Genomic DNA, 69,995 nt, shown 5'->3' with positions numbered 1-69,995 from the left:
CAAGGAATTAGCGCAGATGGCTGTTCCATTATTTATTTTCGCAGCCACGGCATGCCGCTTTATTAAGAAAGGGACACACCCAAACAATCGTCTTCAGGACTTTCTTAAATTCCAAGTAACCACATCTGCATCTCAGATGGGCAAAGTATACCTCCCCGTCTTAAATCAACTCATGGGAGATAAAGAGGACGACCCAAAAGAGCTTCTGAAAGAATTCCAGGATATTGTTGGGGTTATTATTCTTCTTGCTACACCACTGTCTGTCAAGTCGCTTGCACGACTTCTTGATCTGCCTGAACAAACTATCAACGAACTATTGGATCCATTACACTCAGTGCTGAATATACCAAGCGACAAAGATGTTCCAACCCGAATCCTGCACTTATCTTTTCGAGACTACCTCTTGACCACGGAAAGCCTTTTCCATATAGATGAGAAAGAGACACACCAGAAGATAGCACTGCATTGTCTTGATGTCATGAACACTAGTCTCAAGCACAATATTTGTGGCCTACCAAGTTATGGGACGCAACGAGATGATATTGATAGCCAGGCTGTTCATCGGAATCTCTCAGCGGATCTGCAATACGCCTGCCAGTACTGGGTATACCATCTTGATCATAGTGAAGCTCATATCGTTGAGTTCCCAGCTTTCGATTTTTTGAAAAAGCATTTCCTTCACTGGTTGGAGGCGCTGAGCCTAATGGGTGTTATATCAGAAGCGGTGGCAATGATAGATGCGGTACAGTCTAGTGATGGGGTAAGCACAGATGTTGAAATTTCAGGCTTTCTCTATGATGCTAAACGATTCATTCTTAAAAACGCTTACATTGCGGGTATTGCTCCACTCCAACTCTACAGTTCCGGGCTAGTATTTTCACCGATGCAAAGTATTGTTAGAAGGATATTTCCTGGTAGTATACTCAAACACTTGCACATACAACCACAGGTGGAGGATTTATGGAGCCCAGGACTACAAACACTCGAGGGCCATTCAGGTTGGGTTGATTCAGTGGCCTTCTCTCCCGACGGGCAAACCCTAGCCTCAGGCTCTGACGATATGACTGTCAAGCTCTGTGACGTCAAGACTGGATCTGAACTGCAGACCCTTCAGGGCCATTCAGGTTCGGTTTATTCTGTGGCCTTCTCTCCCGACGGGCAAACCCTAGCCTCAGGCTCTCACGATAAGACTGTCAAGCTCTGGGACGTCAAGACCGGCTCTGAACTGCAGACCCTTCAGGGCCATTCAAGTTTGGTTCATTCAGTAGCGTTCTCTCCCAACGGGCAAACCCTAGCCTCAGGCTCTCACGATAAGACTGTCAAGCTCTGGGACGTCAAGACCGGCTCTGAACTGCAGACCCTTCAGGGCCATTCAGATTTGGTTCATTCAGTGGCCTTCTCTCCCGACGGGCAAACCCTAGCCTCAGGCTCTCGCGATGAGACTGTCAAGCTCTGGGACATCAAGACCGGCTCTGAACTGCAGACCCTTCAAGGCCATTCAGATTGGGTTGATTCAGTGGCCTTCTCTCCCGACGGGCAAACCCTAGCCTCAGGCTCTGACGATGAGACTGTCAAGCTCTGGGACGTCAAGACTGGCTCTGAACTGCAGACCCTTCAAGGCCATTCAAGTTTGGTTCATTCAGTGGCCTTCTCTCCCGACGGGCAAACCCTAGCCTCAGGCTCTCGCGATGAGACTGTCAAGTTCTGGGACGTCAAGACCGGCTCTGAACTGCAGACCCTTCAAGGCCATTCAGGTTCGGTTTATTCAGTGGCCTTCTCTCCCGACGGGCAAACCCTAGCCTCAGGCTCTCGCGATGAGACTGTCAAGCTCTGGGACGTCAAGACTGGCTCTGAACTGCAGACCCTTCAAGGCCATTCAAGTTTGGTTTATTCAGTGGCCTTCTCTCCCGACGGGCAAACCCTAGCCTCAGGCTCTCGCGATGAGACTGTCAAGCTCTGGGACGTCAAGACCGGCTCTGAACTGCAGACCCTTCAAGGCCATTCAGGTTCGGTTTATTCAGTGGCCTTCTCTCCCGACGGGCAAACCCTAGCCTCAGGCTCTCGCGATGAGACTGTCAAGCTCTGGGACGTCAAGACCGGCTCTGAACTGCAGACCCTTCAAGGCCATTCAGGTTCGGTTTATTCAGTGGCCTTCTCTCCCGACGGGCAAACCCTAGCCTCGGGCTCTGACGATGAGACTGTCAAGCTCTGGGACGTCAAGACTGGCTCTGAACTGCAGACCCTTCAAGGCCATTCAGATTCGGTTCATTCAGTAGCGTTCTCTCCCAACGGGCAAACCCTAGCCTCAGGCTCTCACGATAAGACTGTCAAGCTCTGGGACGTCAAGACCGGCTCTGAACTGCAGACCCTTCAGGGCCATTCACATTGGGTTCATTCAGTGGCCTTCTCTCCCGACGGGCAAACCCTAGCCTCGGGCTCTCGCGATGAGACTGTCAAGCTCTGGGACGTCAAGACCGGCTCTGAACTGCAGACCCTTCAAGGCCATTCAAGTTTGGTTGATTCAGTGGCCTTCTCTCCCGACGGGCAAACTCTAGTCTCAGGCTCTTGGGATAAGACTGTCAAGCTCTGGGACGTCAAGACTGGCTCTGAACTGCAGACCCTTCAGGGCCATTCAGATTCGGTTGATTCAGTGGCCTTCACTCTGCTTGCGGAAGAACATACTGCGACTAGATCCGGAAGAATTCCACAACCCCATAATAAATGTGACCCGACTTTATACAGTATTAATCCTCAAATATCTTTATCAAACAACTGGGTTGCATTGGGAGGCGAGAATCTACTGTGGCTCCCTCCCGAGCATCGTCAATTTACAATTTCAGCTGTCAAGGAAGCCACCCTTGCTCTTGGGTATAGTGATGGGCGAGTTTCTATTATAGGATTTCATACACTCTAGTTTGAATTTGATTTAATCTTATATATTCTCTATTATTTATTAGTCTCTTTGTAAAAGGAGGTCCTAGGATATCCAGGCATTATATAGAATTCCATTTTATCTATGGATTCTCGAGCAACTTCTGCCGGATTCTGCTGTGGGGCAAGTTTGCCATTGTTGTGTAATATTACCAGTAAGTACAATACTGTAATATACAGGGATGATTATTGTTCCGACATAAACCAGATGGGGTTTAGCCTAGTTTCACATTAGGGCTCCAGAAACAACAAGAGTGTATACCGTGGTGACACCGGTTTCCGGAAACCCTGTACAAAGCGGTAAAGTCTTGACATCAGTCATTCTAAGCTCATCGGAAATTACCATCATTTCTTCAGTCGCGTAGACCTGGGAGATGATAGGGTCCGAATAAGACACTAGATGTCATACACACTTTTATTCAACAGACCTCCTTTGAACAGGCCCACTTATTTTAAACAGACCCACCTCCTTCAATAGACCCACTTATGTACTTTAAACAGACCCACCTTCTTTGAACGGACCACTCGCTCTTGATCAACTTTTTCCGAGCGAATCACCTTTACCGCTAAGGTCATTTTCAAAGCTCAACAGATTTTAGGCCCCGATGAAACACGTATATAAATCCAATTGTACTTAGAATGCGGATTGCTAGTTGAAGAAAAAAAAAATAAGCATGAGGCTAGGCGTTCATTCAAAATCAACACCATAGATTACATGGTTTTGTATCAGGTGACTTCACCAATTAGGAAAGTAGGCAATGCTCCATCCTATAGTACGGAGTAAATATAATCCGATAGTCATCACACTACCTGGGTTAATGATGCGATTCAAATGATGGTAGCTGCCTTAGACCTACAGTATATGGGCATATTGAAATTGGTTTGATCGACAAGAATATTATCGATTTTTGACTTCCCACAAAAAACCTTTGATAAAATGAGTCATCGACATGCTCTGAAATGGTGTTTAATTGACTGGCGCTTATTAGAGATGTAGTTTAATGGTTGTCCTGCACTAAATAAAAGCCCAATTATATTGACTGAACTATGAGTGATGAAGTTTATACTGTAGCGGGGTTTGGAACCGTTGACATGTGCTTACTGGTCTCACAGATTTCAAGAACAACTGTATATATGAAAAAAGTAAACTTCTTACTACTGTATTGCAGAAGAATTCCATAAATAATGTTTGTGCGGAGTCTAAAATAACTGTGGGTGTCGATTTAAAGGGCTCATTCAAGCTCTGCTATCATGTATCGATGTGCTGACTTACATCTTAAACAGACGCCAGAGCTTGGAAATTTTGCGGGTTCCAGACGATTTAGTGCATGATATCTCCGTGACCGAGGGCGATGGCACTCAGTACATATAAGCAAATCCCTGATCTGCTCGTCACCATTTATACCATAACGACGGATGATCCCATCTCCAGCGGTACGATCAAGCCTTGCAGATGAAGTTGAAATGCATTGTTGATTGAGGATACGGCAGCTGCACATGGAATCAGAAGGCTGCAGAGCGATATAGCTATTAGGCGTAGATTTTGGTATGATTGGACTCTCCGCAGATGTTCGATAAGGAGGTGGAGGTGAATAATCCGTAGGCATACTTTCTTCACACAGTTGCCTTGAACCAGTGTTGATGCGCTCCAAAAATAGTACAATCTTCAAAAGCCATTGTCTAGGCGAAGTATGTGGCATTGTCAAGACCTAGGAGAAACATGCTGAATTTTGGGATGGGACGAAAGCTCAATATATCCACATCATCGATGTGGGTTTACATGCCAGTCCTCCGGCTGAGCATTCAAACCGTTTATAATATCAACCGTCAACAGTTCAATATTGATATTTAATTTACCCATAGTCAGAATCCTTGAACTTATACTCATAAATGTTTGTAATCAGACTAAATCCGAGAGTAACACTTAATGTTTATACTCTCATCTTCAACAGGACGTTTTCCATTCCAACCCAGCCATGAATTGTCCACGTATATTTAGCACATTGAAACGCCTCATGGCATATTACCTGGGCAAGTCGCCCCGCAAGCATGTCAAACCAAGCCACTAACTACTAATAGAGGTCACAGACGAAACCCCCCCGTCTTGGAATATGTCTGGGGGCTCATGTTAGTTCTTCACCTTTCCTCAATGTTACTGGAGTCCAGTGCTATTAGGTATTCTGGCCCGTGTCCATCTCCCCGCCTGTCAGTAACAGAGTTGTCAACCACATCAAGGGTGAATATCTAGTTTCGACCCAGCGTCTTGCCCTTGCCATGGCTCGCTAGAACTTGCTAGAACTTTCCATGAAAAACCAGTCAAACTCACTAGCATGGGGAGGTGCTGTCCTGGTGCCACTTGATCAGCCGCAAGCCGGGTCCCACTCTATAGTCACAGTATATTGCTTTGATATCTCTATAATTAGTGCTCAATTGTTTCCTAATTCCTAAAGATACCCGCGCCCGTTTCGTACATAAATATGTGCTCGACCGCTGCGTATCTCCCATTTTCTTCTGACTGACCACTTGTTCTCCAGTCTATAATCCAATACTTACCAAGTTACAGCCAACCAGCATTACTGTGAGTGTTCAACTCAACTCCAAGATGCTTTACCTTGATAAGCTTCCAACGGAGCTGTTTTATCTTTTAGCACCAAGCTTAAATGCTTTCGAGCTCCTGAGTCTTTTGATCGCTTGCCCTTATCGTGGTTCTTTTCACCAACTCCGACAAGGATCTTATAAATCGAATCAGGATCGCCTTGTGGGATTAAATCAGGCTCTTTGCGCGGGGAGCTTGGACTTGGTACAAAAAATTCCTGAGTTACCTCAACTCCTCAAAGAATGTAATAGATTTCCGATCTCGTATAGTGATCGCGATACTTTCCTTGGAGTCAGTGTATTGTTTGTTCAATCCATCACAAAAAAAAGTACAGGCGGTCATATACACCCCCTGGTTGTCGCTGTCAACCAAAGCACGAATTGGAGCCTGCCACCTAGACAACGACTCGAAGTTATCCAGTATCTACTGGACAAAGGTGCCAACATAGATGTCATAGACAGCTTCAGTCGCCAATCTCCACTATATGTTGCGGCAAAAGACACGGATTGTGAAATTGTCTCATTATTGCTTCGCCACCAACCCACTATAGGACTCATGAGTGACAAATACCCACCTCCGATACGCCGAGTTTCGAGACGTCGAATTTTGAGACTGCCGCTTGACGCTGCTATTGAGCGGAACCGCATCGATCTAGTGGACTTGCTCTCTGATCATGGTTGTCCTACAGCGAGCCGTCCGTTCGTTATGCCAGCTTTAAAGAAACGTGAGAAATCCCCTCAGTCAATGAAGATACTCAACCTGCTCATTACCCGGCGATGCTATGGTTTGACTGACGAGAAACTTCTCTGTGCAATCGAGTGGATATATCCAAAGTCCAACTCACCGTGTCGGCGTTCATCGAGACTTTACAAGATTTGGGCTGCTAGAGCTATGACAAGTCTGAGATCCGAATCCTTTGCATCGGAGGTGGAAAGGATATTTCCCGATTGGAGTGTACACAGTAATATGCTGATACGTGTGTGATGGCAACTGGGATGGCATACGCTGGACACATCAAAGTTTGATACAGTACAGCCTTGGTACCAAATTAGCGTATGCAGCGGGACAATCGATATGGTCGTTGAGTATTTACATTGTTTTCTCTGTATTTAGCATTAATGATTATTAGCACAGCTGTTATGGATACTCCGTTGCGAATGACACAGACCTGGATCCACCGAAGTTGTTCGCGATGCAGGAGATGTCTCGAGATACGTTAAGACTGGTTGAACCACGCAGGTTCCCCGTATTCAAGAGTCAACACCTGCACATAAAGAAGTATAAGATATAACGAGAGTTGACGTCCTTAACAACAGTAGTCCTCAAAAAAGATAGTAGAGATCTTCCTTATAGCCTAATGGACCATACTAGTTAGAATGAAATACACTATAGTAGAGGAATGACCTGATCTCTGGTCCTCCGTATGTGTACACCAAGTATACAACAGTATTTGACTGTTCAGATATCGCTGTAGATGTCAGATAACCGGGATATCCGGCGATGTAGAAGATAGGCTATTTGATCAGGTCAACCAGTCACCTCAAGCTACCTACACTTCAGCAAATAAGGAGTCATCTTCTTATCAGGGCTCAATATAGCCCTGATTGTTTACCCCTCATGATAGCTCACAAAAGACCCCGCCAAAAATGTCTATAAAGGACCCGGCATTGAACCTGATGTATTAGACAGGGACAGAGAGAGAACCCAATATACACACAATCTTGCTAGTCACTTTTTTTCTTTGATCCTAGTAAAACACTTTCAGGATTGGCCTGGAATAAACCGACTAATCCGACAGTAGAATGGATTCTTTGATCACATGGCTCTAATTTTAAAGGTTGTGCATACCAGTTTGTAGTTGGGTAGTTGCGTCTTTTAGTCATATATTTGAAATGAAGTATTTGATTGGTCAATTAGGGTATATCCTGGCCTGAAAGACTGGATTCTAAAATCTACCCGTAACCGGCCAATCGGAGACGTAATGTGTTCAAAAGTGCAGAAGCCACAACTTCCTACCTAAAGGGAATAGTCCCTTGGCACTCCTTATAGGCCTATAGCGAAGGGCCATCAACCTTTAGTGACACCTTGCTTATGCCTGAGAGTGGATTCATACACTACCCATTCCCCGTTGGGGAGAACTATATAATCTTATCATCATGCCATAAATTTTAATATTGCTGCGTCGCCTTCGGAATACTTACAAATTCAGTCAGTTAATCTTGGCATATTGAGGGTTTGAAGAAACAATGAGTATAAATCCAGACGCCCTTTTCGCAATTAACTGTACAAATGATGAGTTGCTTCATATCGAGTTTTGAGTGGTTAGCCCTCAAGATACCAATTCTATGTCTGATCAAAGAGCGTCACTGAGCTTTTTGGCCAGTTTACGCAAAATCTCTATTGTATACTATAAATCCGAGCGTCACATCTTTCTTGGTCAGAACAAGAAAGCTAATTTTTGGAAGAATTAATTGATTCTATCGGCGAGTTCTATGGAATGCCATGATTGTCCCGCGAATGCAACCTTTAATTGGGTTTTGCTTTGTCACTGTTGTAGTGGCACGCCTCTCGATATCAATTGTAAATAATCTACCAGGAAATACATCTACATATGCCTATGTTACAGCTCAGGATCCGGATAACCGGCTAGTCTTGCTACAAACAGATAGTACTTGGTATCATCCAGAGCCCAGTACGCTATCGTCCATTCCACTCAAAGTTTCCCAGTCGATCGCAATTCCACTGGCGGCAGAAGGTGCGAGCACTACTGTCACAATACCAAGCGACTTCTCGTCAGGCCGCATATGGGTTTCCATCAATAGTTTGACATTCTATGCTGTTTTGGACAACAACGGTGCCGCCACTCTCATTGAACCTTCTGTGACAGACACCACAGACCTGAACAGTCTCGTACACTGGGGATTTGTGGAGCTCAGCTATACCGCTGAGACTGGGCTATTTGTAAATCTCAGTTATGTGGATTTTGTGGGCTTAGCTTTGGGCATATCGCTGGAATCAGAGGATGGAAGCATACAAGAAGCCCTAGGAATCCCAGCTGCTGCGGTGACTGACATCTGCAATCGGCTTCGACGGCAGGCTTCTAGTAGTGGTCAGCCATGGGATCAGCTCTGTGTGAACGATTCCAACGGTGGTATACTTCGGGTTCTCTCTCCGAAGTCATATATCAGCTTGCATCCATCCGCTTTCCAGGATTACTACTCGGAATACGTCGATGAGGTGTGGTCTACTTACAGCCGGCGACCCCTCACTGTGAATTCACAAACGTCAGCCGGTAATGTTTCATGTACTGTACATAATGATATATTAAGCTGCACTGGAGATGACCATGGGTTTAGAAAACCTTCTACAGCTGATATCTTTGGTTGTAGCACTGGGCCTTTCAATATTGACACCACCACAGACAATAATATTCATGTTGCTATCGTACCTAGACTCTGCGCTGCCTTGCATAGAGCCACGCTTCTACTGAAGGGCGGTGACTTTCAACCGGGTCTTGATCCAGCTTTTTATTATATGACAGATCCAAGCAATGTCTACAGTAATTTGGTCCATGATCTCGAGCTAGATGGAAAGGGGTATGCCTTTCCATACGATGACGTTGGCCCTTCAGGAGCTGACCAGTCCGGTCTCATTGCATCACAAGCCCCTAAATCGTTGATTATTACTGTTGGTGGTCCTTCTACTATTAAATAAACTATGAAGTTGCCATAGGGCTTTTTGCATGTTTTTGTGATTTCACATAGGAAGAATGCAGTAGACCAATTTGTGATATCTCAGCATAAATGAACGTGATATCTTCTCTTGTATGTCCACACTACCTAGGTATAATACATCCTTCCCATTTCGGAACACAAGCTTATTTTCTTTTTGTCAACTTGTGCTTGACTCAAAGTCTTTAGAAGACATTTGCACTGGGATAGGATGCAGTCTCATCTAATGAGAGTCAGTAATATTATAGGGCTAAGTGAAGTGTAGCGTACCATTTCTCCCTCAGTGGGTGGCCACTGAGGCTTCGAATTAAAGATGAAGGTCTGACCGCTTGCTTCCACTCGAATGAAGACAAAGACGTGCGCTTGGCACACTTCACTGTATTTAGCCGCTTTTCGAAACAGTCCCTTTTTCCTCCGGTTCTTTTGCTGGGTCTTAAGGCGGGTGCTCTTAGTTTCGGTATCACCATTATTTGACTGGGACCTGGACTTGATAACGAGTTTGTAGACGCATCAGCGCGCTGCGCAAAAAAGGTAGGATGATATTAGATATCGCCGCTTCGCCTTTGCCTTGTCAAATCGCTAGATATGTACATCCAGAAGTTGGTCTCTGTGGAATTGACTTTATAGTTTTCCTATCTCTAGCTTATATTTGCAAACTTATGTTTTTCAACAATACAGACAGATTCGAAACCTCCTTCACATTTTTACACACCCTCTCTTTGATTGCCCCACTAGCAAGCCACTATAGTAGATACAGTATTTTTCAACGTTTCACTAGTCACGTTTTGTTTTGTTTGTGACATATCTCATAGCACTAGACTCTTCTAGTTTACTTTTGTTGGTTTAGCACGGTCCCAGAACACGAAGCAGGGATTGGTGCAAGGCTAGTCCAACAAGCCTATGGGTGAGTTCGATCAATATAGTAACATGATTCCTAATTGATAACTGATAACTCGAACTATCTCATGGGGAACGCAGGCCATATTTATGCCTGCGTAGGAACCTACGTTGGGGATTGAGTAAGGACTCAATCCGGCAATTGAGACATGTACAAACAACGAGTGAAGTATGGATATGAGCTCACAAAGGATTTTGTGAGCTATCCCGAAATCATGAAACACATATAACAGAAACTCCCCGCAGCTTCTTGCAGTGGTGCCAAATTCCGACAGGATGTTGTGCGCGTACAAACAACTTTAATTGTTCGGTTTTAGTTAGTCTGTTTTGTAATTTACAAGACAAAAACATGAACAATTGAATACACCTATATTATGCGCAGTATTAGTATATTAGTATAAAACTATAAATTTGCCCTACGAGTGGGACAGATTAGAGTAGAGAAGAGTGTTTAAGGGTGAAGCAGGTTTCGAGTTTTGCACCTTATTTTGACGAAGTTCGAAACTTCATCTGTCACAAACCAGGATCTACCTTAGTTAAAGCAGCGGTGCGTCGAGATACGTTAGGAGGTTGAACCTCACACAGGTTCGGTTCGTTGGACTTATTAATTGTGGGTTGGCCCTTAAAGTAGCGAAGTTTGTGTTGGGTACTTGAATCGATAACGTAACTAAGATAGAAGAGGTCCCCGGTACGGCCTGGTGCCCGTACGAGTTAGAATGTCTTGTTGACTCTCACTGTTGTATTCAAGTGACTTATGTCAACGAGCGTCCTTATACAGTATACCTAGTCCTCCACGTTTTGTATATCGTATATCGTATACTCCTAAAGGTAGATAAAGTATTACGATATCCTAGTGTTTCATATACTCTTATCTTTGATAAGATAGCAGTATATCTTTCCTATCGGCACGAGACCTCTGCTTCACATACGACAATACGCGTTATTGTTCATTGGTAACGACATATTCTTGTATTTTGAGACCTTCTCCTTCCTGTCGTAGTTCTTTTAGCGTCATGTGGGTCTGTTCATAACACATCCCTATGTAGTAGTACTCCATACCTGTTTCTCTTTAATTCTGCCCCACCTGTAGGAACAAGTTTGTGGTTTATACTATAAACAGTTAGCCCATTACTATATGTAATATATGCACAACCAATCGATCATGTTTTGTCATGTGTAAACTACAATGTACTGCAGCATAATTAAACAGTTTAATTGAACAGTTTAAACAACCTAGAAAGGTTTAGTGTTCTGAAATATGTCACAAATAAACAAAAACTGTGAATGAAACACTAAAAATTACTAATGGCAACTAGGGTACCGCCTTGGCAGTGAGGCAATTAAAAGAGAGAGTGTATAAAAAGGTGAAGGAGGTTTCCAATCTCTCTGTACTGCCTTTTGCGAAGATGATGAAAGAAAATCAATATGTTGTGCTGTGAGGAAATGATGCGGCAAGATTATGATATGTCACCTACAGTAGTCTCTGGAATCTGCACCACCAAAAATGCCGCCTCTACATCAAAATGGAACACTTCGATTCCAGAGAAGAAAATATAGGCACGGCTGGACAGAGAAAGAGCTAAATGTTCTTTCGCATCTTCGACTTTTACATCGTTGGCATTACAAACGAATTCAGGAGTCATATTTTCCATCACTATCATTGAGTGCTCTCACCAAAGCCTATTTTCGCCTCTCAGCTGAAGAACGCATATACCGGTCATTAATTGCTGACACTCCAACTAGTAACACTACTACAAAGTGTTGCGGTGCTCTGAACGGGCACCCAAAAAGGGCCAATCTTAACCAGGGACCCTGTCACCTCTATACGCCCACTTCTATTCCCAACCCGATCCCCGAGTGTGTAGACAATGTGACTGCTGAATCTTTTATTGCACCTTCGTTAAACTCCCAGGACGAGCCTATGATAGACAGTCAGAGTAACTCTCGCTACAATCTTCGACCAAATAGGCCGACGACCTTCCTTCCAAAACAGCCGGGATATCTAATTGATCGCCGTCGTTTTCCTCATTTCTTCAAATCATATAAAGACAGTCTGTATCTGGAAGGGCTACCTGACAGAGACTATAGTCCTCATTCTCATACGCCCACGCCAGATCCATCGGATTGCAGTCCATCTGTTGTTTCGAGCCAACTTAGCTCATCATCTAGCTTGGAACTCTTCGGCCTAGAGCCACGGAGTCCTAGCTCTCCAAATCGAGATTCCTCCATCAACTTAGATCAGCGCAGTGACACTTTGAGCTTGGACTATTTCAGTGCCGAAGAACAACTTCTCTCACCATGAGTGACACAGACAGATTTGAAACCTGCTTCACCACTTTTACTCTCTCTTTGAACAATTTCGCCCTACCGTGGGGACGCTAAAAGCTGCGCTATCTTGGGTGCAGTAATATCTGTATTTTACTCGTTACTGGTGCATGTTTTATACATACAGTAAAATCCAAAATTGCCTTCCGCCTTACTCTCTCATCAATTGGTTGGTGACCCTACTTCTATAACGTTAGTGCATCGGGAACACCACTAGTGTTTCGAACGGTATCGGCACTATTTTACTCCAGAACGCTCGATTATTTACAATTACGCGAGATTATATACAGCGTAGGTGCCATAATTCAATGGCAAACAAGGACCAGAGTGGCCCTTTCATTCTTCAAGGAACCACAAGGAACCACAAGATACTTGGTCAGGACGTCCTTCAACTCTTCTACCAGTCAAAAGGCTGTTAGTGTGACGGCTCTAGCAACCTTACTATATGAGAGAGTAGTAGAGAGGATCCATCATCCTCAATATTCTGGTCTTTTTGGCGCAACGGTTTAGTGAGCGAATACTCCCGTGAGCGAGGTCGTGACAGTTATATCAGCTTTATCCAATGGATGACAGCCCCTCCCCTACCACTACAGAACTGCAGGAGCTGCAAGAAGAAGCTCCAATCGCCAAAATCTGCGCGGGCGAAATAGCTTATGGTAGTGTTCCAGCAAACTCAACTTTAAGGAATGGGATCCTATTTGAAAAAGGCTTTATTATAATCAAGTTCAGCCCTATGATACAGTACCAACACTTGAATCTGCACCGTCTTCTCCGATGCCATTGCATAGCGCCTCACAACAGGTTGTGAACGATACCAACTTACTATTGGCTAGGTATCGATCGACCGGTGCATGGGGAAGAGTGAAAGCGGCTACTGTCCTAGGAGACATCCAGCCTTCAAATTACTTTGATTGAAGCAGCGATTGCAGCGTTTACAGTAATGGATTTATACACCCGGAAGTAAAACCGGTGTCAGGGTCTTACTATCTTTGATTGTTTTAAGCCCCTATGATAAACGGGCTTAAATTACCTTTAGAGAAACTCCAAGACGGCTCCACTTCGCAGCTGCGCCGTGTCACATATAGTATTGTACCGGACATGTACTATGTATATACACGATTATTTGGTTTCGGCATACGTCCTGTTAGAAATTTAACGTTTCTTCCAGAGCGGTGAGCGGCCGCTGGACCGCCCCCGAGGTCAAGCAAATATCAGTCGAATCACGAACGTGATTTATACTAGATATAGCGAACTCCGTAGTGCCAAGGATCCATGTCTTCTGGAAGTCGTACAGTAAAGTGATCGATCAAACGCTCATAAAGAGTACTATTATAACGGAGATCAGTCATCCATGTTAGAGAGAATTAAAACTTGATCATGTATATACATGTATGATGTCCCGTTCAATACCATACGTGATACGGCGAGCTAGAGCTTTTTTGTAGTTTCTGTAACAAATAGCCTAGCTACCGTTCTAGCCTTACTTAGGTAGGGTTTGATAAATAATCAAAGAGGCTAAGACTCGGACACCGGCTTTGCATCCGAGAGTAGCATAGAGTACGCGAAAATTCATCATTCCAACCAGTCATGTATCAAAACACCCTCAAAACAGAAGATACCTATCACTCTTTCAGTTATCATATCATCATAGAGTACGCAAGACTAATGAAATTACCCATAAGCTGCTTAATAAGTCAAACAGTTTGTTTAAACGAACTTTTCTCCTTTAGTAGCCAAAACACGACCTGTATAGCCGCATGTCCACAGTCCCTGACCAAGTATGTAAAGGCCGCGTTGTATCGAAAAACACATAACATAGATACTCTTGGGATGACGTATTATCTAGTTTATAAAATATATAATAGCCAATCTTTCAGTTCAATAAGTAAATACGATTTTCAAGCCCTGGTAGGATTACAACAATATTCTACTTTAAACAGACCCACAGTTAAACAGGTCCAGTGAACAGATCCACAGTTGAACGGAGCCACAGTTAAAGGGCCCACAGTAAACAGATCCACAGTTGAACAGATCCACAGTCGAACAGGTCCACATTTGAGCGGATCCATATTTGAACGGATCCACAGTTAAATGGGTCCACAGTTGAACAGATCCATACTTGAATGGATCCACATTTGAACAGATCTATGTACGTCAACGTTCTAAACAGATTCAAACTTTAAGATGATCCGTACTTCGAATTAATTTGAACACTATGCGATTTGAATTCTCCAAGGTAGAAATCTTGGAGAACAGTTAGGACGAGGAGTTAGACTTGGCTTATTTGCCACGTTTAGTCTTCTAGATTAGCTATACAATGATATTGAATTGAGCTCTCATAACATATTATATTCTATAATCTAGAGTAGTCGTTCGCGGAGAAATCTATAGATGAGTATGCATATGAAGCTATATAGAACTAAGAACAAAGTTTAATATAACCGGTATTGGAGACTCATATATTGAAATAGTGGATAATAATCAAATAGGCTGACTGAAGTGAGGACATGTAAAAGTGGGCATCTTTTCTCATGATCTACCATATAGTCCCGCGGTTATTACATTAGTCAAAGTTGCCAGGTACATGTACCATAACTAGACTTCCGCCACATAACCTATTGGCACCCTCTACCTGCTGCAGTTTCCTTCAGTTCTAGGAGAGTCATATGCCGCAATCAATTTCATCGAGTAGGCAATCGCCGACCCTATGAGAATAAGATGCAAGACAAATCGATTGGTTTGGACACCTAGACCAAGTCTCTCGGGTAATCGACTAAGATAAAGCAAACCACCGAGGCTATTGTATCTCAGGAAGGGAAGATAATCCGTCACCAACGCGTGGCGACAAGCAGAAACATTGAAATATGCCCATATTGCTGGTGTTAGGGATAGTACAGCTAGGGCAAGATAGTGCCGTATGAATGCATCTGCATCTCTGTACCAGATGCATGCTGTACTCCTTACTCCACAGAGTATGAGGATAAGAATACCCCAAACTGCCGACGCGGAATGGTAGTATTGGAAGTAGACAAAAGGCACCCCGGATGTCCACATAAGCGTGATCGCACCAACTAACTCGAGTTTTTTCCAATATTCACCGGCAAAGTGGAAAGCCGAGAAGATTACAGCACCAATTAAGAAACTCGACAGAGCAAGCACATCCTGGATCGCCCCGTTGGCATCTCTGATCGGTGTGTATAAGAAGTTGTGCGCAATGTTACAAAGTAGAAGAGTGAAGTATGCAAGGCTAGATAAATGCAGTATAGAGAACAGAAGTTTTATAGAAAGTACGGTTACTGGCGAGTCATCCATTATGCTTATTTGCAGATCCATTGCGCGATAGTTTTTGAGTCTTTGGTGAATGGCTTACTCATAGTTATATAGACATATCAAGCTCATATGTTATGGTCACTATTGCCTGGTGATTTCAAACTTGCTGTCTTTGCCCCACCAGAAACAAATTTAAACGGATCCTCTTAAACAAGGCGTTTGAAAGGACTTACACTTAGTGTGCTGTTTGGTGTGACGACACACATACACATCCATCTGGCTGCCTAGGTAGCGCACTTAAATACTGAGGTGTGGCCTAAAGGAAATAATGACACCAAGTGAATATTGTTGTATACGTATTATCAAAATGGAGGGTATTGAGAATATGCTACTGGAGAGCTATTGGAATCACTTTCCGCATCTGTGGCCAGAGTTCTCCACAGTAACACGTGTTGGTGAACTGCAGGAGTATACTACGAAAGATAATTTAGGCACCCGACAATTTAAAACCACCAACCATAGCCTGTCTACAAATGATGAAGAAGATGTTGGTGAAGCTTTAACAGCAATTTTTGACAGCGTTGAAACGTTGCTGGTGCCAAGCTGCCCTTCAGTACATGCACCCATGACCTGGTTTGGATCTCCCATCTTCAAGTTCACAGGGCCCGAAGTGTTCGCCCAGGTCAAGCGCCACCTACGAATTATTGGACGGATCGGGTGTCTGGAAATGGGAATCGCAGCTTATGATGAAGGCCAACCAATATGGACCCACATTACCTTTCTCTTCGAGTCTGTACAGTTCGATTTTGCAATCGCGAAACATCAAATCCTGGAAAAGGCGAGACAACATAGCGGTCTTCCCTGCAGAGTCATGATTCGAACCAGAGAGGATTTGGACGGAATTTTCTACCCATGAACTGAGCCTAGTGCATCTTCCGTGCACAGACTACGCACGAATGACTTCAGCATGGTGTAAACGTCTCTCCTATGGCCAAGCCTGTCTAGCACCCTGAAGGCGTCATCCAATATGCTTTGACGCGGCGGATAACGTTGTTGATCTCTGCTCTGTGTCATGTGCTGTAATGCGGTACGTAGGAGTCGCTGATATGTACCGGATCTGGAAAAGGGACCACTAAGAGTTAGCTGGCGTTTCCATCTGCGTTGCTTGCTTGGAGGATTTTGATTATAATGCTGCTTTAACAAATATCGGGTGTTCGATGTGGGCGATTTCTGGCTTTGTTGTTGATGATTCAAAGTTCTCAGAACCCGTTTCTTATTTTCACTTAATGCGATATCTATTGTTGCCCGAAAGAGCACATCTTCTGTCGAATGGCTGCACCTACGACCCATATCCACTGGATGATACATGTCTCCTAGACTACCAAATCATGCATGGGAGTGAACAAGCAGCATGGGCGTTCATATACATTTCAGATACATATAAAAAGAAAATGCCATCTTTTAGTTGAAGACCATCTCCAAGCGACTCCTGTAGGAAAAATTTGCATAGGCCCCTAAGTTCTTCACAATAGAAATGGTTGGCTGCCTAGATAGCTATATAAAGGTTCTCAGTCCCAAGACTGAGAACTCGGCAAAGAGGAGAACAAATATTATTATAACAAGCAATATGAGTGATGAAGAAGGCGCACGTCTTTATACGCTCCTTGTCGAGCATAAGCTCCTAACGCACCAGGGGCGAGGAGGTCCTGTAAATCAGGTGGCAGACCTTCCAAAGTCAATCACGGAGGAAAATAGATTAAGTAATTCACAGAAGAGACTCCTAGAGGAGACGGTGCAGTCGTTTATTAGTCGCGTGGAACAGCAGACTGAAAGTGAAGCAATTTTAAATATTCCCGGATTTCAGGGAAATGAAACTCAAAAGGAGGAGTTCGTGCTGAGGATCGTCGAGTACGCAAAGAAACGGAATGGCTATAACGGAAAGTTAGACCACGTTGAAACAGCGCTGAAGGGCAATAAATCACGTGAAGAAAAAAGCCAAAGTGAAGAAGAGAGGGAAAGGGAACAGGGAGACGCGGAGGAAAGGGGAGATGAGGAGGAAAGGGGAGACGAGGAGGAAAGGGGAGAAGAGGAGAAAAGGGGTGAAGAGGAGAAAAGGGGTGAAGAGGATGAAAGGGGAGAAGAGGGGGAAGAGGTGACAACTGGAGGAGGAAGAACCGGCCGGAGCAAAAATGAGCCTGATAAGATGTCTAAAGGAGACGTCACTGTGATCCACAGCGGCCGCAAGAAGAGGCTATACTCGCACAGAAACGAAGATGCAAGGACCAGCTGGCCACACAAAATGGTGTTAGACCAAGATGTGGGAATCCTTCTTCTCTTTGAAAAGGAAACTGATATTACAAGGAATGGAAAGTGTGTAAGCCAATATGGAGTTCAATTTCAGGACAGTGATGGGCTTTACAAGCGGGAGCTGTGGACCGAAGGACAAGTTAATAGTGCTAGTTCCATCATGCTGAAGGAATGGAAGGCCTGTCGAGCAGTCTTGGGGGGCGACGAAATTTCTAAAGAAAACGGTGCTTTGATAGAGCCGCCCTTCAGGAGAGAAGCACGACTGGTATTTAAAACATCTTCTCGGAAATACTCTCCGAAGACGCATGGAAATATCAAGGAGATCCTCTGGTTGGCAATGAAAGATTACAAGAACACGGTCAAAGACTCAAAAGAACCTCTGATGGAGTTCTGCGTCATTTTCGAAAAAGCTAAATATCCGAAAATGGTCAGAAAGAGCGATCTTCTCATGTTCGTTGAGAAGAAAGTGTTTTCTTCAGTCTTAGAAAAGTTGATAGCAAGAGATAATTTGGGATCCCTTCAAGAGCATACTCCATTACAGCGTACCCACTATGACCCGCGATCTCGCTACTTCGATCCGCTTTCTCATGGGCGGTACGCTCTGAGAGATGGCGCTGCTCAGTACGGAAAATCCCAAGGATTCAAATCAAGATCAACTGAGGACGACGATCTGGAAAATCTTGTGAGGGCTTTAGAGGAAAGATTGCGGATAAATGAGCAGAAGCCTTGAGTCACAAGCTACAGAGCTGAGAGTACGAAGTGGGCACCGAGAGGAATGGGAATAGTTAATGCGCGCTAAATGGCACCAGAAACAGTTTGAAGCTCTCTTATTCGTCCATGTAGTTACAGTTTAGTCCCTTCTATTTAGCCTTAGAAAAACAATACTTGAATTTACTCCATTTAAAGACCCTAGTGGCCAATTATTGCATGTGACTCAGCCGCTCAGAGACGGCATCCATCAGAAATCAAGGTAGCATGCGGACACTAACCACTGATTGACTAAACGGCCAATGGTACGCTGTGATAACCTCAGACTGACACTAACGGGTACTAGTTTAGTAGCGACTGGTAAGCACTAACTCCCGGGTGGGAGTCAAAAGTGATGGCACTACGCTAGCCATTAGCGCGTAAACTCTACGGAGTATGCATACATAGTATATTTTAGTTGTTTTAATACGGAGCTAAACCAAACAGGATCTTGCATTCAGGTAGATAGGCAAATAGGAAAACTCCAAATGGTAGTTAGCTGTAATTAATTATGATATACATTTCTAGCGCTCTCTAGCGTGCATTAGCGTTGTGCCGTCACTTTTGAATCCCACCTCCGTACGTACTAGGACTCTAAAGTTACGGGACCGATTCGAGAACGTGGTAGTATTGGAGAATAAACATCTTCATCTTTGTGATTTTGTGGAAAGGATCATACCTGCTTCTTTACCAATACTTGAGAGATATAATGTGAGATGACTCCAATTTTTGTATTGCGAATCTACTTAGGGTCAATATCTTACGCCTTGGCCCTTGGCATGCAGATTTCGGCCCATTACTAGTCTACTATGTGCGTTGTCACGTTGCCCCCGGTAGACGCGACCGTTTACTCCTGTTCCCAGGCTCGAACCCTACTCTACATCGTTTCCCCCTCCTCGCACAATAACATTGGCGCAGAGGAGGCCACCGGTCAAGACAATGATCTGGACGACCGAATTCTGCCTCTACATCCATGTTCTTCGCGATAGTCTGAATAGAGGTCGGAAAACCTCCAATTTTAAAGAAGGTTGAAGTCCCAGCTATTCCTATCTGAATGTCATCTTCTAGACAACTCACGCCGAATGTCACGCGCTTTCTGTAGTATCCGCACTTCTCACAGCCGTCGTGCACCTGCACCATTCCCAGATTCTCGCCAAGGTCAGTCATGAATACTGCACCCGGGATCTCACTCTCTATCCGTGTTAATACCTGACGAGAGCTGTCTCTACTACACAAGATCGACCCTTCACAGCGAATAGACTGCCTGCTGAACAGAGGCTTAGTGTCTAGCTCGAAAAAGAAGGATGTTGATAGTAGACTGTGGATCAGACTTTTTGGAATCTCATAGGAAAGAGACGCGAGTCCATCGATGCTACCCGCGTCATCGAGCTCCGGGAGTTGTGGGAGCGCAACGTCGAGACGGAATACGTCGTTCCTCAGGTCGTCCGGAATGCTATCTCGCGCCTCTTTCCATCCGTGAGTGCCGTCGACTGCTGCCGAATTCAGGAAAGCGTCTTTTGCTCTCTTGATATAACCTTGCGATAAGATGTCGGAGACGACACGGGGCAGATGATGAGCGATAGACACATTCTCCTCCTCCTTCCTGTCGAGGTAACCCGTTCCGATACTGACCACTACGTTCGGCCGCTTGGAATGTGGCCACAGGAGTGAACTCTCACGAAGGGCAACTCTCACCGGGCAGTTGGCACAGATTCCTCCATCTTGAAATGTTCCTAAACCGGCAAGCCGCTTTGTTTGGAAGTATCCAAGTGCTGCCACAGCACACCGGGCCCTGTGGGGCATTACATCAGCCCAGCTCTGTGTTTTTTTGAAGACGATGGGACTTACACCTGCCATAGGAAGGGCTCGTCATCCACATTCGCCGGAGCCATTACATCGTATGAAGTCAGCCCCTCCGGTCGTTCCGGACCGCGATAGTTAGTAAACAAACACAGCTCACCGTTTTTCTCAACCTGGCTAGCTGTGATGGCGACGCGGCAACCACCCTGGGAGTGCCTGGATGCCTCGTAGAGTCTCCTCTGATCTCCAAATGCTTCTGCCAGGATACTATCCAAAGTCTCAGAGTTATAGCTACCGTCTGAGAGTAGGTTGCGCGCTAGATTGCCAAAGAAATCGATCGGCCCTGGGAGCCGCTGTTTGCGTGGAAAGATCAGACGGGCGAAAGGCACGAAGGCTTCCAGTGCTTGCTCCGGGGAATAGTTCTCGATATACTCATAGATGGCGATCAGGCCGCCTGAGTACATTCAGTTTTGGAAAAGGGCGGATGTGGTCTTAGACTTACCGACGCTTGTCCCAACAACCAGCTGAAACCAATTTCTCAAACTTGCCAACTCTCGGAGATATCCCAGGGTCACGATACCTCGGACGCCCCCGCCGTCGAGCACCAGGATGTTCGGACGTTGGGTGGGAGGCACTTGCCTGACCGTATAGGTGAAGGTTGACTGGCACAGGTCACATGTTTCCAAGCGGAAGAGATATTCCCCCGCCCCTGGAGCCGCAAATCGACGAATGCAGACATCGCAGATCGCGTGTCCGCATGGTAACACCTCGCACGTTCCTCGAAGGAGGCAATACAGGCATGTAAGGTTGGTTTTTAGCGGCGCCCACGTTCCCAGGTTATATCCGAGAATGCGCCTTCGAAGGTCAACCGGTCGATGAAACCGAGTGATCCGACTGGCAAATGATGCAAAGAAGCTTTCTACGGTCTCGCACTCCTCCATTGCCTGAGAATTCGCCCTCCAGACTGCGTGGCAGTGGCGAGCATAAAGTCGACGGAAGATCGTTCTTGGATCGAATGCTACCCTGCGGTTAAATCAGTTGAGGACGACGAGTGTGCCAGACTTACCGTGCATATTGGGCGGATACGCATCAACTGCCAACGCCGAGGCTACCAGTGTCACGATATCCGTCCGAGGTAGCCCGTGTTGTGTGGCAAGGCGGAGAAAGTTCGTCAAATGATATTCAATGCCTTGGGGAACTGGATTATTTGCTCTCGCTGCAGCGATGATGTCGAACTTCTGGCGCGAACCTTGGGCCGCGTGCTTGACTGCTTTTTGCATCAGCGCCTCGAGATGGGTGGCGCAGAATAGGAGTCGTCTGTCTTCACTAACTATTCTTGCCGTCTCAAGCTCCTGCCGCATTTTCAACCGCAGTGGCTCAAACCGAGCCACCGCAGAGAGCTCCACGCGGTCCCGTAAATCCACTACTGCCCATCTCAATTGTGATCGCCGAATTTTGTCGAAGGTTGGGGATTTCGTTACGACCTCATCTTTCTGGGATGTGTTGTTGGGATCCGTCAAGACAACTAACAGGTGAGGCTGAGCTGCAGCTTCATTGCGACAGGCTGTCGACGCCAAATCTGACAGCGACTTTTCCAAAACTTCCGGCTCCTGCAGTTCATCGGCAAAGATACACAGCACTTGGATGAATGGGAGTATACATTGATGAAAAATGTGATCTCGGACATGAGCGTACGATTGATACTGCATACGATGGATGCGATATTGGCGGACAAGTGTCGGGTCATTGCGTTTAGATGTCCGACAGGGACGCCGCGTGTTAGCCTCGAGGATCCCGTCAATGAAGATCTCTGGATATGCAGTTTCTATGTTACTATTACGGAGATGAAGATTTGAGATTCCCCATGACCCTTGTCTAGCGGTGTTGTTGTACGGGAGAAGAACACGGAGAGCCTGTCTTTTGCATGGGCCTCCTAGCAAATATACTATCAATGGATATTGAGCTGTAGGGTGCTTCATCGACTGCACAGCCTGGCGCAACCTTCCACTATCCTCGAGACACCAACCACCTGAATCCGAAGTGAGATGCAACCACGACGCCATTCTCTTTATCCGTTGGGAAGTTCAAGTCTGGCGATACAGGCTTTCCAATGAATGATATTTAAATGTACTAGAACTGCAATACATTACATGCCGCAATCACCCTTCTATAATCATCTGCCACCAAATGTCAACCATCGAACTGAGGAACGCTAGATTGGTGGTAGAATTTAGCAGCAGAAAAGTTTGGGAGAAGGAAACAATGGCTCACTTTCAACATCTTCATCCTCCAGGTCTATAGTTTGAGCTTCATCACCAGGAAATTCTGCTCTTATAGGGCGTTGTGAAGATCCGACGGTACTCTTTGTGTTGGGCGATTTTCTACATGATGACGCTCCGGAGGACACTCTGGACGACGACGACGACGACAACGTTCTGGATGATGCCCTGGCATGGGTGTATCCGTGCTTATTGTTTGACCCACGTTTTAAATAGTTAATCTTTCCCCTGAGAGATTCTTTGGACCGCTGAACCCCATGTTTTTGATACCACAATACCGTTTTTCTTTCCCATGAGGCCTCTTCATGATCAGCAAGAAATTGTGCAATGTCGGATAGTTCGTTTTCGTCCCACTGCTGAACGACCTTGTACTTATCCATGGAGGGGGTATTTTGGCGAGAGCCGTGAGTGTTCTTCATTTCTGGCATCCTGTCAAGGAATGGGTCATGTTAAGAATGTGTCTCTAAGACTGGGCTAAGAATATATCAGTGTTGCGAACAGAAGAAGAGGGGTGGCACAGCAAATTGTTTAACCCAGTGCTTATCAACCAACTGGCTGCTTAGTGTGTACTTAGCGTTCAACACAGCGCTTACACATTGTTCAAGCTATGAATATATCCTGGTTAAGCAAAAGTGGGTCTCATCACAAACAAATTTACAGGGTCTTTTGGACACCCCCCTCCTCCCCCCCCTCTCATTTAGCTTTTGTTCTGTTCAATTGACCATATGTTATGAGTATTTTGGATCTTTGAAAACGTTTAATGTCTTGTTTTGCCCCCTATATGCGTCCACTTTTTCTCTTCATCCATTATGTCTGGAATAGAATTTCCATCAATGAGCCCAAGAAGGAGCATGCGAAACGTGAACCATCTCAATGTGCAAAATGAAATCCAAATGGACCCCCAAATGGACCCCCAAAATGGAGCACAAGGCTTGCGAAATGCCGCCCGACTCAACAGGACTAAACGAGACATGGCAAAAGAGCTTTTCTCTGTATGTGTCCTAAGAGTATACCTTGTAGACAATGTTACGTCTAACAACCAAATAGGATAAAATTAGAGAAAAAGTTCGTCAAGAAAGACAGGCATTTCAACGGTTGATTGCTGTTCGCGATGCTGAGATTGCTCAGCTGAAGGCCGATTTGCAAGGATGCCATACGCACAACCGGAGTCTAATGCAAGCAATGAATATGATTTCACGACAGTTGCACGAGGTTATGCAGGGTATACAGCAACATGAGAACTCTCAATTGAGGGCTGACACTGCTGGCGACAACAACCCAAGGCTTCTAGCAACCGACCCTGATCCACAGAACATGTCTTTTCCAAATGACCACATATATGTCCAACTTGAGGGTGCTGCTCCGCCATTTAGTGGTACCGTACCCTCAAACAATGCATATAGTTTGGAAGTTCAACCATTGCCCCAAGTTGCTGAAAACATTCGCGCGGGTGAGGAGGATGATGAAAGATATCTTGATCATATTTTCAGTGCTGTGTAGGGTTTATAATAAGACAGTTTTCCACTTTCAATCTATCCATTTTACTACTATTTTACTACCATTTTGCTACCATTTTACTACCATTTCATATCATACTTATCTCGATCACTCACACCAGTCGAAATTCTTTAAAATAAAAAATGGCCCAGGACGCTACATTGGAGGAGATGCTACGGAGGTTCCCCGAATGTTTAGATTCGGATTACAGTTCATCCGAGAAGGAAGACATCGTAGACTATCAATTTGACACTATCTTCAATGACTATGCTGGACAATCCGAAGAACAAAGCACAATCTATGATCCTAGCTGGAAAACGACAGGCCAGTACGTAAAAAGCACACAAGGCATAGCACAACTAACTTACTATTTACTAGGGATAACGATAACAATCACAGGTAAAGCCTCGGTATTTTTTCTAATATCATTGTCTAAACTGCTTGAAGCTGGGCCCAGGAAAGATTCGACGAGTACAGTATCTCTCTCTCGGCCTTTGGAACCTCACACTAATTACTAAAGGACCAACAAAAAAGTGGGGTGAGTTCCGATATCTGACCTCCGGTATTGTGACATCGTCTGACTCCCTGCCCAGACACCTCAATGATGAAATGACTCAGTATGGTTCCCTATTGAATGAAGTAGCGGCTCCTGACTTTCACAAACAGGTTGAAAATTCGGCTCTCGTAGGTTGTTTAACCATGAAAAGCTGCCCCAGAAGCTGAACCATGTGTAGCCAAGTACAACGTGATGTCGGAGAGATATATGATCACCTGAGAGACTTGAGTAACTGGACCGAGGAAGTGAAACGCATTGTGAACGGAACCCTGGGCAGTCGCCCTAGACAGGATCGGCCCTGAGTCTTACCGCGTGGCACGCGCTACGGAGCACTTTTAAGTTTATCCCGTTTCCTTTCTTTGTTCAACTTGCAGCTAGTTAATTATAGAAGTAAACGGCTCATCAGCTAATAAATCGCACCCCCTGTTACCTTTTCGAGATAAATCTCATCATATGTTTTCTGTCTATCAATTCTCGGTGCTAGAATTTCACTATTAGAGTCATGCTCCCTACATAGTCAAGCGCGGCCGGTCGTACAGAGAGGTCCAATACAGGAAATATCCCAGTTTGCACGAGTAATGTTGACTCCGTAGGGTTGAATCTAGACGCTGACATAGTGGGATCCAACGCGTCCCGTTCCGCCATCGTGGTTCACCTGCGCCAGGTTACATTGGATTCTCTGGGCTGCTTCCTATTTGTGGTCGTTTAGCGCCAGCGTTTAAGTGAACCCCTGATGAGGTATAACGTCGGACCACCGGAGAATATTAGTATGTATGGGTTACCGGATGTAAATAGTATAACATAAGTGGCACAGTTTAGTGATAAGCTGGAAAGCCTACATTAGTGGTTTTAGTTTCAGTGTTTATAACCATCGCTAGAGCTGCAGGTGGGTCTCCCAGATAGGTTGAACGTTGAAATAGAATAACCGCCCCGCCATGTGGTAAACACATCATGTGATTTGCACATTGGCTTGAAATTACCTATTTCCGATAATTACAAGAATTGAAAGGTAATCGATACGCATTACGATAACTACTTACTTAATGTTAAACAGAAATAGACATAGGCACATTGGGTCATAGTGGACTTTCACGGTTTCTCCACTGCTATAACAGGACGCCAGTTTTCAGCGAGATTAAGGTAATCTAATTCTGCCCTTAAGCAGAACTTTCTCCAAAATTCGCAACCGCTTCAAATCTATTTCCTACAAGCATGTCTGCAGTTGAGGAAGTTGCGTATGCTCTACAAGCCTTACGTAATGGCCACCAGGAACCTGCGCCTTTGACACTAGATTCCCAGGGCCTTCTCTTTCGCTACAGTGAGCCTTGGGTAAAGTTGAGATCTCTAGCTTTTGCTCTTGCGGATGAATTGAGGACTCCTGTCACGGGACAACATCAGATCGATAATATGCACTTCAAAGATGTTGTCGAACGTTACATGCAGAGGATGAAGACCGTCATTGACAACATTGGCAATCCAGAAACAGCGGATCCGCCTCGTAAAGTGAGTAACATTGCATCTATCTACAGTATTATTTTCTAACCTTTGGTAGGATGTAAACTTGCCACCGTCAGCCGTCATCGAGCGTCTTTTATCTGATTCTCTCCGAGAGCTTGAGAGTCAGATCAGCTCCGGAAGGAGTATTCTGGACATACGTGAATTTGTCCTCACTCGTCACAAGTCAAAAATATTGAAGAAACTTTCAGAGATTCATCGAGGGATTCATAATAGGGCGGAGCTCCAACAAAGGCTCAATTCAGTGAAACTATATTTGAAGCTATACATGCGGGCCGTTAAGCGTATGCTGCGCGAGCACGAGTAGAGGAAGAAGGGGTTGATACACTCGGAGGCAAAACCGGTGTCGGGATCTTGTACTCAATTGTTTCCCAAGTCCCTGCGCCAAGCGGGACTAAACTACATTAAAACAGACGCCAAGACGGGTATAATTCATCGTACTGTGTATGGTATTGTATCACACATACTACGGAGTATATATGTATAGATTCCAGTCAAGTTCTAAAATACGTGCTTCTTGGCATACAAGTAAGCAGATGAGTGGGACGAGATAGTTCCTGTTATGTACCATCACCCAACTCCTTGAGCCTATTTAAGCCAAATTCTGAGTCGGTTGCTGAAATCTGGCTTCGTGGGTCGAGATAGCCATTAGAGTTGTTTAGAAAATATGTTGCTCAGGAAAGCTAAGAACAGAACTGGTACTACTACCTACAGTCTATTAATAGTCATTTCTTCCAGACAAAAAGCGGCAGGGGTTAAAGGTGTGGACAGAAGAATTAGTCACTGTGTTTGTGATTGATTCGGTATCGCAGGAACAAAAGGTAGTAGTTTGTGTCACGAAAATGGGAAAATATCGATTTCGTTATATGACGTTCAGGTTGCCGAACCTGCTTTCAATCTTATACCATAATCCATTCAGCTATTTCTTTCATGATAGTCAAGACTGTTGCCGATAATCCAATTGCGAGCGTGGCAGGTGGGGAAGCAGTCAGGAGATCGTTTTCGTGACTGAGAAACCACAATAGGGCAAAAGTACCGAGTAATCCAGGGATTGCCATGATCATGAACTGATTTTTTTCTTCTTTGAAATATAAACCCCAGCCTTTCACAGCAGATCCAGGCCCGGATATGAGACGGCCTCGTTTCCTTTGAATTGCTTCAATGTGGTTTGATACTGTTCCAGCATCTTTGGGCCTTTTTAGGAAATGCATCATGGCGTTTCGAGGTATTGGAGGTTCTAATTTTGGGGGAGCTGGATCAAACCAGTATTCACCATTTCCGTGAGGCCCTGGGCAGCTATCATGGCATCCAGTCGGCGATCTACACATAAGCCATTCTTCTTTATCGTCGTCTCTGATGTCGACTTTGTCGCTATGGAACAGTTGGAACTGAAAAAGTGAGCTTTTAGCTATCCTACTGAAAATCAGTACGCACCTTCCTGAATTCAATGTGCTTTAGGGAAGTTAGTCGCAGCCAATATATCAAACGCAGCGGCCACCGTTTTGGACTCCATACAGACTCAATCAAGGACCCAGATGTTCCCTGGTATTCGTGGCGTAGCTGTCTAAATAAGTCTTCGTCATTGTAGGTATGTGACATATCGCTTTGTACTAAACGGATTGTGTGTTTGCCGACTTTGAAGCATAGAAGCGCGTAAATATCAGACGGTTCATTATCGTCCCGCAGATCCCGAGACATTTGGCCCTTGCATGATGAGCCAGATGAAAAGCGTGCACGTAGAGACGTAATGTCTACGCTCTGAGGCCTAGCAGGGGTGGAGGTTTCCGGTTGACCAAGTTGTGCATTGTTCATAGCCTGTACCCACTCCCTAGCGGCTCCTGGCTTCAACTCCCGCACGGTTTCAGTGAAAGTTCTCCCACAACACTAACTAGCATTAGCTTTCTCCAAATTCATGGAGGAAAGGGCTCCGGAACTTACACATGTCCATTTGAAACGTGTCGAGTCTCTTGGCGCTTCTTTCTCCATGATTGCAGACCACAGTTCGTCTACGCAGTTCTGGGCTTGGGCCAAGTACCATGCAGTCCTTGAGGGAGTATATATAGCACCTGGGCGCGACCCTGGATATCTGTAAAAAGTTATACGAGAGGAGAATCCGTTAATAAAGACCGAAAATTTTCTCAAAGGAGGAGTGGCACAGCTTTCGAATATATGAATGAGCCATCTCCTCACAAAACCGTTTGAATCGTCGTGAATATGGGGTCCGGCAGAAAGTTGTTGGGATGTAGTGTCTAAATCGTTCTCTGCAGCCTCTAATGATTGTGTTTGGCATCTGTCTTTCGAAGAATCCAGATCCAAGTAATCACTTTCGAGTTTTATTTCAGACGCAGCTGCATGACTATATGGTAGGTCTGGCCGGGAATCTTCTGTCGCAAGGAGCAATTTAAACATCGCATTCTGTCCATTCTTCATCGCCCATGACAGCGCCGTCTGACCATTACTGTCCTTTGAATTCAGCTCGATATCGTTCCTGTCAAGAAGTAATTCGACGACTGCCTTGTGTCCATTTCCTACAGCCCATGAAAGAGGTGTTCGGCCACTGTCATCCTTTGAGTCCGGCTCGATATCATATCTTGTAAGAAGTAACCGGACAACTGCCTTGTGTCCATTCACTGCAGCCCATAAAAGAGGCGTTCGACCATCTTTATCCTTTGAATTCAGGTCGATGTCATCTTTTCTAATGAGTAACTGAACAACTGCCTCATATCCTTTTCCTGCAGCCCATGAAAGAGGTGTCCGGCCATCTTCATCTTTTGAGTTCAGGTCGATATCCCCTTTTGCAAGGAGCAACTGGACAACTGCCTCGTGTCTATTTCCTGCAGCCCAAGAAAGAGGTGTTCGGCCATAGTCATCCTTTGAGTCCGGCTCGATATCATATCTTGTAAGAAGTAACCGGACAACTGCCTCATATCCATTTCCTGCAGCCCATGAAAGAGGTGTCCGGCCATCTTTATCCTTTGAATTCAGGTCGATGTCATCTTTTCTAATGAGTAACTGAACAACTGCTTTGTATCCGTTTTTAGCAGCCAGCGAAAGAGGTGTTCGGCCATCTTCATCCTTTGAGTTCAGCTCGATATCCCCTTTTGCAAGGAGCAACTGAACAACTGCCTCGTATCCGTTTTTAGCAGCCAACGAAAGAGGCGTTCGGCCATCTTCATCCTTTGAGTTCAGATCGGTATCCCCTTTTGCAAGGAACAACTGGACAACTACCTCATGTCCTTTGTTTGCAGCTAATGAAAGAGGTGTTCGGCCATCTTTGTCCTTTGAATTCAGGTCGATGTCATCTTTTCTAATGAGTAACTGAACAACTGCTTTGTATCCGTTTTTAGCAGCCAGCGAAAGAGGTGTTCGGCCATCTTCATCCTTTGAGTTCAGCTCGATATCCCCTTTTGCAAGGAGCAACTGGACAACTGCCTCGTGTCCTTTGTTTGCAGCTAATGAAAGAGGTGTTCGGCCATCTTTGTCCTTTGAATTCAGGTCGATGTCATCTTTTCTAATGAGTAACTGAACAACTGCCTCATGTCCATTTCCTGCAGCCCATGAAAGAGGTGTTCGGCCTTTGTTGTCACTAAGGTTTATACTAATACTTTCGATGCTCAGTAGCAGTTCAACTATTGCTATCTGACAATAGCGCGCAGCAAATATCAACGGACTCAGACCCTCCTTGCTCCGAATGTTGGGATTGATACCACCTTTCATAAGGAGGAGTTTTGTGATAGTCTCACGACCATTCTCAGCTGCAACGAGCAGAGGTGTACGACCCACATTGTCCTCAGAGTCCACTTGTATATCCTGCTTAATTAGCAATACCTCTACCACCATATTATTTCCACTTTCTGCGGCTATTAAAAGCGGAGTTCTACCCATACTGTCCTTTGAGTTTGCGTCTACATTACCTTGTGCAAGCAGCAACTCAATAGCCTTTTTATCAAAATGGCTCCGCTCTGCGGCCCATGAAAGTGCCGTCCGACCATTGACATCCTTTGCGTCAGGATCAGCCTGACCTGCTGCAAGTAGCATTTTAATCACCGCGCTGCGTCCACCCCGTGAAGCCCACAACAGAGGTGTTCGGCCATCTTTATCCTTGGAGTTCAGCTCGATATCCCCTTTTGCAAGGAGCAACTGGACAGCTGCCTCGTGTCCATTTTCTGCAGCCCATGAAAGAGGTGTTCGGCCATCTTTATCCTTTGAGTTCAGCTCGATAGTATTTTTTGTAAGGAGTAGCTGGACAACTGCCTCGTGTCCATTTCCTGCAGCCCATGAAAGAAGTGTTCGACCATAGTCATCCTTTGAGTTCAGGTCGATATCATTATCTATAAGAAGTAACTGGACAACTGCCTTGTGTCCTTTCCCTGCAGCCCATGAAAGAGGTGTTCGGCCATCTTCATCCTTTGAGTTCATGTCGATATCCTCTTTTGCAAGGAGCAACTGGACAACTGCCTCATGTCCATTTCCTGCAGCCCATGAAAGAGGTGTTCGACCATCTTTATCCTTTGAGTTCAGCTCGATAGTATTTTTTATAAGGAGTAGCTGGACAACTGCCTTGTGTCCATTTCCTGCAGCCCATGAAAGAGGTGTTCGACCATCTTTATCCTTTGAGTTCAGCTCGATATCCCCTTTTGTAAGAAGTAACTGGACAACTGCCTCGTGTCCTTTCCCTGCAGTCCAAGAAAGAGGTGTTCGGCCATATTTATCCTTTGAGTTCAGCTCGATAGTATTTTTTATAAGGAGTAGCTGGACAACTGCCTTATGTCCATTTCCTGCAGCCCATGAAAGAGGTGTTCGACCATCTTTATCCTTTGAGTTCAGCTCGATATTATTTTTTGTAAGAAGTAACTGGACAACTGCCTCATGTCCATTTCCTGCAGCCAACAAAAGAGGTGTTCGGCCATGTTTATCCTTTACGTTCAGCTCGATATCATCTTTTGTAAGGAGTGACTGGACAACTGCCTCATGCCCATTTCCTGCAGCCCATGAAAGAGGTGTTCGGCCATCATTATCCTCTGAGTTCAGCTTAATGTCATCTTTTGTAAGAAGTAACTGGACAACTGTTTCATGTCCATTTCCTGCAGCCCATGAAAGAGGTGTCCGACCGCCATTATCCAAATTGTCAAGAGGCATTCCATCTTTTCTGACCAGTAACTCCGCAATCGTCGCGTACCCTTTCTCCGCCGCTATTTTTAGACTCGAGACGAAGTCATTCCTAAGCGAATCGCTATCAGAACCCTGTTCAAGTAAGTTCTTTATCTCCTCGACATTTGTATTGACTGCTGCTTTCGCGAGGGCCATTTCGAAAGGCTACGAGAGGATCCCAAATTCCCTCTGCTATATTTGTGTTTTGGGAGGGTAAGTCGCGAGCCACAGTTAAGTTGAAGTGAAGTACAAATTCCGGACCGCTCGTAAGGCTGAAGTAATATGGCATTGAATGAACGTTGTTCGCAGCTGAGATACGAGGAGAATATATTTCTGTGAAATGCCACTGCCCCACCCCGCGGTAATACTTTCTAACTTAAAACAGATGCCTTGCCCCACCTTAAACCTCGCGAATGAAAAGAGCAGGGCCGCAGCGCGGAAGCCCTCAACCTAATGCAGTATTGTATACAACCACAATCGAAGTTCCTAGGCCGTGACCATCCTCATACTATGTCATGCTCTGCGTTATTGACTAGTTGGCTGACCGAGAGATTAGATATCAAGGTGCCAGCAGCCGATGATGCCATATGACAAGATGTAGTAATTATGGACTGTGAACGCTCCAAGCGATTAAGTCTGAATGCACATTGATCTACAAACAACTGATTGAGACAGTCTCAGCAAAAGGTTAGATGATTTTCTTCTTTCAACCAGTTATCGATTTCGAAGTTCATACGTAAGCCTAATTGTAATTATCTGTCAATTGTATGTGAAGAAAGTAGTAATGTAAAGCTTGACCGGGTCTATGTCCCCATACAGTACCATACATAATACGATGAACTGTAGCGGTCTTGGCGTTTCTCTCAATGTCGCTTTGCCCCACTTAGCGCAGGGATTGAGAAACAATCGAGAGAGTGATCCAGACACCGGTTTTGCCTCCGAGTGTATAGGAAATCTTCATAATGTAAAGTATCCTTGCAAAAATCTCTACGACATATCTCTGTTTTAATTCGTTATGGTGATATGTACTGGCAGCAGGAACCCCAAGCTTCTACGGACACATCATTTTTGCATAAACAAGCGTTCGAACACTTCACCTTCTTCCTCTCCTCCATTGTCAAGATTTTACACGTTGAGCGGTCCTTTATAGGTTCCTTAGATACTACTAGCTAGAACTAGTTGATGAGGAAATGTCACTCTGTTGGATTTGAAAGAGTAGTTCTCGTCCTTCGGGCTGCGATGGTCTGTGGCGGACCCCTGACAGGATCGATCCTGTCGGAGTAGCATTCCATCCCTTCCTGTGAGACATAGATCCCGAACCTAGTCAGTAGTTCGTGGCGGATAGCATCGGGTGCAGGCGCCCATATCGGTTGTTCAATCAAAATGGAGGCCATCCACGGATCCGAGTTGGTATCTTGTTTACTCTCATTCCTCGAGCTAATGAGGCCGGCAGGGAGATGCCGAAGTAAAGGTCCGTAGATTCGAGACAGAAACCACTGTGCTATGGCAGTCATCAGACCGGTCAATAGCATCAACATTGCCTGCAGCTTGGCATCTCGAAGAGTAAAGAGTCCTAACTGAGTCAATTCGGCAGTATACATCCCAATGAAAAGTTGGTGAAGGGCTCTCCAGTACAACAGACCTCCTGTTTCAACCGCTCCCGTTACCTGTTGAATGTATTTGCGACAATAAACGAGGGATATCACCATAAACGTGGTGAGCCCAATGGGAACGATAAGCGGTGCGATGATAGAGAAGATGATGCCAACAGGATATTAACACGGATACGATGACCTAGATTAGTGACAGGCAGCTTACATATGCATATAAGATTGGTGAATACGGGGTATACAAGACCCCAATGGACCGAAATCTCTTGCATTTTCCAAATCTCTCGAGGTGTCCGTGATGTCCACTGTATCAAGTGAGACGACAACCAGTACCACACGACATAGGGAAGACGGCGCAATGACAATGAGCATTGAGTAATGCACTGTAGCACGAGGTACGAATAAAAGTAATTACTAGACTTCGGTATGTTGTCGGCAAGGATTCCAGGGACCGACCCCGGATACCTCAGAACGTTCGGTATCACTGTTGTGAGACCAGACGCCAAGGACACAACCAGAAATATCTGTATGTAGAGGAAAAAGAAATAATATCCCGCAATTGACATCTCTTTTTCGGAGTACGTCACATGACGCTGGTAGGAAACCGCTATCAAGATCAGTTGCGGAGAAAACGTTATTAACACGGACAGGAAGATCTGTGGCAGTAGGCCCTGGATGATCGCCAGCCATCGCGATCCTTCGAGGCTGCTCATGAGATGTGCTACCCACGGTATTTGATCGGCTAGGTACGATATTTGCGAAAGGGCCCCGGTAAGACCAACCGGCACACTAACAAAGATGCAGAAAACGACAACAATCGCCTCCACCATCAGGCGTTGAACGAGGCGACGCTTCCACGATAGCGAGAGATTCGGCAGTATAATGTCATTCGTCGACTGGATCGGGTGTGGGATCATACGCATTATCTGTGGGCTCTGCACCACCTGTTGGACTAAATGAGGAGCAATGGAGTCCCTAAACCTAACCAGTGCCGACGGCCTGTAAGAAGCGTTATTGGGATCTTTCATCTGATCCTTGATCTGCTCGTTCAGCTTCTGATACTCTGTGGCAATAGATTTCAGCTTCTCATCCTTTTCGACCGTCCGAGCAGCTGCTTCACGATTGTAGAATTTTTTTGTCAGATGAATTTCGAGCTGCCTCATAAGCCTACTCCGCTGCTGTAGTAGGGTGTTCAGAATTTGGCCATACTCCTTATGAATCCATACTTCGGTTGGGCCGCCATCAAAGCGTGCGTAATCCTCCCTTAGACTATCTTCCGACAATCTTTCTCTCGGAATATCGGTCACGAGAACCGCTGTGGATGACGCCGACACCCGCCGTAAATAATCCTGACGAATGCTGATCAAATCATGGAACTCTCCAACGAGAACATAGCAAATATAGCTCATAGAGAATGTTGCTGCTACTGCGTTGCCCCATAATCGACCAGCTTGTCCTGATTCCAAATTCGCCCAGCTGAGTCGGTCTAAACCTGTGACGGCGGCCGAATGACGTGCAGTGATGTCTATTGGAAACAAAGATGCCGTAAGCCCAATCGAAAGAGGTAGAAAGATCTTGATCACAGTATGGAAGAAACGGATGAGAAAGTACTTGTCCGGTCCATACTGCGCAATCAGGCTCCTTGAGTCACGTGGCCATCTGAGAAAGGCCACCAGACTGGGAAAGTTCGACGAACGACTGCTCTTCAGTTCATATACTACCAAAATCACACATATCGTAGCGTAAATTGCGGAAGAGCTCAGGAATGATTGAACTGATAACCCTTGACTTTCCTGTGCCTTGCCGGTATTGAATTGACTTAGACTCATTTTTGAGTAGGAAATAGTTGCTGTAAGGTGCATTCAACCTGTGCTTAGGTATTAAATATCTAGTTACAGAGATTGTCATCAATTAGGAGGCGCCCTTATATGTCCTGTTCGGCACAACCAACCTCAGTATTAGAATTAGTCAGCAAATACAACCCCTTTTTTCATTTTCAGTTGCCCGTGCTGTGTAAATCAATCTAAGGAAACAGAGTATTTCCTGACATCCACATATTTATTACTCAGGACACTTACAAAATTCAAAAAACCACCCTCGCTCCTTTTCTTTTCCATGAAATTTAAGATATCCATACAGAACAGTACGTATACGTGGTAGCTTCCAACCCATCTTAGCATAGATTTGGTGGCTTACTCGCTTGACTCGCTCAATTAAAGATAGCCCTCAAGTTTTTGGGTGGCGCGGCGCAACTTCAGGTCAAACGATTGATTACAGAACCTCATCGGTACTAAACTCGGTAAAAGTTAAACTACAAGCTAATCTAAGTAGTTACATGCATAGCACTCCTACTTGCAGTTGTTTGCAAGACATGCTTGGGTAAGATGCCGGATTAACGATATTCCCAAACTTTCATGTAACTGTAATTTACCGTCAGATAATATGATGTCATTTGAAACTCCAATACGTTGTAAAAATCGATTGAGTTGATGGTTATACCAGTAAATCCCACAAGTGTAAGGGCGTCTAGCAGCACTGGCAAGCTGTCAACATCCTAGTTGCCTTCGTATTCCTATCCCGTCATCCTATGTTTGCAATACAGGCCCTAGTTTAAGGTTGTGCGGGATGCAACTGGGTGGAGCACCACTAACAATGACGCTGGACCTGTTCAAGTGTGGGCCCGTTCAACTGTGGATTTGTTTAAAGTGCTCCGTGGAATATTGTTGAAATCTTACCAGCATTTTGAAAAACGTGTTTACTTATTGAACTTAAAGATTGACTATTTACATTTTGTAAACTAGAGAATACATCATTCCAAGAGTAGCTATGCTTCCATGTGTTTTTCAATACAAGTGAGGCCTTTACAAACTTGGTCAGGGGCTGTGGTACAGTTGGCAGTTTAGCTACTGAATGTGACGGTTCGACGTGAGGTTATTCGGAAGCGGGGAAGTGGTTCCAGCTATGCGACTCCGGATAGGGACCGTTGGGTCCACCAAATATCTCCAGCGTTTGATCATCTGTCGTCGGGCGTCCACTCTGCTTTTGTGTAGCCCAGGCGTCCAGCATTCTATCCAAAACTCTCCATGCATGGTCTTCCGAACGACATATTCCAGTCAAGGGCGCCTCAAATGAGGTTCCATAGTCCTTGTTGACGATTGCGCAGTACGTTATCCAATCGTCCGTTTCAACATAAATATCATAGTCACCATCGCCCCAGATTATCTGGCAATTGGTCTGGATGCGTTGGGCCCGAGCGAAAGGTAGGATGATTAGGGTTAGGGTTCAACCCTAACCCTTCTATTGTCCAACTCTGTTCAACTTGTCGGATTGGTGGGTTAACTCCAGTCCAATCCTGAAAAATTGTTTACAAGGATGGCCTTTGGATTCTACACCTTGTTGGAAATCCGGATTATCTGACACAACTCTGTTCAATTTTTTTCTTGAGGAGGATAGTGTAACAACGTTACAAGGGATACGTATAGGGATTCAAGAGGGATCACAAGAATTGAGTATACAAGGTAGGGTATGGAATGTCAATGTACTGAAACCTATCTTTTGCTATCCTGGAGCATCTGCCATCTTTATAGATATACAATGTGTACCAGATCTCCCTTCTCTGAATAGCTCCAGTAGTCAAGGTGCAGTCCGAGGGAGCTGAAACCATCCTCGAACATATAAGCCTTCACCTGGTGTAGCTGAAACTCAACTTGAGACGTATTGGGCGCATTTCTTGGAATAGTTAGACCCTAAAGCCTGCTGGTTGTTACAGATAGATGGATACCGTGCCATACATAATAATGCATTGTAGCCGTCTTGGCATTTCTCTCAATGTAAGTTTAGCCCCGCTTGGCGCAGGGACTGAGAAATAATCGAAGAGAGTAAGATCCCGACACCAGTTTTGCTTAAGCATGTAGGGTTACTTTGGGTTTATAAACAATCTACTACGTACCGAGCACTATGTCCAATTCGCTTGAACGACCAACAGCTCCACTTGAACAATTCCTTCTTTGAACGGCCCACTTATTTCAGAATGAGTACCCCATAATCACTGCCATAAAGTTGTCACAACAAGGGCTCTCGTTGAAAATGAAATGCGTTGTTATCTACCGTTCTTTGTGCCCATTCAATAACGAGAGAGGTTATGAGCCCGCCCCCGATGGGTCGTCGACTTGCTAGGATTTTGCTTTACCTATCTTTTGCTACGGTTTGTATCACGAAGCATAGACGATAGCAAGGCACGAGCACAAAGCGGCTTAATGAGCCAGACAATATGAAGCTATCTTGGTTCCTAATATTGTGACTGATCCCCCAGGAGCAAGGGGTAGATATATATGTGGCACGCACGTGCCACATCGGACTAACTAATATCCGGTGCCGAAACACGTAGGGTAACAGGGTTGATATTCATGTTCCGACGCTAACCGTTCCCACTTTCACGTATGGTAGACCCTGCTGTAGCTGCCAAAGATAGCTTTGAACCGGTCTACAATCTTAATTCACTAGGTGTTGGGAACCCTAGTTCAATGAAGTCTTAAGTGCAAATACCAAGACACCACGCCAAAGCAGGAAGAGCATGGGGCTTTTAGGAGGGTAGGCCGGGAATTACACATATTTAGCGCACTAGTGCCCTATAAGGTAAACTCCGGGCGTAATAAACATCATTCATTCATTCATTATATATATCTAATAAACGACATCCACACCAGACTGTGTTTAACCGGTCAAACTAGCATCAAATTGAGACACCTAAGAACCATAGTTTAATCACAGAGAGTACATTCTTCAACAACTTTAGAATCGGTGTTCAAGGCTGCTCAAAGTAGATGCCTAGAGCAGAAGTCCATGTAGCATAAGTACGTATCATCAGCATCGCAAGAAAACAGTGCTGCTGCTAACTATACACGATCAACATGATAGATAAGCTCCCTTCTGAGCTTCTCTTGGCGATTTTCGATCTGGTAATCTTCTTCCGTGGTGCGACAGCCAATTTTCACTAACATCCGCAGCTAGTGTCGGACTACGATTGGAATAGTATTAGCCTAGTAAGCCGGAGATTTTATCAGCTCATCATACTGCTCAAATACCGCACGATTACATTCTCCTCAGAAAGCGAGTGGTCTCTAAATGTTCTAAATACACATCGTTTCATGCAATCGCGTTCCCCCAGTCACATTGCTTGTCACCTGGGGTTGGTAAGAAACCTACGTTTTGTTGCACCGTTCCGGGTGGCTCAGTTCAATCGATGCTCCTTCCGCACGGTGCTTTGGTACTCGAACAGCAGGGGGGTGTCACATGAACCGGATAATGAACATTTCCATACGGACTTTATCTGGGATCTCCTGGATCAACTGGGCGACGTATTCGGAAACCTGAAACCCGGGGCTCTGTCATCATTCTGGTACGTACGGGTCCTTGACCATAGCACTGAGCTCATAAGAAGACAATCCTTGTATAGGTGGCACCTGGGAACATGTCTTCCATCCCATGTTCTTGACGAGGATGGCTACATCCCAAGGTTTCAGTACAATATCAGAGACCTCTCCTTAAGAACAGACCCCCACTGTCCACACGCAGGCCTCCGACTAAAGGGATTGCGACACCTTAAAAAGCTTCGGTCACTGAGATGGCAACAGATCGTAACCTCAGAGGAGCTCGAACTCGTCGTGGGGTGTTTGGAGAATAACTCCCGGTCTTTGGAGCTGATAGACCTAGAATTTGCCCCGGAAATCAGATCCACACCATTTATGGACACGATCAACAATCTAGCCGACCTACACACTCTCTCATTGGGAAACTTCAGATTCACGGAGTTCATTAAAGCCGCATTCACTCTATCAATTTCACGGTTACGGTCGCTGACATTGAGAAGCTGCCCACATCAACTGGTGGTACTGCAGATCTTATCCCAGTTAAATGATCCGATTCTGCTACAGCATTTTGAGATCGCCTTAGATGAAGCACATGGCATTGACACGCTTTCTGAAGCAGCTGACCACGCTCTGTACTCGTTTCTGGAATCTTTCCACACTCTTGAACACTTGCACATCCTTGTATCAAACCCTAGAAATATGGAAAAATATTTTCAAGCGGTGAAACATCATCCTTCAATGAAGTGTTTCGTCTACCACACGAGAAGCTATGTGATGGATCCAAGGCGTTCTGAGTCCACTCTTCATATGCCGGTGTATCTCCTGGCCGATCTTGGATTGGCTCTGTCTAGCGGTGCCATACAGAATCTTGGACTGTGCCTCTCTCCTATTACTGCAGTGAGACGCCGTTCCCAGACGCGTATGAAGGATCACTGACCTTTAATAGAAAGCCGTTTTCCAGTCCTTCCTCCCGAACTTGCAAATCCAGGTGCTCCATCTCAGGCTAAGCGGAAGCGAATATCAACTTTACAACATGAGACAAGCATTGTTATCAGAGCTGGGAGGTCAGCACGCCGAGTCTCGTTTCGATGACGCTATGGGTTTTCCGGGCACAGATCTTGATTGGTATGAGGCCAGTCCGGATCTGTTTGAGGTGCAGGCAAATTCCATGGCCGTATCCCATCTCCTCTCTCTGGCTAACTGGGCATTCGGGCCCAATGGAATTAAAACTCTGAACATTTTGGCATATGGCGACTTCAGCTGTGGAGATCGGTACAAAAAGCAGCAAGCGATCTTGGTGAGAGCAGATCCGGACGCGGGTCCGATCTCAATGAGTACAGCTTCCAAAAGACGGCCATACAGGATAGTTCTTCACCACAGTGATTTTTTCGACAAGCACGTCGGTGCCCATGAAACAATTAGCGCTTGTCCGCTGGAGACTCTGATAGATAACAGCGATAATATCTGGAGCCTTTAACCCTGTGTTATGAAGGGACGATCACTTTGAGATATAAAAGAACCTGCCAGTCCAAGATAGAGGTATTAATGCATTATAGTATACAGTACTTTGCACATTCAGAGTAACAACTGAAACTCTCTTCTCTTTCCTCTGAAACACTGCCAAGAAGACACCATGACAAATATAGAATAGTATAGGAATAATGTTAATGCGGAAATAATATTGTATCTCTCGGTACGATGTTTTGTTTACAATACATGTATAGTGATAAAATACAATTCCGGAAGCTTTAAGCGACCATTTGCTCGATAAACTAGAATTATACTGAGATGAGATGGGCAAATTCTTGCGCAACGAATTTGGTTTTCATGAAAATTTATTTCGTTTCCTTCCATCTTCAACAGTGAAGGTTATTCCATTCTTATTCTCAGTCCCCAACTGGTAATCCTGGTCGCCGCCAATACATATATCTCCATGGTTCTCTATAAAATGCTGTGCGTAATTTTTAATAGTCTCGTACTCAGAAGCCGCTCTTCGTGCTTGATGAGTTGCGGGCTGGAGTAGACCAAAGTGCATAATCCAAGGTTAACAATACAGTATACATTATGAAAATGTCCGTGCTATCATGCAAACCAGCTTTCTAGTCCAAGTAAAGCCAAAATAGACCCTAAAAGCGATAACCGCTTATAATTCCAGATTGTAGACGACTTATTTCCTTGCCGAAGCGAGAATGTTGGGTTGTGTCTTCTGAATTAAAAAAACATGCTGATTGATGAAATAACAATTATTTCTCAGCGTGGGATGCTTGAAATCGTCTTTAAATTTCTTAATGCTATGTAGCAGATCCCGATGAAGAGTTTCGTACATTACTCCTAAGCGCATTAATTCAGTCGGTGAAAGAAGACCGTGGAACCCCATTTTCGATATGCAGGTATAACAGCAGAGTATAAAGCGGTGTAGAATCTTCTACTACACGATTCATGGCCGAGGCGGCAAAGAAAGATGATTGACCAAATGGAAGCAAGACCGTATAATCTCTTCATGTCGAAACCCATGTTGGAATATCTGTCGTTCATGTAGTTAAAAAATGGACAATGCTACAATTTATAGTTGATTGCAAATATGATGGGCCATTCTAGCGACTTCAAACGGTGCGGGTTATTATTGACCGTAAGCGCCTTCTGTCGATGGCAGATTCATCTTTGGCTAGAGTCCCTGCAGTAATCATTTTTGGTTTGTTGTGAGAAATAACATCCCGCCTGCCCTCTTGATATATGCTCCAAGCCGAAGGGAATAAAAAGCGCCGGAGTGCCTCCCTAAGATTCCAGAATGCAGGGCTCTCTGTTAAAAACCGTGATACCGAATGTAGCGGTGGCTGTCCTGAGGGGGAATCATCCCAGTTTTGTAACAAGTAGTTTGCTAATCGTGTCTTCCGTAGATCCAATGAGGATTCTGCTGTGGTAGCTTGCATGGCAATCTTGTTTGTTAACTCCTGAGCAATATAGAGACGCGTACTTCTGAACCGGATGAATTCAGTAGCATCTCTTTGCAAAGGTGTATGGGCTTCTGTCTTTAATTCAAGGTGGTATACTCTTAGGAGCCTCATGAAGTTCATGCTGAATCTAGTAGCGCTCATTGTCGAGACCACAATACCGCAAAGCTCTTTAACGTAAGGGTCGTTTGTTAATAAACTGACAATCTCATCCATCGCATCTTTAAAGATGGGATCCATAGTAAGAGTATGGGATATATCCATGCCCAATGATTCAGACTCCGACTCATGAATCGAGATTTGACGTCGCCGGATAAGCGACGATTGATTATCAGTATGCACGGTTATACTCCTTGTGTGTACTGCGCAAAAGAGCTCTTCCACCAAAGAATGAGTCCTGTTAATCGTGTACTCATCAGGCTGGAATGTACGATTTGTTGGAACGACGCGCTCTCGACGCAGAATTTGTAAACATCGTAGGTGCTTTAACAGCCAGAATGATGTGTAGAGTAGAAGAAAGAGCACGAGATATATTCCAACTCGCAAACTTGGGTTCTCTCTGCGAAAAAATACCAAGTTGGATTCATCCCAGATGGCACTGTCTCTTGCTATCCACCGCTTAATCTTGTTTTCCATAACCGGTGGATATTCGATGGGACATTGTGAGCCAGTGGTTTTGTTCTAATAGCATGAGAGCCGTGAGTATGTAATATAAATAAACTTCAACTGCGGGTAGATACCTCAAAGTCCTCACAAAACTCGCGGTAATCTTTTTTCGCAGTCCAGACAGCTAGATTATACGTTTGGACTGTGTAGTAGATCGTTATAAGAGCGATTACGGACGCGATGAAAGCAGCGAAATTTTGCCATGGTTTTGAAAATGGCCGCCAATTCCGCAACGGATGAGCCCCGCTGTCCGAGTGCGTTGTCGGTATGGTCGAGGGGGATGTGGTCGAGGGGGGTGTGGTCGAGGAGGGTGTGGTCGAGGAGGGTGTGGTCGAGGAGGGGGTGGTCGAGGAGGGGGTGGTCGAGGAGGGGGTGGTCGAGGAGGGTGTGGTCGAGGAGGGTGTGGTCGAGGAGGGTGTGGTCGAGGAGGGTGTGGTGGAAGAAGAGGTCGAGGAGGATATGGCCAGATGGTTTGAGCATGCCATACGCTCCAATCTTTGATAGCAGTTCGAATCACAGGAGGAGGAGAGAGCAGAGACTGACTGCCCTTCAGAGCATACACAGAGGAACAGATCGCCAGTCAATAAAACTTAGCTTAATTTGGTAAGGTGGCTGGCAAGTGGCGCGGGGACAACCTTGCAATGAGCTTGGGAGGTGACGATCATTTTACCGCATCAAGACTGTTCTTCATTATAATTAGGGAGCTATAACAATTCTAGATTTAAAGCAATCTATATTCCATCTTGGAAAACGGATCATGGTACAGTACAAATTCGCGTAACCCTATGCAAGCCTTGGGGCTATTCTACAGTATCATGTTCAAGCGACTGGTGAAGAAAGGCACATGGAGAAGATAACTATATATAACCTAGGCCACTCTTGGCAGTGTTTCGGAGGAAAGAGAAGAGAGTTTCAGTTGTTACTCTGAGTGTGCAAAGTACTGTATAAGTTGAACTGTTGATCGTGCAAGGGGCGGTGCCATCCTATAGGACAAGACCGAATCATGTTTAAATAACTGGTGTAGTATGTACAAGAAAGGAATGTCAGGGACGGAAATGGCAAGGTACCCATGTTTAGGCAGCGATACATGTAATTTACGGGTGTATCAAATCTGCGTATGCGCAATACCGCACGGTGAAAGTTACACGAGCCAGGGTTATTCCGGATCTAGCCATATATAGACTAGAAAATTCCTAGCGCTGTTTCAGATGAAAGAGAAGAGAGTGTTAGTTGTTACTCTGAGGGTGCAAACTACTGTATACAGTACTGTCCTTCTGATTCTATGATACTTTGCAGGTGGCCTCCGGGCACTATTATTCCTGTAGATGGAGACTCACATGCACCTTTCACTGCATTGGTCAGTTCACCGTCCCAGCCCGTTACTCGGTTTCCATAAATCACTATAAAAAGTCTTTCTTACATTTAATGTAGAGGTAAAAATTCGTTGCTATTTTCATTTTATAATCTTTTTCTCTGCCAAAAAAAGGTCGGTCGAATACGGATAACTGCTAAAGTTGGCCGAGAAGCCGGTGACGTTTTTACTGAGTTTGAGAAGGATGAACAATTCAATCCGTATAGAAACGCCTCAATTAATTTAGGTTACTGCCTTTTGGGTTAAATTCCCACTATAGAGGCTACTAATCTGAAGCGTGCTGGAAAGCCTCTTTTGTGTTATGGTAAAATTATTTCGACAAATCGTAAAGTCAAACATCACAATTGAAAAAAATTACTACACTATCAAGTTGATATCTCCTCGAGAGATAAGCTTGGAAGAACAACATGCGGGAAGTGCACGCGAACCCAAGGAGGATTGTATCCAATCCATTTGACACTGCTTTCCTCAAGGAAGTGAATTTTTTCAGTCTCATAGAATGAATACTGTGGGTCATCGATGTATGAATAGAAGATTTTTGCTATGTCACCTTTTTTTTTGAATAGTATCGTCTGTTTCTTTGGAGCATGAAGGTCATTCAGGTTCATAGTCACCCCATTAAAGAGGGTAATCTGTTGCAGTTCCTGGTCCCAGACCCAGTTGGAATCACGTAAGCACTTGAAAAACAGATTCCAATCTTTCTCGGACACTGGAGATTGAGCGCCCGTATAAAGTGCTAGCTTCGGCCACTTGGAGGTCATGATACTCGTTTTGTCGAGGGTAGAACCAATAAGAAGAGGAGTGGCTTGATATTCTACTTTTAATTTCTCAATCCATTCACCGCTCTTGAAGATTGTACGCCATGGCGATTCAGATGGCCCAGATTCAATAGAATAGGCGGATTTGAAATTTCTTTTCAACCGCGGAGGAAGAAAGTATAGTATTAAATCAATCACCTCCCTTGGAAGCTGATCTATATAGTTTGTGACTCTCCTCCTTTTTGCTGTTCTAGCTGTTCCAGACTTATCGTGTTTCCTTTTCATGTTTGTCTGGGACTTTGTGCTATTTCTAGCGAAAATGAATTGACAGGTCATCCCTTGTCCTTTTATATTCATCATATTAATATGATTTCATGGGGCTTTAATATTCCAGCTTGCTCATCTTCCTTGAAAAGAAATTGTCCTCATTTGTTTCATAACTAGGACTACCTCCTTCCCGGAGAGCTGTAATTACGGTATCCCCATCCAGATAATGTGTACCGGCTTAAGTTGAAGCAGCAGCCTCAGTGCACATATATAGTAATTACCCATAATCAGGGGCCCAAAGGTGATAGATATATTCAAAATAGTGAGGCTGGGTGGTTGATTTTCTATATAAGTGTCCCGATATCTGCGACTTCACTCTAACCACCATCTCCAGTACATCGAGACATTAGAACTCGATCATGATGAGGACCCGTTCAGGCTTAGAATACAATGTTGCCAGGACCATCCAGGTCAGAAAGCCACGAGTGCAGAGGGCAACTCTTAGCAATCCTTCCAAAGACAGCCAGGTTGACAGAGGGTACCCAGTTGAGGACACCATAAGAGGGTACAGCGAGTCAGATTTATCATTTCTTCTCAAAGCTTTGGCAGATGGGAAAGTTGATCGCAGAACTAATGCCGGAGATTATCACTTCAGGATACTCTTATCAGAAGATTTGAGAGATTCACCCATCGTCAAGCGACAAATTAAAGCATATGAACGGAAGCGGGCAAGGGGGGCTAGAAAGCCAGTAATAAGACAATCAGGAACTAAATACTCCTAAATGCAAAGCTTCATATTGCATATATCTACAAGCCATCTACACTTGGAAGCGAAATTAGTCGGGTCTAGTTGTTCTCGAACCATATGCCAAGTGGGTGGCTGGGCTACTCTTAAATAAACTCCGTGGAAATCAAGTGTTGCTTGAGCAGGCAGGGACGACGGATGTTACATGTGTTGAACTTAAATAGGATCCCTCGGGTAGGGCACTAGTTCAGATTCTACTTGGAACAGGCTGCTCCTTAGGCAAGCATAGATGAATGTTTACTTGCAGTACAACATCAGTAGCTACTAAGACAAGGGATATTCTACACTAAGAATCGTTAATTAGAGTGGTGGTGAAGAGCTGGCTGGTCGAGTATCGGAATGGTTTGAAGGGATGTTAGTCCACAAATTAACACATTCATCCACTAGAAGTTGTTCTACAGTAAACTAATCGCAGTCGACAGCGCCATCAACAGCGGTGTTATCTGTTTTGATCTTGAACGGTCAGATTGATTTATAGCACGAATATTATAATAATTTCACCTCCACAAGCGCCTGTTTTTTCGTGGCTATATGAAATGGTGTAAATCTATAGTGATCCCTATATCGACGTTAATTGTTGGTATATTTAGTAATTGTTTGACAACATGGGGATCTTCATGATCGGTCACATCGTGTAGAAACGATGTACTATTCTTATCTTGTTCATTCATGTTAAGATCATATGCGGTGAATAGACAACCAATCTCGGCCTTCCAACATGAACGGCCCTTAAGATATTGATGGCCAGAGCGTATAGGCAGCATACTACGTTAGGCGGTGTTAACATATTTTCCGTGGTACTTGCAACTTCAGGTCAAATTCAAAACAGTAAGAACTGCTGGCCGGATCCACCATGTTCAAAAGTTGTTCAATGAATGATCGGATGGGGACGTGGTCAAACTTCATACCACCAAGAAATATCTGACTATCAAGCTAGCGAGCCTACTGCGTCTGCGGTGCGAACTACAAATGCGTTGTCCTACTGAATATTCATGGTCGTTTCCACCGCCATCATAGGAGATGAGGAAGGCACATAGACTTCTAGTGTAAGCCTGTATATATAAATCACGGCTTCCATGCTATTCTATCTATGTAGCTGAATTCGTTATAGTTCTGACCATGCATTTCAATGTATTCACTCTTGCTCTAGGCTTCCCAGTGTTCGTTTTAGCGAACAACCTGAACACATCATGCACGGACTTTCATCTCGATCCGTCAAATTCGTATGCCCTGTTCGCTCGATGTATCGACGATACAGGACGACAAGTACCAGCTTCACTGGACTTGGATGCATGCATTGCAAACGATGAAGGGCAATTGACTGTAAGTATCTTTCTTTTCTTTCTCGGAAAGAGAATCTTTTGAACAGCACTGATCAGCCGTGGATATAGTGGCGAACGAAGTAACTTCTGCTTGAACTTCGACTTTCATTGCTGGTCTGATGTGAAAGTCTTTAGTGGCGGTTTCACAGCAAGTTGCAATCCAATGCGTGTTACTCGCAATTCAACCGACCTCCTCCCAATTTTAGAAGCGAATTGCACCCATGGCCAAGGACAAGGAGTCACCTATCTGTCACTAGGTGAGTTTGAAGGACAGGTGGATGTCCACCAATGAGTGCCCTGCTAATAGCGACTTCGTCCAGATGACGGAATCACCATCGGAAATGGAATTTTAGCTTGTCAAACCACCGTGACCACAGCAGTGTCCGATACGACGATTCCAAGTGTCACGTCCGAGTCTCTCGTGCCAAATTCTTCCAGTACTCTGACAAGCACTACCGTGTCCCCAGAGTCCCAGTCAGATCTTGTCACCATTCTTGCCACCTCGCTGTCCACATTTCCTTTTCCCAGTACACCGACGACCGAGTCTATGTGACTAGCGTCGGAAGGGAATGGTGTCGTAATCTGTCCCCGTTGGACCACATATATACAGATGTTATATCAACCGAGTGCAAGTAAGGACCCTCGTTTACTAAAGTGATTTTTGCGTTTGACGAGGTAACCGTAGCCAACTTTTCCATCCAAAGAATCAGAGGTTGTAGATTTGCCTACCAATTATAGGGAAGGAAGATTTCGGAAGCATAGATTTGGAATTATTACCATCTGCAATCGATGTTGCTGAACATCTAGAAAAATTTAGAGCATCTGTTGATGATGGTGATGATGATGATGATTTATTACTCCTGGAGGGACTAACCCTATAGGGCACTAGCGCTAGATATATACTGTTGGTTTAACTACGGTCCGTATCACGAAGCATAGACGGTAGTAAGGCGAGAGCACGAAGCGGCCTAATGAGCCTGACAATATGAAGATATCTTAATTCCTAATATTGTGACTGATCCCCAAGAACGAGGGGGACGGGGATAGCTAGCTAGATATACGCGGCACGTGCGTGCCGCGTCAGACTAACTATATCCGGTGCCGAAACGTGTAGGGTTTGATATTCACGTTCCGACATCAACTAAACCTAACCCTATACTCGTCCTTCACCGTCTTGTTCCTCAAGCTCTGTCATGGCTACATCCGTTACATAACAACAAGATTGGAGTGTGTGGATGAGCCAATCTGTGGTCCATGGTTATGCAATATTATCCTGAGATATCCATATCAAAATGAATATCCCAAACTTTAAGGCTATGATATGCAGTATTTAGTCAGAAATTCACGAACAGCTAGTTACTATATTAATCAGTAGGTCTGTAACAGTGTTTAATAGGTGGGTCCTCGACAGCGTCTAATAGTGGGTCTTGAACAGTTGTTAGATAAACCGGATATCCGGAGGCAGTAAAAGGAAGTGAACAATCAGAAGCCCTATTTTATAGCCCCCAAAATTTACCCCTCTTGATGACTCACAAATCACCTTGCAAAAGTGTCTATAAAGGAACTGGCTTTGAAACCTGATGAAGAGACAGACACAGACAACTCAATACACACAACCCTTGCTAGTCACTTCTTTTCTTTGATCCTAGTAAAACACTTTCAGGATTGGCCTGAAATAAACCGACTAATCCGACAACAGTGTTTAATAAGTGGATCTTAAACAGGGTTTGCGATAAGTGGTCAAAACTCAAAAGAACAGTTTATAGTAGAACAACAAATCTTAACACACGCTTAATTCACTTAATTTGCACATCAGAAATATCATAGGCCATTGATTAATTTTACTACATTAGCTGCCAGTAATAGCACCGGAGGAAACCAAATAAACCAAAACCAGGCTAGGACTACAGTATTACTGGTCAAACGGACCCCCCAGTGGTCCACCACAGATTTTCTGAAGGAATTAATTGATAGACATTTGTCATCTCACTCTTACGCTATTTTCCAAAAAAGATAGAGTCTAGCCGTAGACAAAAACGTAGGCATTCACATGATTTGGAGCTGTTACTATGATCTACAATCTTTCGAGGCGAAGACTAGCATCAGACTCACCTTGAAGTCTACAATATAGGGCTCCTTGCCTTCGTTATCAACTAAACACAATTCTAAGCCGCATTCAAAGACATTATAGCACTAATACTGTACACACACACACAATATATTAACGCCCGGCGGCCAAACCGAAAGGGCAACTATCACTAATCTGCTAATACATGTCCTAATATATATACCGTGTCTCCTAGTAGCCCATACATGATCACTTTTAATATATGTCATCTCATCTGTCAGTATTGTAGCGGATGCTCGTGGGTTAGTAATTTTGTTAGTAGCTGGCTTGAAGGCGCTTCTTCAAGTGTTCAACATCCTATCTTCGGCAGTTGAAGCGCGTCTACCGTGTCTGTTATAAGGTGGTTAGTATGGGTGAGATCGTGAAAGGGTAATTAGTCTATGTTTATCTACATGGTTAAGTGGCGTTGAGTTGGCCTGTGGCAATTATAAACTGTATTGTGGCCCACACTACTTCAAAGTTTAGGGTCCAGTTCTGATCATCTGAAGGTGATTTTCCTCCTAGGAAGAAGGATAGATTGCCTTGGTAGGTATTAATACATTGCAGTATTTCTATCTAGTATGCCGTCCACTTCTAACATTGAAAGAGGAAGTGCTCTACAGTTTCTTTTACTTGTCCACATGCACACTAATCAGTCTGCGCTACATTAATTTAATAGAGATACCTATTCAATCTTGCTATACTAGTCCAGAGTTGCGCCAGCACGCTTGCTTCTTTCTATGACAATCAATCATATAGCTGTTGGGTGTGTTTGCCTAGGAGCGCTGCGTCCACTCTTTTAACATGTTTGCCCACTTTCTTGGGTAAGCCTTTGCTGATAACGTTTTGGGATTGTGTAATATTAAGAGTTGTTGATTTCATTCAGGGAACCTATACTTATGGGATAGCGTCCTCTCTAGTTGCTATCCTGGCCTGCTCTTTGGCTAGGCTTAGTAGCTTGTTATCCTCACTGGTAGGGACCCAAAGGACAGCGATCTGATTTCTGTTTCTTCGTAACCTTTTAATAAACTTATATATTTGGCAGACATGTTCCTGACCCGACTGTTGTCGAGGATTCTTTAGTGTGAGTGCGGCTGCTTTGTTGCTTGTCAGCAGTATAATTCTATATTACTTTAGTGTTGGTAGCGTGCTTAATGCGTGTACCATTGCTGCTAGCTCCCCTGAGTATGGGTTCTGCTCTAATCTTACACCTAGTGTAAAGGAGAAGGTCTTTAGTTTTAGCTTTGTATACCGGGGTGATTTCCTCTGGATTGCTCCACCAAATCCTACGACCTCGTTCTGTGCCGAGCTGCTTACCGCGATCTGCATTGATCCGCCCGCTACAGTGTGCACACACACACAATATATTAACGCCCGGCGGCCAAACCGAAAGGGCAACTATCACTAATCTGCTAATACATGTCCTAATATATATGCCGTGTCTCCTGGTAGCCCATACATAATCACTTTTAATATATGTCATCTCATCTATCAGTATTGTAGTGGATGCTCGTGGGTTAGTAATTTTATTAGTAGCTGGCTTAAAGGCGCTTCTTTAAGTGTTCAACATCCTATCTTCAGCAGTTAAAGCGCGTCTACCGTGTCTGTCACGAGGTGGTTGGTGTGGGTGAGATCATGGAAGGGTGATTGGTCTATGTTTGTCTACATGGTTAAGTGGCGTTGAGTTGGCCTGTGGCAATTGCAAACTATATTATAGCCTGTACTACTTTAAAGTTTGAGGTCTAGTTCTAATCATCTAAAGGTAATTTTCCTTCTAAGAAGAAGAATAGGTTGTCTCAGTAGGTATTAGTACATTGCAGCATTTCTGTCCAGTATGCCGTCCACTTCTAACATTGAAAGAGGAAGTGCTCTATAGTTTCTTTTGCTTGTCCACATGCATACTGATTAGTCTACACTACGTTAATTCAATAGAGATACCTATTCAATCTTGCCATGCCAGTCTGGAGTTGCACTAGTACACTTACTTCTTTCTATGATAATTAATCATACAGCTGTCGGGTGTGTTTGCCTGGGAGCACTGCGTCCACTCTTTTAATATGTTTGCCTACTTTCTCAGGTAAGCCTTTACTGATAATGTTTTGGGATCGTGCGATATTAAGAGTTGTTGATTTTATTTAGGAAACCTGTGCTTGTGGGATAGCGTCCTCTCTAGTTACTATCCTAGCCTGCTCTTTGACTAGGCTTAGTAGCTTGTTATCCTTACTAGTAGGGACTTAAAGGACAGCAATCTGATTTCTGTTTCTTTGTAACCTTTTAATGAACTTGTATATTTAGCAGATGTGTTCCTGACCCAACTGTTGTCGAGGATTCTTTAGTGTGAGTGCGGCTGCTTTGTTGCTTGTCAGCAGCGTGATTCTATACTGCTTTAGTGTTGGTAGCATGCTCAATACATGTACCATTACTGCTAGCTCCCCTAAGTATGGGTTCTGCTCTAATCTTACACCTAGTGTAAAGGAGAAGGTCTTTAGTTTCAGCTTTGTATACTGGGGTGGTTTCCTCTAGATTGCTCCACTAAATCCTACAACCTCGTTCCGTGCCGAGCTGCTTACCGCGATCTGCATTGATCCGCCCGCTACAGTGTGCGATTCTGGGGGTTCACTAATATCGGTCTGTACTCGCTCCTCCCACGGTGCTAGTGTAAATGGGTTAATAGTTTCCAGCGTGTCCATTTCAATATTCTTCAGGGCGTCTGCCACCTGATATAGCGGTGAGCGGTGAAATCTTCTGAATTTCCTGATCCGATCGGTGCATCTGCGAAGGGGGTTGGTTTCTGGCAGGGTGTGGATATCCGTCCATATCTTCACGGCCCGTCTCCAGAACCGGCTTTGTGCAGTGGCAATGTGAGCCTCTGCCTCTGCCACGCTGGTTGCAACGGTGAGGAATGTTCCCACAATCGCTTGCGCTCCTACCCTTTGGACGCGGTTGATTGGACCAATCGCCTTATCTTTAAAAGCGTGCATCCAAACATTAGAGGCGTAATCCATGACTGTAGTAACAGTCGATGTGAATAGTTGTCGCGCTGTTGCCGGGGATAGACCTCTGAGCCGTCTGAGCTCCATCGCTGCTTCTAAGCCCTTGGATGCGGCTCTCGCGATGTGTTCCTTGTATTTGAGTCTAGAGTCCATTATAACGCCGAGAATCTTGACATGATCTTTGGGTCTGACGGTTTGTCCCTTGATGGTGAAAGGTTCTTGATCCAATTTATGTGCTTTAGGGGTGAAGTGTATAATAGCCGTTTTCTCGGCTTCAAAGGTCGCTCCACTCCTTCTTTCCAGTCGAGCGCTTCCGTGATGATCGCTTCATCCTTCCCGGTGCTCTGCGCAGTGGGCCCGGTCACCCATGCGGTAAAGTCATCCACGAAAGCAATCGCTCCGCCCTGGCTGTCGATCTGTCGTTGTACTAGGTCTGCGTTGAAGAAGAGAAACAAGATTGGGGATAGAGGAGAGCCCTGCGGTAGTCCCGCCTGTGGGAGGATGCGAACCTCGGACTCCTGCCCATTAATCTGGATGGTCGCCGTCCGTGCCGAACAGAACGCGTCGATCCACCGGATCAGCTTTTCTGCTATGCCTCGCGCTCTCATCCTCTGGAGTAGTCTTTCTTTGTAGACCCCATTGTAGGCTCCTTTGACATCGAAGCTGATCAAGCTTACGACTCGACGGCCACGCCAGGCTGTGTAGATTTGCTCCTGCAGGAGCAGGAGTGCCTGTTCAGCCGATCGCTGTTTTCGAGCTCCAAAGTGGCTCGTGGGGAGCAGGCCGTATGTCTCCACTGCGTGGGAGATCCTTTCTGCAACCACGGATTCTAGTACCTTGCCCAGTGTCGCTAGAAGTGAGATCGGTCTCCAGGCTTTCGCGGTCGTGTAGTCCTCCTTATTCGGCTTTTTGAGCGGTATGATCTTTGCATGTCTCCACTGACTTGGTAACGTGCCCTCTTCCAGCGACGTGGAGAATAGGTCAAGGACTGTGTGCTTGACAGTGGGCCATGTCATCTTCCAAACTATCGCAGGCAGGCCGTCTTCTCCCGGTGCCTTCCATGATTTCGCTGCGAATAGCTGTCGCTCTACTTCCTCCATAGTGATAGCGGGGATCTCTATTGGTGCTCTTTGTGGTCTAGGTCCTTCATCATCAATATCGTCTGGCAAGGGAGGAAAGAATTTGGCTAATAATTCTTCTGCTTGTTCCTCATGATTAGTGGTGGTGGTTCCATCTGTTCTCTTCAGCTGTGGTATCTTTCCGAATGCTGTATCCTCTCCTGATTTCAGGTACTTGGTGGCCTTCCATATATTGGTATTGTCTGCAAGGAATTCCTTCCAGTGTTTTTTCTTTTGTTGCCGGATAGCATCGTGATATTGCTTTGCCGCACTTTCCGCCATCTTTTCTAGGTATGCGACTTTCCGTCCTGCCCGTCGCTCTGAGCGGGCGTGATTTCTCCAGTATGTGTATATATGACGGAGCTGTGTCAAGTCTGTTGTCCACCATCGCTTTGCGTATGGCGACGGCTTGGCCTTTGGAGTCAAGGTATGGACTGCTTCCAAGACGACTGACATTAGTCTGTCGGTTTTCTGCTGCAATGTGCCTTGCGCCGGGGTGCTGTCTAGGGCTCGTGCGATTCTGGCATTGATCTCCTTCCATGGCGCGTTTTTCAGTAGAAGTCGCTCCTGGTGGTTCGGACCCGGCCTCGGGATATCAAACACGGTTTCAATTGCGCGGTGATCCGAGCCGTGCTCTGTCCCGTGGATTGCACACTTGACCATAGAGTCCGTCAGATTCTCGGAGGCGAGGACGAGGTCGATGGTGGACTCGTAGTCTCCACCCTGTCCTCCCCCCTGCCATGTCTTTGTGCCTCGTTTCAGTAGACTAGTGAGGGCGAATTCATTCATGAGGTCAATGATTAGATCTGCTTCGCCCTGTCTTTCCAACGACACGTCATCTCCTCCCCATAATTGATCATGTCGATTAAAGTCTCCCACAATCAAAACCTCCACCACTGTGCCCGTGGTTCGCCTTACCTTTGTGATTGCCTTGCGTAGATGATTGCACGTGTCACGCAAAGCCTGGGCGTCCCCTCCCTCTACATAGACTGATGCCATCAAAATCAAACGCTCGGGAAGCCGAATGACCGCTGCTGTCAGATCCGGAGATTCTATTGGCACTTGCTCCGCCTCTACATCCTTATTAACCCAGAGCATGCTTCGAATTGCCCACCGGCCTTCTCTCCATGCGGAAGGGACCATCTTCGTCCATTTGTGGTGTCCCATCGGGGTAGTCAAGAGTCGGCCTTGAACCATCCGCGCTTGGGGTTCTTGAATCGCTAACGCCACTGCGTCCTGAATTTCTTTGTCGTTCATCAAACTATCATGCACTGCACCCTGTTTCCTTACATTCAGCTGGATCACTCGGAGTCTATTATTCATGTTGTACGGGGTAGAGCTTCCGACAGTTTTTGCTATACGACTCATGTGGGCCTCCGCATGGAACGCACTTAAGGACCATTTCGTTGCAATTGCTATGGTGGTGGCCTTCCTTGGCGCATTTCGCGCATCTCTGGGCGTTCTTGCATTGGAATGCCTTATGGCCGATCTCTTGGCAATTGTAGCATTGTGCCGGTCGTGGTCGATATTCAAAGACGCTGGTTACGCCAGACTCTCCCCCAGCGTGGAAGAACCCGTCGGCCAGAAGCCTCCGTGCATCAGAGCCTTTGGTTAGGTATACTACCATAGAGCCATAGGCCTTCGCACTCTGTTTACTACTGAGCCATGCGATCTTGGCAACCGTGGTGTCGTTCTCCTCACTGAAGGCTGCTGCGGCTCCGGCTCTAATCTCATCTTTTTCATCTAGGACTGCTGCCTTCCTGACACTGTCGACTTTGATTGGGTAAAGCTCGTCACGCAGCACTCGGGCTCCTGCGCCAATCTTTGCTTCTGCAGCTTTCTTAACTAGTTGATGTTCAGCTTCATCTCGGCAAGCAATTCTAATCCGGTAGGTGTTCTTTGGATCCACGGTCACAGCGCGGCATCTCCAGTTCGTGTAGTTTTCCATTGTCCGGATCTCTTTCTCAACTGCTGCCCTAATTGAGCCAGCAGATGTTCTATCACTTTCGTTATCTGCCATCTTTGAGGTGTCTATCGTGCAATATAACGTATCGGTGAAGGTTGTCGGTGTCGTGTTAAACGATGACAAAGTCCGTATGTTGCTCGGTTGACTGGTCGGAGGCGTGCGGGCAACATCTGCATAGGATAGATGGTTTGCAGAATCCGAAGTGGTGATTGAAGTGCGTAGGGATTGGATTTCGCGGAGGATATCATCGTGGCTGCTTTGCGAGCATGACTCAGAGCGGGATAGTAGTGTCAGAGTTTGCATCTCCTGTCGAACATCTGCAAGGGCGGCACTAAATTCTTCTTTAACTTTCTTTAGCTCCTCTTTATGCATCTCATCTCGTCGTCTAATCTCTTTTCTGAGTTTGATAAGCTCTTTTACAAGTTTGGCTGTGTCCAGGTCCTCGCCCAGGTCCTCGCTCTCAGTTGCGGATTCATCTCCGGTTGGTGCGTCGCGTTGAGCTGCTGGCCTCTTCTGAGTTTTCCTCTTCTGCTGGGAGCGTGTCTTCCTCTGCTCGGTTTCTTTCTCTTGCTCTTGTGCATAGTCATTGGGTGGTTTGGTGGTGCGCTTCGGTCTCAACCGTGGTGGTGAGTTTTCGTATCCGTCCCGGTCGGGCGGTTCAGGGGTTCGCGTCGCGGCCCGTCCCGCTGGGACGCCGTCTGAGGGCATTTTCACCCAATTGATAACGACGAACTTTTCGTGCAAATATACCGTTCGATGATAGTCGGATACAGTCTAACAAAGGTACACTCGGATCGTATTCTTATCGGCTGCTCGCTACAGTGTGCAGTTGATTGCAAAAACGGTGCACGCTTTTACTCACTTCAATTATTTCCTGACCCTTGTAGCCAAGAGACGCTAAACCACTTTCGTAAATTATTCCGAAGCTCCTGTCTCAGACGCCTGTATTAGCTAGTAACTATGGAATACGTGATGACTCAGAAAATTTGTTCGTGTAATAGAACTGTCAAGAGACACGGCGACCTCTGTCCATTTCATCATCGGATATCTCAGCATGAACCCTGTCTGTTGGAAAAGTCTCCATCGTATCCTGATTCTTTAGCTGTTGATAGTCAATCTTCTCCTGCCTGATGTATCTATCACCCTGCTAGGCGCCTTGCGACTGAGAGACTTAAGAACATTTAAGTCTCAACTGCTTCCATAATCTCGTGCGGTATGATTCTGCCTGGTGCGGTCCCTCTAATACTTGCCAAACCAGTCTCCCGTCGTTCAGTTGTACTTACTCCTCAGCATTCGCCGCGGATTAGCCTATCAATATCAGACTCTCACTGAACACAATTTGATCTAGGACTATCTTCACTTACGGATCGATATTGGCGGCTTTGGCGAGACCTCGTGGGAGTTGGACAATCTCAGACCTTTGCTAATTAAATATACGATGGAAAGGACGAACCAGAGACTTGAAGACGGCCAAGTAATTCGTGCGTCTAAGAGGAGGAAGCTAGACGAACACCGTGACAGCGAACAAGGTTCCAGCTGGGCGAGTACTTCAACCCAGCTCTCTCACGACGATTATACAATCGGATGGATTTGTGCCCTTCCGCTAGAGTTTGCTGCCGCCAAAGCTATGCTGGACCAGGTCCATCCTGAACTGCCCAACATGGGCAGCGATAACAATAGCTATGTCCTGGGACAGATTTGTGATCACAACATTGTCATCGCCTGTTTGCCTTCTGGCGCATACGGCACGACAGCCGCGGTAACAGTGGCCAGCATGATGGTGTTAAGCTTCAGCCAAATCCGTTTCGCCTTGATGGTCGGTATTGGAGGAGGTGTGCCTAGTCAAAGTGCTGACATTCGACTGGGAGATGTCGTAGTGGGTACACCGAGCCACGATTCTGGCGGCGTAGTTCAGTATTCTTTCGACAAATCTCTTCAAGACGGCATTTTCCAGCGTGGCACAATCGGCAGACCTCCTGCTCTACTCCTGACGGCTTTGTCTTCACTACGGTCGTCCCATATGTTGGGTGATAGTCGGATTCCAGAGTACCTGTCTGAAATAGTAGCTAGACATCCCTCTTTGTCTACTGAGTTTACACATCGCGGTCAACAGCAAGATCAACTCTTCGAAGCTCAATACGAGCACGTCGGTGGCGAAGCCACGTGTGACCTCTGCGACCCGAGTTGGCTGGTGGCTCGGCCTCCCCGTGACAGGAAAGACCCAGTAATTCATTACGGTCTGATTGCGTCCAGCAACATCGTAATTAAGAGTGGCGAATTTCGAGACAAACTCGCCAGTCAGCGTGGAATCCTCTGTTTTGAAATGGGGGCTGCTGGAGTGATGGACCGCCTCCCGTGTTTGGTCATTCGGGGCATTTGTGATTATACCGATTCGCATAAGAATAAGCAGTGGCAAGGATACGCGGCAGCAACTGCAGCGGCATATGCTAAAGAGCTTCTCTCAGTGATCCCTAGAACTCAGAATTTCCAAGCATCCACAGCAACCACGATACCACCAGGTCAACTCTCAGGAGCTGAGAATCTATCTCTTACAGGTGATCTCAATGTGCAAGCTGCGATACTTAGATACAACACTGGCCTTTTAGTCCAGCGGCTTCAAGCGGCCCATTCTGAATTGGGTCTCCACCAGCTGGGTGTGCTCCCAGAACCAACAGACGATCGGCCTCTGTCAGTTTTCACAAATAATAACGACACATTTTTACCAGCATTATTTGCTCAACTTGCAGGTTCAATCTATCGTCAGCAAGGATTTCCAAGGCCCTCAACTGCTAGCCATTTTCATGAGACCTCTCCCTCTTCTCTAGCCATTGAGGCAGATCCAACTCGTCCAAGACATCGTGGAGATTTCAGAATTGCTCTCTTATGCGCTTTGCCACTTGAAGCTGACGCGGTTAAAGCAGTATTTGATAAAAGATGGGATGATGATGGGGATGCGTTTGGTAAAGCCCCAAGGGACCAGAACGCGTATTCAACCGGTACAATCGGGCGTCACAACGTTGTTCTGGCACATATGCCAGCAATAGGAAAAGAGGCCGCTGCCAGTGTTGCAGCCAATCTTCGTTCCAGCTTTCAAGGTGTTCAGCTTGCTATTGTGGTCGGGATCTGCGGAGGGGTGCCAACTACTTCAACCGGTGATGATATTTTTCTGGGAGACATCGTTATCAGCGAAGGGATTATCCCCCACGATTTCGGGAGGCAATATCCCGACCATTTTGCGAGGAAAGACAATATTCTGGATAGCTTGGGAAGACCCAACGCCGAAATCAGGGCGGTTCTAGCGAAATTGAAGAGCCGATGGGACCACAAGAATCTTGAAGCAAAGGTAAACAGATATATACCGATCTTGCAACGAGTTCTTGGTGAAACATCGCTGTATCCCGGTGCCAGTCAGGATAAGTTGTTTCTCTCAAGCTATCGTCACAAGCATCAGAGACTATCTGGCTGTGTACTGTGCAAGGCATGCTCACACAAAACAGATCCAGTGTGCGATGAAGCCGTTGGTTTAACGTGCGAGCAGCTCAATTGTGGCGACGAGGAATCGGTGCTAAGGGCCCGGCTTAGCAAATCCGGAGCGAACGGCGCGGAAAATGAGCTAACCTCTTACGAGCCTAAGGTACACTTCGGATTAGTAGCATCGGGAGACGTTGTAATGAAATCAGGAGAAGATCGAGATCAAATTGCTGGGAAAGAGAAAGTGATTGCTTTCGAGATGGAAGGAGCAGGTGTGTGGGACACTCTTCCCTGCTTGATAATAAAAGGGGTCTGTGACTACGCCGACAGCCACAAAAGCAAGAAATGGCAGTACTATGCGGCTGTCTCAGCAGCTGCATGCATGAAGGCATTTCTGGAGAGCTGGATTACAAATGATAATTCCATTTTCATGTAAGCACGGCACAGCTTTACGTCGATGCTATCGACTTCTAAGCGATTGTTGGATCCAATTCTTGGCATCCTTGGCCTGATGTTTACAATGTATTAGAGTTTCAAGTGACATCATGTTATTTACGGTAAATTACAGTCACATGAAACTTTGGAAATATCATTAATCCGGCACTTTTCCTGATCAAGGTTAGGATGAAACGTGTCAAACAATTGGAGGAAGTAAAAGCGTGCACCGTTTTTGCAAACAACTGTATAACGCTTCACACATTTGTGGTCATGAATGACAAGTTCTTCCAGGCTGTCCTTGTGGAGAAGCAAAGCTTCATATATTTCTTCAATATTCAGACAGGGGTGAGAAGATGCTGGTGTTCTCCGGACAAGTGGACAAAGGATAATTTCTCGATCTGAATGAAGGTATTGGAAACTTGCTAGACATCTGCAGCTCTTAATCACAGCACATATGGCATTTGAATCAAGGTCACATCCCTCGAGCAAGATAGACTTGATAGGAAGAGAAGATGCTGATAATGCTAATGTTGATTCATCAAGTGGCAGGTTTTTCAGTGACAGTCGTGATAGTTGTGGGAAATAATAAATTATTTTCCATATTTCCGGATCACAGTTCACGCAGCGGAGCTCTTGTAAGCTTTGAAGAGAAACCTTTTTTTCGTCGATCGCGGCGCTTAGCAAAGCTAGGAGTTTTATATGTCCTGGTATTGCAAGTTGTCGTATGTCTGGTGTATATGATAGAAGTGGAATGATCAAGTTTTGCAGAGTCTTCATGCCAACGTCACACATGTGATCGATAATGATTGATCTCACATAAGAACGGACATAAACATTTGTTGTGAGTATTTTGAGGAAACCTCGGAGTCTTTTTCGTGTACGTTTATAATCGGAACTCTTTTGGAAGGAATTGCAGAGATAAGGTAGGGTATATTCATGCAGGCGTTTTGAAACGCGGCAAGTAGAAATCAGTGCTGCCAGAGGGAGTTTGCTTAAAATTAAACAGATAAGTTCCTCTGGGAGGTCAAATATTTTCGCCATTGTCAATGAGTTGAGGAGGAAGTGACGAGGAAGGTTCAGAGGGTAATACTGTCCAGTAGCTCAAATAAGTAAGCGTTGGAAGGCAAGGCTGACTTGGAATAACGAGGTGAGGCAAAACACATTCAATGATGCCTTAGCTATAGTAGGGCAAAAAGAAGAAAGAGTATGCGAAGGAGGGTTCCGAATCTGCCTGTACGCACGTGCCACATTGTTTATCATGTTTGCATTGAGCACCGAATCGTCTGGAGATTACCGTATTTACGTTACAAAGTTACCAATACATAAACAGGTTCGATACAAACTGGCTCTTTTACAGAAAGATATACTATTTATATATGGTTTAGCATGTGGGGTGGGTTAGGGTTTGAAAATTGGTCTATGTACTTTTGTTTGGGAAGGAGATTTCTGGTGTGACTGTAATAGGGTGCTAAACACAAATAGATTCTAATCTGGACCGAATTTGTCGTGGCGAGGGTTCGTTGACTTGAAGCCTTCTCGCATGCATACTGCACGCTGAATATCTCATTTTGTATGAGTCTGTGTTTCTTGATTGGCTGAAGTGTTTTACCAACCATGTTCCTAGTGTCCCTGGCAGGGCTTGTTTTGAGGCTGCGCTAGTCCATTGAAGGGTAAGGCTGAGCCAATTTATGGAGACCTATGACCGTTTAAGCTTAACGATATATGTGTAATGACTGGGTTGAACGATAGTTCGAGTACGAGGGTATGGGTTACGGAACACTTGAAGAAGCGAATACTAAGGCATCCACACACAAGAGATACGAACTAAGATAGAGCAACAATAGCAGATGGTACGAGTGAGATTGTACGAGAATAATCGCTTGACCTTCAAGGATTCCCTGCGAAGATCTACGCTCTATATACACAAGCGCTCATGCACCGGTCAGGCGCCGAGAGGGGTAAGGAATATCTAGATCGCGCGCTTGCTGCCAACTATCCTGACTTGCCAAGGCCTTAGGCATTCACCGTATTCCTGCCTTAGATCGCTGGCATCAATCTTCCGCGCATTCAAATTGGCTCCTTGGATCTCGCGATGCAGTCAGCCCTTACAATATCTTGTCGTCTAGTAAATAATATCTGTAGGTATACTTGATGCCAAGGCATACGACCATGACACTTCCGCCAGTTATGCTTCTGGTTGTAGTGTTGTCGTATGCAATCAGTATTAGAAGATTGATAGTCACAGTTTTCCATATGGCATAGGAATCCTATTATCGTTGGAAGACCATTAATCTCAGTACAGTCGCGCTAGAAATCTCCTTCCCAGTTGCATACATAGATATTCGTTTTCAAACCCTAATGCCAAGAGTACTAATCCATAAATAGACTGATTATGGGTCATCTTGACGTATGTACAGTTAAGTAATTGGTTCCTTTTAAAACACGCTAGCTATATACAAGTAGACAACACTTGGCGTTAGGGTTTGAAAATGAATGTGTATGTATGCAATTGGGAAGGAGATTTCTGGTGCGACTGTAGTACTGTCAGAGGGTTATATAATATTATCAATTGTAGTAGCAACTAGTTGGAATTCTGGATGTTGCTTGATATGAATCCGCTCATAGTATTTTAAATGATGTTTTTTAAGTAGATGTTGCTGAAGACTACGCCGGGTAAAGCATAATCCATGTTGTTGACAGAGAACTACCCGCCATTCAGGTAACACGCGAAGGTAGGAAGGGAAAGAGTAAGATTCCTCGCCCATTTCTAGAGATTTACCGCCTAGCGTTTCATAGCAAAATTGAATGGTGGTACTAGTACCGGGGTTTTTGGACTGGTGCTCAGAATTGGCTAATAAACTGTCTGAAATCGTTATATATACTTTAAATCCAATTGTCGGACTCCAAAATGTACTCCGCAAGTGTCAATTAAGTCTTCGTAGTCGTGGATAAGAGTTTTGGACCCAAGAACCTCATCTTAACACGGAGGATAATCGGATCTAGCATATTATCAGCCTTCGATAGGGAAAAAAACAAATAGAAAGAAAAATAGAAAAATAGAACATGACATACCCGCACTCTATTGGAGCCACATTCACCTCGCCTGTCAGATCCAAGAAATTGATCCAGTTGCCTGCTGCATTACCCATTAGAGGGATCCCCTGTTCCAAGCAGATCAACTTCATCGACAATGGTATATCAGGTTGTCCTGTCTGTATTTGCAGCGGGTCTCCGACCAATATGATATCCATTCCCTGGTGGCAATAATGGTTAGCATTTATTACTGTTGACTAGGGGATACATTAATACAAAAGCGCCAATTGAACATCCTTACAGCAACCAAATGCCACTCCATGTGGCAATGGAAAAACCAGATGCCAGGGTTATCTGCTATGAAACGGACGACAGTATAGGATCCGAACTATTCCAACGGGGCTCCCTCCATGTGTCGAGTCTCATCGGTATTGATCGGTAGTTACATTCGCTGCCTGTACGAGCCACGAGCTGAACAGTGTGACCATGAGTGTGTATTGGGTGTAGTCCAGTATCTACAATAGAGATTTAGCCCGATTCGTGCCAGGGTTGAGGGTTTTACCTACCGTAGTTGTATATTGTCGTTTCCACGAAGTCGCCGAGGCTGAGGACAAATGGATTGGAATGGTTACCATACACGCTGAATTTTCTGTTAAGCTCTCAACTGGCTTCCAAAGGGGAGAAGGCTAAACTAACATTGGGTTTAAAGCGTACAGTCCCCCTGAAAGGGCAGTGTACAGCGATGGGACCCTCTGTGTAATGTATGTGATATTGTTGAACCCACCACTATGTTTCGGTTAGTAAAAGGCAATCGCTTCGAAAAGGACAAACAGAGCTCATTCTTACCGATTCTACTCGTTTAGTGGGACTGTCTGCGAGAATGTACTCAAGTTCAATATGATTTCTTTGTTAGGAGGATAGAGAAGAGGTATTTTATCAAAAGGATTTAGACAGAAGTTGTCGAAGGTGGTGAACTGTTGAACCACTGGAGTTGAAGGAATGGACAGAAATACTATAAAAGTTAGCACATAAGTAAGGCTGAGGAGGTAATGGATAATAATGTACGGTCGTATACTAATAACCCCGTCACATTTGGGTTAGCTGGCGGTGGTGCAGATCGAGGGAAGCCTGCGATGTCCATGGCCCCCAAAATCGCATAGTTCTGATTTGTAGTTGGCCAATAGTGTATGTAGCAAGACTCCGTATCGTTGGCCAGTGGCAAGATAGAGATCCTGAACCTGCTGAGGATCCGTATAAACCCCGCCCACTTGGATGATGGCTATATTGTGACCGTCAATGTGGAAATAGAATTGTGCATAGCCTGCAATAGTGAGGACCCTTAGGAAGTAAGTTTTGTTAGGTAGAACAGAGAACGTTAGCCACAACTGATCATTCATCAAAGCAGACATGGGAATAGGCTACGGTAGTCACACGTAGATCTGTTTGAATGTGGATCTATTTGAATCTAGATCTGTTTTAAATTATAAATATGTTCAAATTCAAATATATACGTTAATTTAACTGTGGATCCATTTAACTATACTATGATACATAGTAGATCTGTTCAAGAGTGGATCCGTTCAAGTGTGGATCTGTTTAAGTGTGGATCTGCTCAACTAAATCTGTTCAAGTGTGGATCTGTTTAACTGCGGATTCATTCGACCAGATCCGTTCAACTCGATTCGTTTAACTGTGGATCTACGTACTGTATTGTTGTAGTCCTAGGGGCAGTTCTTAGTGGGTCCCGTTGTTGTATGGGATTCTTGCGAACTACTTTTCTTACGCTGTACAGATAAGTGAGTTTCTAATGATACCATCTTAATATACAGTAAGTGACGGTCAAGTGAAATTTTTGGAACAATATTATTCTGACACTTTGCCTCACTGAGTTAGGGTGAAACATATTAAACAGTTGAAGTGGGTAAAAGCGTGCACCAGTTTTGCAACTAACTGTAGCAGCACACCCGTAAGAAATGTGACGATGACTGTAATTAGAGCTACAAGGAAACCGATAGTGGTAGTAACCTGCATATCGCTAGTGTAGTGAGAGGTCAGGGTAAATGAAATCATCCATCCACCCATCCAAATCTAGCAGCTAACTATAACTTAATAGATAGAAAAGTCAGCCACCAATCCAGAAGTATCAATACGTATAGTGAACTAAAACCTATGAGCAGGTATATACTGAAACTCTTTTAAGTCAACATCACCTAAGTTCTCGCCTGTGAGATTACGGACAAGGTCCTGTACAGAAGGGGGACCAGAGACTACAGAATTCTATCAGCAAAACCATGAAGTTATAGAGTCACCTAAACCTACCCATGAGAAGAAAGTTCCTCCTAGTTCCAGGAGCATCGGCGGCTATTCGTCTTCGGTGATTTTGTACCTCCATTTCAAAAATAGACCTGACACCTGCGGTACCCGCTATCGTCTTTGCCCTTCCTGAGCTGTAAGTTTCCAAACCCTGGGCAATGTAGACGCTGCACTCTATGGGCTAATGTGATTGTCAGCTATGATCAGTCCGTAAGAGAGGAGACAGACGCTATTCTCAATCTTTTGCTTCAATTTAGTGTTTATCCAGCTAGTCACGCTATCCAATATACGTATCTGCGCCGCATACTGCTCGATTTTGTTTTCCAGTGGCGCGATTTGCATTTCTACTGTATTGATCTTATGGCGAAGAGCCGCTTTACGGAGCTGGATGTTTTCGGGGTCGCTTTTTTCATCGCAGATATATTCTCGAACCGCGCTTTCTAGACTCTCTCTATCCGTATGTCTCCTTTTCTGTGCCAAATCACCTTCTAGAATACGGTCGTCTTCCGGCTTTTCTGGAGGGGTGTATATACCGAGGTGATACTTGAGCACGATAGGGTCTAGACCGACTTTTTGCGAGAACTCGTTAAGTATCGCATGGATTTTTTCTTCAAGGGCCTTGATTTCAGGGAAAGAATATTCCGTTTTCGGTATAATGTCCCACTGCCACACCAGGCGCAGTCGACGTGCCTTTGATGTCCTATTCTCAATACAATAGTAGATATATTGAAGCTGAGAGTATACCGACAGGATTCCATAATCGTAAATTATTATCAGTATTGTCTCATATTGGGTGTACTCGTGATGTAAGCCGTACGGGCCAGTGAAAAATGCCCGGTGTGGCGCGCTCTCCTGCAAGTATAACATTTTCTTTTGACTCTTGGAAATGAACCCGCTGGGAAGATCGTAGAGCTTCAGCTGCTGCTGTGCCGTGGGTTCCCACGACTGGACATGATATTGCCGGAAGTACCACCACGAAGAGTGTTTGGAGAATGGAACCCACAACTTGATATACTGACCAGGGTAAACATGTACCGGTCTGCCCGGGCATAGACAGAGCTGTGTTGTATTATCCCCAAGTCGAATGAAAGAGACTCGGGTCCAACCTTTCCCACTGAGCATACCATTTCTATATAGGAAATACCAGACATCCCTCGAGAGGGTTACAGTAAAGATACCCGGAAGGATGAAAATCTTCCAAGACACACCTGTCTCGACAACTATATGGGTATATACGGCAGTGATCGCAACGAGTGCAAACAATGCATGGAAATTGGAAGCCAACAATCCACTCCACCATTTCAGCGGATTAGCAGACGCAATGAGTATCGTCAATATAAGGACGAATCCCTAGGCGGCGTTAGATGCAAGATAGAGCGCAGAGGCAATACTCACCAAAATAGAGCCGACGTAGCTGGCACGTCCCAACTGTGTGGAGCCTTGGTGTACCGCAGAGATGACGTGAACAGTGGTCAATGTCCCCGTCATCCAGGCCACCGCGCGGTGCAAGTGCCTCCATTTCATCGGGGTCAGGCCAAAGATCTCCGCCACAAAGTCAACATTCAGACTACAACATAGAAATCCAATATTAACAAGGGCTACAGCACCGGCTCGACTAGTAAGGCCTCGCACAGAAATGGGAGGATAGACGACGCCAAGTACATTTGCCGAAATGTATAGGAGGTGTAGCAGGACTTCAGCCACGGTCCAGGGGCCGAGATATCGATGTCGTCCAACAATATTTGTATATAGCAGATATTTCCATGTATTTTGAAGTATTCGCAAAATTTGATAAGCCACAGGCATTAAGCGATTTCTATTCCGGAAAGCAATTAAAGCCACGACACAGAGGCACAATATGCTAGCCACAAGGTAACCGACAAAAGGCTCCATCACATTGTAGTTACTAATCGCAAAGCGGACAGGAAATTGGATGGTATATGCTATCTTATAGCTATGCGACATCCTGAGCTATAATAATGGAATTTGATGACCGGCACTATTTGAAAAACTGGTATTTAAAGCCTGTGCCAGTAAAATGTGATACTGTAGCTAGGAAGGATTGACTACCCTCCATCTTTCTCTTCCGTAAAAAGAATAGAGATACTGTATCGTCATCTTGCAATGCTCAGCACCAGATATTGTTGTTTCTATTATCAACAAACAAGAGAGTAGACCGTGTTACATGTACTGTACGGCATATTACTATATTCCTACCATCTGATTCGTCCGTATAAGCACTGAACCACATATTTGCAACAAAAAAAAGAACAGTCCATGGTTATAATTTTGTCATTAGACCGCAAACATCTGAATTGACTCAATTCTCTGGGATGCGACAACAGGAGCTGCGCTCCGGATGCTCGAGGGCCACTCGGACTGGGTCTACTCAGTCGCCTCCCACCCTACAGACTTCCGCTTGCGGTTTGGAAATACAACGTAGCTCTAGACCCTAGTTGTGTCGGAACGTGATTCCGACCTGTTGGCTTGGCGGCGCAAGGCAGAGCAAGTATTCAGAAGTATCGAATGATTCCGAACCAATCAGAAAGTCTATATCAATCATAGAGTCATGCGTCCAGCCAATAGGAGCGCGCCGTATGGCTAAGGTGGAGCACCCCCTAGCAATGTTTTCTGCTCTTATCTGCAAACCATCATGGCACCTACTGTTACCAAAGCTGGCCAGCTTGGCTCCTCTAGTATTCACCAAGACAATGTGAACGCGCAGCGAGTTGCCGTGTCCTGCTTGAAGGCCTTGTCTTTGAAGCCATCTATTTAAGAGCTCTCGAAGAAAATATAGTTGTATGGGTTTCCGCTATAGAGAGCCAATCCGCCTCAAGGAAGGAGTACAGAAACTCGATGACCTTGAGAGTTAGTTTACGTTGGGAAGAAGTGGTTCCATGTGCAAAGGCCTCGATTATGATGAGGCTGACTGAGCAAAGTCTATGACGATAATGACATTTGGCAAGAGTTATTGCTCCTAAGTTTTGCGTGGCCTTGATTTAATGTGACCATCATAGTGCTACCGATGACGCTTCTCAAAACTTTCCTTAAGGGCCGCAAATCCTACATCACTCCTCGTTTCAAAGTATTCAGATCAACATCTCCTTCACGCGATTTAATCTTCTACAGTGTTACCATTCATCCCTCGTCCGGCCTTTTTAGTATGCTTATCTATAATCTTCAGGTTTCACTGCCGCTAGGTTAGCTAAATTCTTATTTGCTTCTGTCGCTCTTACGCCTGACTTTTCTCTGGTGCCACAACGCCATTTAATTTACGACACATCCTAAGTTCCAATTCGGCCCAAGTCATTTTCACTATCTTACGCAATGGGTTGGCTGAAAAACATCAAAAAGCTCAAGATCAAGGATATGGATCCTTTTAACAAGAATTCTCAAGTGCGGATAGAGTTGGCTAACCTTGACAAAAATGTTCTTCAGCCGGTGTGGGACCAAATACTGGACCCTCTGTTACTTGATCCAATTTCCAAAGCTTACATAGAATATGTCGAAGCCCAGGCTATGGGGAAATATAAACCCCTACCTCTATGGCTCAAGCTAGTTCTGTAGGAGCTCGATGTATATGATGTCGACCTTAGCAAAGTCTGTTACGCGGAAGGGATCAGTACCCTTCAAGACGACAACGCGATCACGTTCGGGAACAACATTCATTTTCCGAGATCTATCAATCTCGATCGGTACGACGAGGGTGCTCGTGGTGACATACATTGGATCCTTCATGAACTACAACACGTCGTACAGTACAAGAAGCTTGGGGGATTGACCGCTTTCATCAATAAATATCTCGTTCAGGCTGGAATTGGCAGCCTCGAGGATCTTTCAAAATTAGGCAAATTATGGATGTTTTTCGTGAATAAAGTCCACGCCAGCATGCCTATTGAAGTTGAGGCGGAGAGCAAAGCCAACGAGACGATCGATAAGGTTATGAAAGCCCGTGATGAACTTTCACTAGGACGTCAGATACCTCTGGGCCACAATCTAGGCTCACGAATCATTCTGCAGAACGCCACAATGTACGAAGGCGACTATTTGCAATCTGAAAACTCCCTGTACCGCTTCATCCTTCAAGGCGACGGAAACGTCGTACTGTACGCAATGCACAACGAAGTACTTTGGCAAAGCTTCACGGATGGTATGGGAGTGCCCCCCTATCGAATCATGGCACAGGACGATGGGAATGTGGTTCAGTATGGTGGATATAACACTCCGGAGCATGCCCTGTGGAGAACGGGCACGAATGGACTTGGAGGGGAAGTCCTCATGCTTCAGGATGACGGTAATCTGGTTCTTTACGCCAGCGGAAACAAGGCAGTGTGGGAGAGTTCCACGTTTAGGTCTCACTTCCAGAATTTTATCCTTCAGACGGGTACTGTACTCCACGAGACAGATAATACCTTTGACTTCATAATGACAGACTGGAACGGCGACGGACGGCCAGACCTCATTGCTATCAAGAAAAGTAGCACCGGCACAAACAGCACAGAGGTACATATCCTATCCGGGGCTTCGAACTTCCAGAGCTTTATCCTTCAGACGGGTACTGTGCCCCACGAGACAGATAATACCTTCGCCTTCATAATGACTGACTGGAATAGCGATGGACAGCCAGATCTTGTTGCCATCAAGAAGAGCCAGACCGGCACAAACAGCACAGAGGTGCATATCCTATCTGGGGCTTCGAGCTTCCAGAATTATATCCTTCAGACGGGTACTATGCTCCACGAGACAGATAATACCTTCGACTTCATAATGACTGACTGGAATAGCGACGGACAGCCAGACCTCGTTGCCATCAAGAAGAGCCAGACCGGCACAAACAGCACAGAGGTGCATATCCTATCTGGGGCTACGAACTTTCAAGGTTTTTTCCTCCACACGGGCACTGGGCTCCACAATACAGATGCTACTTTCAGTTTTAGTATGACTCGTTGGAGCGGTCACGATCGCCCGGACCTCGTTGCCATTAAGAAAAGCCAGACAGGCACGAATAGCACGGAGATACATGTACTTACTGGTTAACCCTGAGAGATATTTGTATCTTTTTCTGTCACCTCTTCAAGCCATTGACCATTTTTGAAGATTGCGGACCAAAGTATGTAACCAGATTCCCAAGTTTGGATCCTTCAAAGTCTTTGCATCTCTTAAGAGACTAGGTGTGGATTATTTCAACATTTCCTTAAAGCTTTCCTTACCTCCAGCACTGGATTCAGTAGCAGTCACGCAGTGCTCAGCAAGGGCGGAAGTTCTAGCAAGCGGACTTCGTTTTGTGCTTATCTACCTAGGACAGCATCCGTCCTTGAAAACTATCTCCATCGATACTACAGATGCTCGTATTTTCTTTTTGCAGTGCCAACAAGACGGAGATGTGCGGAAAGAAAGCTTCATGTTGAATCATTTATATCTGTTTCAAAGCTAAGAGAATTCGACTCCTTCTCAAACCTGGTTGACCATCCTCTGCGATGGATTCATCCGCCAACATATCGTTATTAAATCGAATAAAAGAACAAGTTGAAAATAAGATGTTGTTATCATAATAAACCATTCGCGTGTCGAGAAAGTATTGGATGATTGGAGAAACTTGATGTATGTTGAATTTCGTTTCACCAGGACGCGGGTTACTCCGTCGCTTCCCTACCGCTTAATGCCTATCATAGTATGTTACTGTAGGCGAAAATGAGGGGGCCACGGTAAGTTCGGCCGAATATAAAACTTGTAATGTGCATACACATGATTGAATGCTCTCAGTTATACCGTACCAACTCATTACGGAAATCTGAGGCAGGGGCTTCGGAATAATCTGTGAATATGATTTAGTG

The 69,995-nt window shown here is 45.2% G+C and overlaps 14 protein-coding genes across 15 annotated transcripts in view, besides 5 other annotated features; 9 read left to right on the top strand and 5 right to left on the bottom strand.

The window, feature by feature from the left end:
* TSTA_062310 (G-protein beta WD-40 repeats containing protein, putative) overlaps positions 1-2,914 on the top strand; it is a gene marked incomplete at both ends in the record, with an annotated part of 4,975 nt that extends 2,061 nt beyond the window's left edge. The window contains one exon of the mRNA XM_002340090.1: positions 1-2,914. This exon is cut by the window's left edge and continues 844 nt beyond it. Within this exon, the coding sequence (XP_002340131.1) occupies positions 1-2,914 (2,914 nt within the window).
* Positions 2,915-7,961: 5,047 nt separating this feature from the next.
* On the top strand, positions 7,962-9,241 carry TSTA_062300 (uncharacterized protein; the record flags this gene model as incomplete). Its single annotated transcript, XM_002340089.1, has 2 exons — positions 7,962-8,819; positions 8,898-9,241. Exons 1-2 carry the CDS (start codon positions 8,030-8,032, stop codon positions 9,239-9,241), a joined length of 1,134 nt encoding a protein of 377 aa, XP_002340130.1. The 5' UTR covers positions 7,962-8,029.
* An 8,136-nt stretch (positions 9,242-17,377) lies between these two features.
* On the top strand, positions 17,378-18,787 carry TSTA_062290 (uncharacterized protein; the record flags this gene model as incomplete). Its single annotated transcript, XM_002340088.1, has 2 exons — positions 17,378-18,124; positions 18,152-18,787. 2 exons carry the CDS (start codon positions 17,378-17,380, stop codon positions 18,785-18,787), a joined length of 1,383 nt encoding a protein of 460 aa, XP_002340129.1.
* Positions 17,753-17,923: a sequence feature (CT-rich).
* An 889-nt stretch (positions 18,788-19,676) lies between the features above and the next one.
* Positions 19,677-22,667, bottom strand: TSTA_062280 (uncharacterized protein; the record flags this gene model as incomplete). The annotated part of the gene is made up of 5 exons (XM_002340087.1): positions 19,677-19,769; positions 19,882-20,596; positions 20,653-21,058; positions 21,107-21,622; positions 21,671-22,667. 5 exons carry the CDS (start codon positions 22,665-22,667, stop codon positions 19,677-19,679), a joined length of 2,727 nt encoding a protein of 908 aa, XP_002340128.1.
* Positions 22,668-23,525: 858 nt separating this feature from the next.
* TSTA_062270 (uncharacterized protein) lies at positions 23,526-24,383 on the top strand (the record flags this gene model as incomplete). The annotated part of the gene is made up of 2 exons (XM_002340086.1): positions 23,526-23,875; positions 23,931-24,383. The coding sequence occupies exons 1-2, from the start codon at positions 23,693-23,695 to the stop codon at positions 24,381-24,383; spliced, it is 636 nt and encodes a 211-aa protein (XP_002340127.1). The 5' UTR covers positions 23,526-23,692.
* A 1,765-nt stretch (positions 24,384-26,148) lies between these two features.
* On the top strand, positions 26,149-26,962 carry TSTA_062260 (uncharacterized protein; the record flags this gene model as incomplete). The annotated part of the gene is made up of 2 exons (XM_002340085.1): positions 26,149-26,439; positions 26,489-26,962. 2 exons carry the CDS (start codon positions 26,149-26,151, stop codon positions 26,756-26,758), a joined length of 561 nt encoding a protein of 186 aa, XP_002340126.1. The 3' UTR covers positions 26,759-26,962.
* Positions 26,963-27,143: 181 nt separating this feature from the next.
* TSTA_062250 (ankyrin 2,3/unc44, putative) lies at positions 27,144-30,291 on the bottom strand (the record flags this gene model as incomplete). Of its 2 annotated transcripts, XM_002340083.1 has the most annotated exons (3): positions 27,144-27,839; positions 27,886-28,335; positions 28,390-30,291. In XM_002340083.1, 3 exons carry the CDS (start codon positions 30,289-30,291, stop codon positions 27,351-27,353), a joined length of 2,841 nt encoding a protein of 946 aa, XP_002340124.1. In that variant the 3' UTR covers positions 27,144-27,350. The 2 variants fall into 2 exon arrangements, with proteins under 2 accessions (XP_002340124.1, XP_002340125.1); XM_002340084.1 differs by having other exon boundaries at positions 27,144-28,335.
* A 2,504-nt stretch (positions 30,292-32,795) lies between these two features.
* TSTA_062240 (uncharacterized protein) lies at positions 32,796-35,041 on the bottom strand (the record flags this gene model as incomplete). Its single annotated transcript, XM_002340082.1, has 2 exons — positions 32,796-33,269; positions 33,446-35,041. The coding sequence occupies 2 exons, from the start codon at positions 35,039-35,041 to the stop codon at positions 32,796-32,798; spliced, it is 2,070 nt and encodes a 689-aa protein (XP_002340123.1).
* A 3,081-nt stretch (positions 35,042-38,122) lies between these two features.
* TSTA_062230 (uncharacterized protein) lies at positions 38,123-40,058 on the top strand (the record flags this gene model as incomplete). Its single annotated transcript, XM_002340081.1, has 4 exons — positions 38,123-38,186; positions 38,223-38,610; positions 38,668-39,478; positions 39,528-40,058. The coding sequence occupies 4 exons, from the start codon at positions 38,123-38,125 to the stop codon at positions 40,056-40,058; spliced, it is 1,794 nt and encodes a 597-aa protein (XP_002340122.1).
* Positions 40,059-42,465: 2,407 nt separating this feature from the next.
* TSTA_062220 (uncharacterized protein) lies at positions 42,466-42,699 on the top strand (the record flags this gene model as incomplete). The annotated part of the gene is made up of 1 exon (XM_002340080.1): positions 42,466-42,699. One exon carries the CDS (start codon positions 42,466-42,468, stop codon positions 42,697-42,699), a length of 234 nt encoding a protein of 77 aa, XP_002340121.1.
* Positions 42,487-42,656: a sequence feature (CT-rich).
* Positions 42,700-47,548: 4,849 nt separating the features above from the next.
* Positions 47,549-47,573: a microsatellite.
* Positions 47,574-51,342: 3,769 nt separating this feature from the next.
* Positions 51,343-55,614, bottom strand: TSTA_062210 (transposon I factor, putative; the record flags this gene model as incomplete). The annotated part of the gene is made up of 3 exons (XM_002340079.1): positions 51,343-51,964; positions 51,997-54,252; positions 54,332-55,614. 3 exons carry the CDS (start codon positions 55,612-55,614, stop codon positions 51,349-51,351), a joined length of 4,155 nt encoding a protein of 1,384 aa, XP_002340120.1. The 3' UTR covers positions 51,343-51,348.
* Positions 51,601-52,119: a mobile genetic element.
* Positions 52,086-54,173: a mobile genetic element.
* A 730-nt stretch (positions 55,615-56,344) lies between the features above and the next one.
* On the top strand, positions 56,345-59,359 carry TSTA_062200 (uncharacterized protein; the record flags this gene model as incomplete). The annotated part of the gene is made up of 1 exon (XM_002340078.1): positions 56,345-59,359. The coding sequence occupies one exon, from the start codon at positions 56,345-56,347 to the stop codon at positions 58,811-58,813; it is 2,469 nt and encodes an 822-aa protein (XP_002340119.1). The 3' UTR covers positions 58,814-59,359.
* A 4,649-nt stretch (positions 59,360-64,008) lies between these two features.
* Positions 64,009-66,126, bottom strand: TSTA_062190 (uncharacterized protein; the record flags this gene model as incomplete). Its single annotated transcript, XM_002340077.1, has 4 exons — positions 64,009-64,115; positions 64,168-64,342; positions 64,390-65,511; positions 65,557-66,126. The coding sequence occupies 4 exons, from the start codon at positions 66,124-66,126 to the stop codon at positions 64,009-64,011; spliced, it is 1,974 nt and encodes a 657-aa protein (XP_002340118.1).
* A 1,362-nt stretch (positions 66,127-67,488) lies between these two features.
* Positions 67,489-69,198, top strand: TSTA_062180 (uncharacterized protein; the record flags this gene model as incomplete). The annotated part of the gene is made up of 2 exons (XM_002340076.1): positions 67,489-67,724; positions 67,758-69,198. 2 exons carry the CDS (start codon positions 67,489-67,491, stop codon positions 69,196-69,198), a joined length of 1,677 nt encoding a protein of 558 aa, XP_002340117.1.
* Positions 69,199-69,995: the final 797 nt, after the last annotated feature.

This window comes from Talaromyces stipitatus, genomic scaffold (genome assembly GCF_000003125.1).
Source record: "Talaromyces stipitatus ATCC 10500 scf_1105507295523 genomic scaffold, whole genome shotgun sequence".
Taxonomy (NCBI): Eukaryota; Fungi; Ascomycota; class Eurotiomycetes; order Eurotiales; family Trichocomaceae; genus Talaromyces; species Talaromyces stipitatus.
This window is presented reverse-complemented; position numbering and strand designations above follow the sequence as displayed.